General features: G+C 48.4%; 1 protein-coding gene across 1 annotated transcript; it reads left to right on the top strand.

Moving 5' to 3' along the window:
• Positions 1–55,621: 55,621 nt before the first annotated feature.
• LOC144101481 (anaphase-promoting complex subunit 10-like) lies at positions 55,622–68,224 on the top strand. Its single transcript, XM_077634664.1, has 4 exons — positions 55,622–56,023; positions 58,103–58,209; positions 58,297–58,459; positions 67,866–68,224. The coding sequence occupies exons 2-4, from the start codon at positions 58,107–58,109 to the stop codon at positions 68,149–68,151; spliced, it is 552 nt and encodes a 183-aa protein (XP_077490790.1). The 5' UTR covers positions 55,622–56,023; positions 58,103–58,106; the 3' UTR covers positions 68,152–68,224.
• Positions 68,225–72,089: the final 3,865 nt, after the last annotated feature.

Here is a 72,089-nt window from a genome sequence, read left to right as displayed (position 1 = left end):
TTTTTTAATTATTTGAAAACAACACCAATACCTTTATTGTACACAAAAAGCCAAACAAAGCGGTATAACAGAAAAAATGCCCATCAAAATTTTCTTGAAGCGTCTCACCTAAAACGCAGAACACACACTCATACGCCAGAAGAAATCACGGCGAATGGTTCATTCCACAGATTTCAATCAATCATGGAGGTTAAATTCTCAGTCATTACTTGCCATCATTACTGAATTCCTTGAGTTAGTGTCGTGAAATTCTTATTTCCGTATTTTAATGATTTCATGCCTTTTTTCTCCTCTACAGTGTCTAGCTTTCTTTTCTCGAATAAAATTAATTTACGAATTAGCCAATGCATGATATATAAAACATTTGTTATCTTGTACAAGGGCGCAGGCGCGCAATCTAACTTCAGAGTGAGCTTTTTGTCTGCGCCTCTAGCTTCTGGATGATGTAAATAAAGACTTGATTGATTGATTTTATGATCTGCGAGTGACTCATTATGCGTCTGAGGCTAGCTGAAGTGATAAATAATTTCCCACAACTAAATTAGCACCGTTCCGTGTATTTAAGGCAGAGAAAACACCCTGGATCATGGAATCATGATGATTACAAAGCTTCAAGTGCGAACATTTGGTACACAAATCATAAAGATGGCCATAACAAGAGCGAGTTTTTGTAATGTTACACACATTTATGCACGAGAAATAAGAACTAAAGACATAATTAACTGTGTAAAATTGTAGACATGGGAAGAACAAGCACAATTAAAGAACCCCAAAAAAATTGTGCGGAACTGCATCGCGCACTTGGATGACATCGCGAGGATTTTTCCAAGTGCTCGTACGCGCACCCAGGATAAGGGCGTGCTCTCGACGAACTCCTGGCGAAGCATCCCTGTCTGCACTCTCAGCGGCCGTCTGAACACAGCGCCGACTACGGCGTGTGCTGCCATCTGTTGAGACAGCGCGTGATCCAGTTGCTGCTATCTTTTGCGGCAATCAGTGCCCCTGGTGGAGTGTGGTGCGCAGTTGGTCATGCGGGAGATTACTGCACGTGCCGCGCAGCCAACGTCGCCGGTTCCCCCAGGCAGAGCTCGCGCGCCATCGGCATGGCCGTGGAGGGCGCAGTGTCCAGGACACGCCCTGCGAGAGTGTTCCGTAGCCAGTGTTAAAGCGATACTCCGTCGTCACTTATTCTCATGTGCAGCGAAATACATATGAGCATGCGGTGAAAAAAAATGCCAGCTTTCCGTCATGACGGCAACTTACGTAAAAAGACCTTCAGTATTGAAGTATATATACCCTGAGATATTTATTTTTGTGATCTTCAAGAAAGACGCTCCTTTTGAAGACAGCCTATTCAGGCCGTTTTAACCGAAGAAAGGCAGATTTGAAGCGTATACATGTTTAATATCCGCAGGGAGGTCGGGAAGGAGGAGAAAGAGCAAAAACTACGCATTGTAATGCTGCATGTGAGGCGCAGAGATAAGGAAGGTACTAAAGTAAGAGGTTAACAACAACAAAAGCAACAAAAACGCAGGAGCCACCGATCTCGTAAAGAAGTTCTAGGTGGCGCGCCGTCTGATATATGGCTTGCATCTAAGCTGACGTTACGAGCATGAAAATGCACATGACCATTGGGCAGCTATGTGCACTTAACACGCCTGTTGTCCTACAAGACTGCAGTCACTAACTTCAGCTCCTTCGCTACGGGCCTATCCCTCGCTGGCGGCGCATCCTTTGCACTGGTCTTTTCCAGGGAAACGGGAGGAAACAGAGATGAGAGAACAGGACAGGGATACAACAGACTCTTAAAAAGACTGCACTAACAAGTCCCGTTTGGATTTTTGCTGCTATACACACTAACACCCGTGCATCATCAGAGACATAAAATTAACTTCATGACTATTTCCGAAGGTGCAACAAGGCTTCACCCTAGACCACATACAATATAGTTATTAGGAAAATATATGTCGCTCAGGAGACACCTATTACGAGCATTTTTGTCCGTTTTTTCTTTTTTTTGGTGCCGATGTAGACATGAAAGCGGTAAAACGCGGATCCCGGCGGTGATTCCATAGCAAGTACACATTTTTTTGGCTTTTACTCATGACTAGTCACAACATCGCCACTACACGGCTTCAATGCATGGCAGGAATGTCTTGCGGCGAACGTGCACGCCAGACCGAAAGTGACTTGATTATGGTCGCCCTTTGACAACACGCAACGTCGCGCGCTTTCGTTTACCGCCGCTCTCGCTGATCTTGGCCTTGCGAAACCAGGGGGACGTCGATACTGCCAAGCTCAATAAACCCACTGCTAACAAATCACATCACGGGCCCAAGCGACAGTGCAGACCGCACTGGCAGCCGGCAGTACACACCGCGCTGCATCACGTCGCTCGGCAGGCGTCCTGCTTGTTTCCAACGATGATGGGTGCACCACCGTCAATATTTTGTCGCGCCAAATCAGTGCCGGCGAATCGTCCACGCGAGCCCCACTTCCCACGCTTGAAAAGCTGTGCGCATGTTTCATGCTTTTTATGGACAAGGCGGGTTATGCGCGATAATTTCAACTCGCCTCTGCCCATGGCCACATAGAGTTGTTTCGCAACATTACCAATTTCTATATTCAGCGCCAAATGGCCCGTGACATTCGTTTGGGGATCATTATGCCCCTTCTCGGGAAGATTTGACTTCCTAAAAACGAGATAATAAATGCATGGTCTTCTAAGAGAGCTCACAGAGGGAATCACTGTTCATTTGTTGTGCACATTATTTCGTTATAAACCGTTTGGCTATAGCGAGGTTTGACTGTACATGCAGTTTGTGCTTACTGTACATGCAGGCCAGGATTGAAAGATGCCAACCAACTTCTAAGAAACTCTTATTCTAGCTGTCATTATGGCAAAAAGCACTGCTGTAGAGATCGAAATTATTTTAAACAAATGCGGGCGTTAGGGGACAGTTTGGGAACTAAGAAAAAGTGTTTTTTTTTCCGAGGAAAGAAATAGTGTCGCAAGTGTGAGCCTTAGAGCGCATCAGGGGTTTGCAAACTGTTACTAAGAAAATTGCTGAGCAGTTCTGCAAGCTTCCTCCAAGCGTGTTGAAATCTGTGGAGCTAAGGTGGCGTAGCATGAGCGCATGAAGTTCTCCCTCGTAGCAACAGTAAAGTGTTTCCGGACTTGGGATACCAACAGCTCATGAATACTCCGGGGTGATGAAGAGCAGTTTATCAATATTCTTAAAAATATCGGGAGTTTATAATTATTCGGTACACGTATGTATTTCAGATGCAGTGAAATATATGTTGGTGCGGTCTCTCCGGGTCACGCTGCAGGTGGATAGTATGGCAATGCGGTCATTCTTTATGTGAAAGAGTGTAATTAAAATTTTATTAACTATAACAATTAACCAACCTTTTAATATTTAAGTTTGGGTCAAAAGATAGTATTTGAGCAAGTGAAAACCGCCAATATTGAAAGTACAAGTAATAGAATATCCAAATCGACAACCTTCTTCGAGATATAGAGCATGAAAAATATGAATTCGAACACTGAATTGGCTTTCCCTAGTTTTGCATTCATTAAATGAAGTCGCTGCATGTGGTGACGGCATGGAAGTTATGTTAACATCTGCTCTGTCACAAAATACATGAAGTGAATCAGCATCTCCTGCATTAAACAGTTAGCAGCGCCATACGAACAATTTGTAATGTTGGAAAGTCCACAGACGTTTCTCAAAACCACGTTTTTCATGTTCGAAAAGTCGAACCATAATCGCAATTCTGATATTTTAAAACCTAACTCGCCTTCGATGTCAGCGGTGTTAAATTTCACAACATTGTAACGTTAAGGTAAAAATTAGAAAGTTGATTATTAGTTTTACTTGTTTATAATGTTAAGAACTGCGCTCAGTCACACAAATAATGGCCGCCTTGTCATATAATTTATTGGCAGAGATCACACCAAAGCAAATTTCAAGACTTTTATAGGTAAACATCGCTAGCGGGTAATTTGAAACAACCCAATATGTAATTGTACTCTGTCAGTGCTCATAAAGTGATGGTAGCGGCTTGATAGAAGAGGCTCGATATTAAATGAAGGACAACGGAGCAAGTTATGTAAAGAGAAGTGATAAGGGTAAGAAGACACACGAAGAGGGGCGAATGGGTTGTGGAGGAAGGATGAGTTGTCGCTTGTACAGCGCTGAAAAATGCATTTATCGAAAGAGATTTGGATTCAACGTCGAAAAATTTTTTTTCACCGTGCTGACTCAAACTCGGGACACTCTGATGAAGAAATAGCCGAACGTGGCTTATAACTACAGCCGGTTCGACGTTGAAGGCCTCGATCAGCCGTTCCTAAGTCGCTTCGTTAAGGCTTGCACCAGCGTTACGATGGATCCCGTTTCCAATCCCGACCACTAAGTTCTCGCAAAGACCTCCGCCCAGAACATCAGCGACCTCAATTCCACGCAGAGGGCGATGCTTTTGAGGACTGAGACGGCGGGTCTTTCAGGATAGTCCTAGTGCAGAGGAGTCGACAGCGTCAGCAGCTGTCACCGCCGAGCCACCGTCATGACTGATGACTAGAGAAGGGACGTATTTAAATTCTGTAATAGTACTCGTAACGCTGGTTAAGCACCTGAGCGCTTTAGTATTTTGACTAAGTGAACACGCTGAGAGGCGCGCTTGTTAGCCTGGATGCTGGTGCAATATTAGCTATAGCCACAGGTGTTTTCCTCGTCGCTAGGGCGTGCCGCAGCATAAACTTCTTCCGAGGAGCCCTTAGAGGTGCACTTGGAGGTCCTCGGCCGCACGGCACTTGTAAATCGAGGCGCGTCAAAAACGAAACCACGCGGGCAAGCAAAGCGCATAGTCACGAAGCACCAAAATACACAGAAACTCAGCTGGCCGCCAGCTGCGCCGCCAAGTATAGGTTTCATTTGGCGTCCAACATTCAGGATGTCTTTTTTCATTCTTCCTCATGTAATAAATGTACCTAGTGGTTTAGAAACAACACTTATACACTTCAATATCCAAACGTGTAACCTTGATGCACATTTGCCAGCTTCATAGATCCATGGTTTCGGCTGTTTTGGTCATCGCACATTTACTTGCGAGATTTCCATGTGGCGGCCATGCCTGTATTTTAATTCTTGCTTTTTTCTACCTTGCAAAATATTTGTTTTCAAAAAAGGGGCCCTTTTGTGGTTAGAAGCTAATATTATGTCGATATAAGTCAACGCCAATTTTTACTCAGTGCCCTTTTAAAAAATCATGGCGCAAATGAAAAGTAATGGAAAAGTGACAGGAGGTGCGCTGTGCTGTAGAACAAACCGATGGTTATATAGGGTAAGGAAGGGGGTTCTAATGGAAGGCAAAATACAGCGGGGGAAGGCACAGTGTCGGGTGAGCTATCTATATTAGGAAATTCATGAGGATTTGGTGGACTGAGCTGCGTAGGACTGCGCTAATCGAAGGTAAATTGAAGATGACTTTGTCCTGCAGTCAACGTCGATGGGCTGAGAATGATAACAGCTGTGTCATATGTCCCTACTCTGTAAGAGGGCTCAGTGTAGGCCCAGCTCATCGCACGACCTCTACAGGAACATTCTTGAGAGCCGCTGCAAGAGGCCGACCTAGACAGCGTCAAAAGCGACCGGTTGATCTGAGCAGTGGTGTTCCATGCCAAAACCCGAATGTCCTCTCAGTTAGGTCAAAGAATGCCTATTTTACGCCCCCTCTTTCCTGCAGAATCATGAAAACTCCGCTGATTTAAAAAAAAACGTCAAAAAGCAGTGGTGAAAATTCTCTGAGAACAAAGAAAGGACATTTCTACGGATGGAACATCACTGGGTCTGCGCACAGTATTCGGTTACGACGTATGGTGGAAAAAAAGATGCCGTTAGCGTGGAACAAATCTCCTGTTCAGCTATCGTGACATAATCGTTAACTCGAAGTCGCCTCGAACGGCGACTGATTTTGATTTGTGGAGCGTAGATGGCCCGTTTTCTCTCCATGAATGAAAGGTATCGCATGCAAACCTTTCGGAGTGTTCTAAGGATGCGACCGTGGGGAAGAGCCTTCCTTGCTTACATTCTGCGAGGTCAAAAAGTGCTAAGGGTTAAGTGCCTTCCGTCACATGTTCTGTCAGGTGACCTTCCTTTCTTCACTGCCTTTCTTCCTCGCCAAGCCAAACTACATCAGTCACCTGCCTCTTTTATCCGCCGTGAGCTATGCACAGTCCTCTGCCTGGCAGGTCTTGTGCACCTGTAGGCGCCGATGTACTGGCCGCGAATTCTTCGTGGCCGTTATTCACCACCAGGGTCTTGGCACTCCGAGTGCTTGTTCATGGAGTCCAGGATTCACGGCTGCGTAGTTGTTTCAAATGTCACTCACCTGAAGTAACTGCCTACCATGCATTTAAACGCTGAGTCAGTAGGAAGACATATTCCGAGGAAGTTATATATGTTCTTTTTGGTACAGGGATAGCCCCGTTCCCCCATGGGCAGTAAGCCAAACTTACAGACATGCAGGAATTCATTAAAGAACATTTTTTTACTGTCATACAGTGAAACAAAAAGGGTCGCGAAAGCACTTTTGCAGGAACAATAAGGACGCAGAAAGCTGTCTCCCTAGCCACAAACAGGTGGCAAAATACTCGCAGTCGCACTGCATAGATGCTGAGTTTTCGATCCGTCGGAGGGGACTGAGGTGCAATTAGCTCCCTCTCTCTTTTTTATTCGTTCCTCTCTCCCCCTCCCCCACCTCGCATGCTCATTGACCAGAGAAATACACAGTCGGGGAGGAAATATACGTAGACATAACTTTTTTTATTTTAGTCGAGCGAATATACTAAATAGATTGACAGTCATGGTTCTTGCCATACTAAAAAAATAAATGAACAAAAGAAACAAAAAATACGTTAATTCTTGTTAGACATTCATACCGTTCTTCGTCGAAGTGAGAGAAAACACCAGGCCACACTAACATTTGTACAAGCTAACAATACAGGTATTACTAGCTCTACGTTTGTAAAAAACCACTGGCCAGTACTAGTATATCCGCAATAAGCTCTCAATTCATGAATTAAACTTTTGGTGTCTAAGAAACACTGAGCAGTGGAAACATTTCCACAACAAGCTAATTATTAAAAATTTAAGGCCAAAGTTTCTTGGTCTTTTAAAAATGCAACGAACTATCAAACTCGATAGAAAACAAAAAGACAGAAACAAGAGTCAAAGAACAAAGGTTTTAACGAGGAAGGGGCCACACTGGGAACTGTATGCCTAATTGAGGGGAAAGTTTAAGCTCAGGGGTTGTGACAGCTTGAAGAAAGCTGGCGTATCTTACTCTGATGAAGTTCACTGTGCTTCATTTTATGCAAAGGCTACTGCACAATCAAAAATGTGTTTCTTCGCACAAGTTTATCTCCGAATAAAATCGTACGCGATGTCAGACTTATTTTGCGGGCGTCGTGCCCATGGAGAACTGCTTTAACCGCACTTGTCACATTCTTGACCTCAGGTACGCTTTCACGAGACGGAGGCATGAAAACGATTTCTCCGGTGCGCACAAATGACGTGACTACCCGACAAGCGTGGCCACCTCTGGAAAAAGATCGCGCAGCTGCTCACCGTTATCAGTCGGATCCCTTGAACCGGATCTTAAACTCTTAGCGTTGTCATGCTTCACCTTTGCTGGTGGGAGACCAATAATTTGGTTTGGTTTAGGGGGTTTAACGTCCCAAAGCGCCTCAGGCTGTGAGGGATGCCGTAGTGAAGGGCTCCAGAAATTTCAACCGCCTGGGGTTCTTTAACCTGCACTGACATCGCACAGTACACGGGCCTGGAGAATTTCGCCTCCATCATAATTCCACCACCGCAGCCGGGATCGAACCCTTGTCTGTGTCATAACCATTGAGCCGAGTGTGATAACCACTGATCCACTGAGGCGGCAAGGAAGAATAATAACCGCAGGTCTGACTTGTTTCGCAGGCCTCCTAAAAGCCCAGCAGTTAAGCCGAGTTGAGCGAATATCAACACACACTGTTAGGCCTGACCAGTGACGTTTGCACATACTACCTGATGCTGCGAGGAGGTACGGCACGGCGGTAGCGATGACCAATGCGGCAAAGTCGATGGCGCAGGTAACACGGTCCGGAATGTTCCAGCGTAGCAAGTGGTCGCTAGCGCGCCAGACGTGCCTCGGAGCTCCTCGAAAAGCGTGGATCGGAAATGGACCAGCGCTTTGTGGGCGCCGTGCCTTGTGGAGTACGCGCAGCTGCACAAGCCCCCGGAGACATATTACGCAAAGGGCGCAAATAACAAGTGCAGTTTCACTCTGTGTTTCGAGTACTGTGTGTTGGCCCCAATGTGGGCTATCTCATGAGAATTTAGCCCTGGTAGCTGGGCCCCTCTTGTAAGAGCCAAGGAGAAACCGTCATTGACTCCAGGTGCGTACAAGCACATTGACAGTTTCCAAATTATTGTTACGATGACATAAAATCCGACAATGTAGAGATGAAATGACACTGATACCCTATTCCGATTACGAACGAGTGAAGAGAAACTGCGGTGCCCTAAACTAACGCGGCGCACTAGAAAAAGGGTGTTCGGATCCAACCAGGCACTTTGCATTTCTGCGGATGCTAGCTGCTGCTAGAGTAATACGAACCTTGCGTTTCTTTATAAAATATGGCATGCAAAGGGATTGCCTTGAGAATGTAGGACTATTTCTGTTCTCGCCTAAAGGAAATATTTGAGTACATCCAACTTAAAGGCTGGAGATAACCGCAAGTCTTCAATTATAAACCTGTGTAGAGCGAAGAGCGAAAACAATTAGGGTGGTCGTTGAAATAGTAAGTTATTTTTTTTAAGTGCTTTTTGTGCACTATATAACGAAGGCGAAATTCAAAAACGGCGTGGAACGAACCCACCCTGGACCCTCTACCGACTGCCAACCTTACTGTTACAGCTTCAGTGTTCCAGCTTGGTCGTGCATTGTGTAATCTCAGCCCCCGCTACGTGACACGCGTTCAGTGGTTGTAACCGCGCCAAAATTGTTAGCAGATGGAAGGATAATCGAGTATGGTAAGACGGTTTGGAACTCAGCTGATTTTTTTGTGTTGTCAGGCATCTGCTTGAAAGTAACGCAAAAGAAAGTGGAGAAATAAGCAAGACAAACACGACTGATCAAAGCTTTTATGACGTGATCAACAACGTACAATAGAAGCAACAGAAAAAGACAAACACCCCTGCTAATGCTGCATCTAGAAGCCTGTAGCAACATTTAACATCGGTTAGCGATGGTTGTACGCCGATGTGATCACAAGCTATTTCTTTAATCGTCAGCTAGGTTCCAGCCACTGGGGAAAATGATGTTAAGTGGGAAATGCCAAAGGGCGCCCACTCACTTTCAATGACTAAAGGTAGGTAACAGCGCTAAGATGGGACAAAATATAACAAGAAGCAAGTGTGCGTCTCGTTTCCATTGTCCCCTCTTAGCGCTGTTACATACTTTCCTTCAAACCGCAGCGCTGGCGAAGTTGTTGAGCATCCGCCTCGCATGTGGGAGGTGCGGGGTTCGATCCCCAGTGCCGCCGGTTACACACGGGTGATACAATGGGTACAAGCTTTCCCTCGGACTGGTGCTCGGCTTATTTAGGGTGAAATGCTTGGGAAATGGGTCATTGAAAAAACCTAGAGAAAAAGAAATTACCTTGTGTCATGGCGCTTTTTGGCCATAGTTGCCCTTGCGCCATAAAAATCCATCATCATCATCATACTTTCCTTCAACGTGTACCAAGTCCGTATCAGCACTCTTCTTCCTTCTATTGTGGGCATTTACAAATGAACGTTATGAAAACAAGGTATTCATTCTTGGCATCGACTATTTGGCGCTACCTCTTTAATGAATCAGTGCATTTTACACGCTTCGGTTATTTGGTGTACTGCAGCGGAGGATATGGAATCAATTTCGGTAAACCGGGGTCTTACATACGCTCTTTTCGCGTCTGTCAAATTGGGCCGCAGCGGCCGGGAATTGAAACCGAGAGTTTACGCAGGAAAACCACAAGCGTCTCTTCAATTAGCACTTGATGATGGTTTGGTTTATGGGAGCTTAAATTCCCTAAGCGATTCAGGCCCTGAGGGACGCCGTAGGGAAGGGGTCCAGAAATTTCGACGAACTGGGGCTCTTTAACGTGCACTGACGCAGCACATAACACGGGCCTCGGGCATTTCGCCTCCATTGAAATGCGACCGCCGTGGCCGGAGCATTAGATTAGTATTTTGGTCAGAATATAAGCTCCCCATTTAACGCAATATCTAGTCCCGGAAAAGTACTGCGGTTACGGACTGTATGCAGTAAATTCAAAACGGGGCTCCTTCTGCCATCGTTCACGGCAGGAGCTAGTTTAGTGCGCTTTGTGGCAGGGCTGGCTGTGGAAGTAGATGTAAAAGTCATCGAGTAAGTGTGCCCTGTTTACCTTTCGGACATGTTTACTGCACGCATCAAGAGGCAAGAATGTGAACCAGCACAGTTTCGTACCTGTTATTTTGAATCGAATCAAACGACACAGCTCCTCATATCTGTAACTCCCCGAAGGAAAGCAAGCGCTGAAGAAGGCCTCATATCTAAACACGCACTTTATTAAGGGCCGAAGGGAATACAAACCTGATAATGATAGAAGAAAAAACGTGCTGTCCCAGTACATAAAGAAGTTATATCTCAACACATTCGCGTCACCAATTTATGCTTTGCATTTTTTGCTTCTGTACGACTTCTAGCTCTTCGGTTTTGTTGCTTTCGGCCCTTTGTATATTCTCTTTTAAAAGCCACTTGAATTTATTGTTTCACTTGTGGAAAGAACATGGTAAGGTGGGAGTGAATAGAAAATAGAAAAAATGGCGCGCCTTTAAAGGGGGCGGGGTGATTATGGAAATGGTGCTTTAATTTGACAGCTGAATGGAGTGGCAATGCCTATTTTGTAAAAATCATTTCTTGATGCGAACACCACCACGCACCATCATTGTCATCCAGAGGCCACATTTTGTGACGATTTGTTTTGCCTTCATTTCGTTTGTTACTCTGCGATTGGGTTGTTCTAAAGATCACGTAGAAATTGTCGGCTTACGCCAGGCTGGATGTAGCAGACACATGCCCATGAGGCCACTTACTGAAACGCTCTCCACGCCCGTATCAGCGGTGATGAATGACGGAGGAAGAATTTGGGTTTGACATCACAGACGTGCCTTCTCTGCTGTGACAACCTCACAGAAAGAAAAATGAGTGCTGGTTTTCCGATGCATGGACGAATGAAGGTGCCTCTTACTGTGTCAGACTTAATGCTGCGGAATTATGGCGCCTGGCGACGGCTCAGTGACCAAGGGCGGTAAATTTTAAGGATCCACTTCATTTTCCACCTCATTTGGCGTGATGCCAGCCGTGAAGATACAACAGAGTTCACGGGGGAGGAAAATGGCCAAACAGGGTGACGGCTGGTCTGGTCACGGCTCCGGCGCTTGTCGTTCTCCTACCCGCCGTATCCGGTACGGCTGAGCCATACGGACCACGCTGTGTCACTTAATCGCATAACTGACACGATGCCGATTCTTTGGCGAGGCTGGATTAGCGCCGATAAACCTCACCTGACGCCAAAAACGCGTCGCCGTGCTCCGTGATTAGTCGGTATTGGTGTCGATCTACCAGTGCGACATGGGCGCGGCACGCGTTTGCGCAAGCAGGTGCCATCATGGGCTTGTTTCTGTTACAACCAGTGTAACACCTTCTCCCAGGGTCTACGTCACTGGGAGCAGCGACTAATGGAAGAGGACGAAATAAATGGAAAATGAAATGGACCACTATAATATATGGCCCCAAAGCGGCCGTGCTCATGATTGACTTTTGCTCCCCACATCCACGGTTGCTTTCTTCACGATACATGTCATGACAAAAACTAAATAATGCGGCCCATGTTCACGTCTGATGCATTCCGCTTCCGATTCATTTCGCCGATGTATTCGGGGCCTCCTAATCCAGAGAGCACAAGGCACAAACTGCGTGTCTCGTACCTGCTTCGCGCTGTCGGCGGTGCTGGGCCTTGGACGGGGACACCAGAATGCGACGTGCGGGGTGCGTCCTCGCGTGGCCAGCAGCTGCAGGAAGCCACGCGTGCGACCGACGTGGGCGCTGCGAACCTGGACACACCCAGCATACCAGAGAAGCTTGTCCGCTCCGCCTAGTGGCAGTGGTTGGCGCATGGTGGGGCCAAGAGGTGCTGCCCCCTCTCGGTTACGGGCATCCAGTGTGCGGCGTCCCCGAGGCGCATCACGATGCAGGCATCCCTGACATCTTGTCCGGCGCCCTCTCGTTGACTGGCTTCGATGACCCTGATGAATGGGGTATTCGGCGTTAGCGGGAGGCCTCGAACCGAATATTCTTTCGCTTCCTTCTTTATGGGGAGAACGTATGCGTGAGGCCGACGTCAATTGTGCAGTGCATCATAGTGTTCTGAAGGTCCCGTTCAGGAGCCTGTGGTGAATGTAGACCACAGGCACCTAAACGGCGCCCCCATAAGGTCTCTACAAAACCGTTGTTCACTCATTCCTACATCGTTCTCCGTTAATGACTATTCTTCGTCATATCAAGACGGCCAAATGGTACATGATCATCAGTACAGCACGTCACATTTGTTCAAAATTCCTCTTACTCCCCAGCCGTCTCACATTCGTGCCCACTTTTCGCCCTAAAGCAAAAATACGCGAGAAGTATGGCTATTTGGGCCACTTTTCGCAAATTATATCCCCGCCTCGGGTGTCTAGTCTGGAACTCGCAAGATACTGAGGCTGAAATGTACCACTTCAGGATTTGCTCGGCGATGAAGCCAACCAGAATACGCCACCAGGCAGCAGCGGGTCTCCAGCCAGATAAACCGTCCTCATATATTGCTTGGACGCAGGGACCACATCAACGCTCCCTCCTCGCCGTCATTAGATTGGCCCACATTTGCTCCTTCATTTAAGAGCCAACCACTATTTTCTTTTCTTTCTGTCTTCTTTCCAGCTCCCCGTATGTCCAGAGGCAATAAATAACACTATAAAAAAATACAACCGTAAAAGGGAGATTAAACTATCCCGCGGTCTTGTGAAAGGGAGACAAAAGACCCCGCGCGTGTTTAATCGCTCTTTCATTGTTCTGTTCTTTCGCGCCATTTCTTATTAGCGAAAATACATGACCGGAGCACCGTGCTCTTGCCGAAAGAAAACGGCGCTAACCGCCTTACCAAACAGGGTGAACCTCTGGACACGGATAAATAGTGCACAGATGCTTGCTATCATAGTGATCCGTACCGCAAGGCAAGGATGTCACTATAGGCCCACACTTCTCATTCCACTCGGCACGAAGCAGCGCCCGCGTCCACGGCAGCCGAAACTTGGAACTGCTGAGATCATCACCTGTCCCCCAATCGACAGCAATCAAACTTTAATTCGCACGCTCTCTCTCATGCTGTTGAGAATATCTGGCGGCTTTCAATTTATGGTCTTTGAACGGGTGCGTACTTCCGCGAAGAAGACGGGTCACAACAGTGGAACGCAGGCGACGTGCACAGAGCGCAACTTCTAACCAGTTTATTTTTCTAGAAGGCAGATACAGACTTAACCGCGCTGGGCAATCACAAGATTAACAGACAAATACACGCACTGTTCATATCAGCATGCTTCCGCCGAGTGTGCCGCCAGAGAGCAATACATGTAAAATATATACAAAACCGTTCAATACCATAATCAAAAAGAAGAAAAGAAAAAGACAGAAGGAATTAAGAAACATAAGGTGAACGATGAACGCAGCTTTAAAACAGGTTACTCCTACGATGTCATCAGAAGTGTCACAGTGAGACTTCTACACAAGATAAAAGAAGAAATCCTGAAGCCTTCGAGCCTCACAGTCTCCAGACAACGCATGAAGGTTATTCCGCATATCCACAAAATTTCCCACAACTTGAAGAAGGTAGGCCAGAGACATGGCGTGAAGGTTCTTTTCTCCGCTCCCAGTCGGCCGTCGAGTATTTGCACTATCCTCTCCTGGAAGCGGGAGTAATGTGAAAAGAAGCACAAAAAAAGGTATGTCGGTTGGGCCACCAACGCTGCGTAAAGAATTCCTTTAACTTGTGGTCGTGTACAAAATAGATAAACGTGGAAGTGCGTCAACGACAGACTGCGCGAGCATAAGAGGACAGTCGAAAACAATGAAATACGCCGCCTGCCAGAGCATGTTGCGACTCACAAATGCAAGCCTTTGTTCAGAAGTGCCTTCCTCCTGGCACATGCTAAAACTAAACGCCGGAGAGAAATAATTGAAGCCTTTCATAATACTAACACTGGTGACAAATGCATTAGCACTGCTTCTGTTGTACTACTGGACAAAGAGATATCATTCTAAGATGTACAAGTGTGATTTGCTGTATCTCTTGTTTGCCTTGCCTCGGTTTCGTGGCAGTTTCTGTTGGTCTAGCCTTCGATTCGTGCTTCTTTAAATAAGCCTTTCTCGACCATTTTACCTTGCTACTGGCCTTTTGGTTTTATTTATGTTTTTTTTTGCTTTTTGACCCTGCATTTGCTACAATGAATAAATTTTACGCATTGACCTATCCATATTTTGTGTTTTTATTTACTTTGACACTGCTTTTGGTAAGAGATGTTTTAAAGCTACGTTAATCGTTCCCCTGATGCTTCATCATTCCTTTGTCTTTTTCTTTTCTTCTTTTTTGCTTATGCTTTCAACGGTTTTTGTATAAATTTTACACGTATTGCCATCCGGTGACACTTGGTGGCGGTATGCTGACATCAACAGTGCGAGTCTGTTATTGTTGTGGTTGCCCAGCGCGAAAATAAATGTATCTGCCTTCTACGAAAATAAACTAGTTCGAAGTTGCGCTCTTTACACGTCACGTGTGTTCCTATGTTGTGTCCCGTCTTCTTCGGCCAAGTACGTACCTGTTCAAAGATGAACAAACTCGGCCTAACAAGAGTATTACTTGAATTTATGGCCTGAATCCTATCACACACGCGGACATCGCAAGCAAATGCGAGAAAAGACAGCTATCCTTCAAGAGCTCTGAAATCACGCCAGTGCTTTCAGATCTGTTCTTGCAATAATCGCACGTAGACAGGCTGCTATTTTGAGCCCGGCTCCAAGTGAAAAGCTGATGGTGCCCCAGTATAAAAACAATGTAAAGGGGCTGCTCGGACAGCCTTCATCATCAGCTCTGGATGCTACCGGTTTAATACAGGCAAAATACGGTGTCTAACCCGAACAAGATAACCAATAACAAACACCAAACGCGACCTTCCCCAATACTTGCAGCTTAGCTTTCGGGGTAGCTGGCGCGGATAACCAACAAAGCAACGCTTACACACAATGCTGCCGCTTCTAAACGAACAATTTAATAACGTCCACCCTAGTAGTGTTTTTTCCACTTTAACCGGTACAGTTTCCACAACTTTGTATAGAAACAATGCTAGTGCACTAGAATGAGCGTTAAAAGTAAGTTCATTTCGAGCACTCTCTCGTCCTGTATACTGCGACTCGTAGGATCAACTGCCCCAACGAAAGTTCGACCGATTGTTACTTTTCGTGCACAGAATACAGATGAAAGCTCTTATCGCATGGATCACAGAGACGGAGGCTGAAACCGCTCCATGATTGTCCTCGATCGCGCGAGATGCAGGCGCTGCGCGCGGCGTGACCCTGCACCATTCGACCTTCTGTAAATACAGCAAGAAACCCTGAGCCAAATATAGGGAAAGGTTCTCAATAGTGTTTAAAGTCTCTTTGTGTTCACACGCACAAAAAAGTGAGCGTCAAGCTACATTGAAATATTACGTTGAAGCATGTAACTGTCCTGATGTCGTTGTTTACCATCACCGGAGCGTACACAAATAAAGAGGATACAAATATCGTTGCATCGTGAGAACGTGCGTTCATTCACATAGGAGACGGCCATCAGGGTGGTCATAATAGCGGACCAGCAACGTCTGGATTCCCCATCTCACCTGTGTCGGCGGTGCGGGCTCAGAGCGCTTGGTCAAGCTTGCGGGAAAACGCAAACCTCGTTCATAGTCCCGGCGTGAGAGCCCGACCCATTGAGGAATAATGACCCGCTGCGTACTCGCCTTCACCCTAATGTGCCTCGGAACGCGGCGCATTAGCATGAAGGGCATGCCAGGACATTGTCATTCGACATCGCTCGGAGCGTATGACAATGAAGACTCCCAAATTTTGATGATCATGATGAATTTTTATGGCGCAAGAGCAGCTTTCGTCAAAGAGTGCGGTAGCGCGATGTAGTTTTGTATCACAACGTGGGGTCAAAGATCCGTTTCCCAAGCATTTCACCCTAAAGTAGCCGAGCCCAAGGCAGCGGAAATCTCGTAGCTATTGTATTACCGGTGGGTAGCCGGCGGCACTGGGGTCCAACCCCGAACCTCCCGCATGAGAGGCGGACGCTCAAACCAGTAGGCCCCCGCTGAGGTCTCTCTAAATTTTAGTGGTGCAGAGTATGTTCGATGGCTACGAACCCATCAGTGGTTCACGTGGCGTAAGCAGAGCAGCGCCTGAACGCTACAACGCTCAAACGTAAATGCTTATTGCGCCTTCTCCGAGCACTGCAAGCGGGTCGGCGGTAGCCATTTCCAGAGGCCGAGCTCACTGAATGCGACAACGTCATGAAGTAAGCCCGAATCGCGGCGCTGCATTTTTATGAAGGCGAAAGAGGCACTCCTGAGTGAGCCAAGATATTTAAAATGAGCTCGAAGGCTATACCTACTGCGCTGCTCGGACCATAGGCTTAGCTGTGGAGCGGAGAACACCTAACTTGCGTAAATGTGACGCCAGATAACTGAGATCAGCCTGTGCAGAAGCTGCCAGTCAGCACTTTTTCTATCAATTAAAGATTCTGAATGCCCTGGAACGCCACATGTAAAGCGTTTGCTCTTATCTTAAGTCGGTCGCGACGCAGCCAACGCAGGGCACGTAAGAACAGCTGCGCCGAGCACGCGTAGAAGGCGCGAGGTCACCCGCTCTCGGTGACGCGATGCGCAAGATTTCCAGAGCATAAAAATAGTAAGTAGGGCATACGGGCGGAAATAAAAAGCAAGAGGTGCAAATTCTGCGAGTCATGAATATAATAATTGAAATCACTAGCCCAGGAGAAGCACCGCAAACATGCCAGATTTGGTAATGTGGTAAGCACTTCTGTGTGCTGGCCTAGTGCACCCGTGAAAAAGGTGGGACATCAGCGGGAGGACCACCGAGCTTTTACACTTTATAGATTAAATCAAGTGCGCCAGTCAAAAACCGACAGCTGTGGAAAAGGACAAGTCATTCTTGCTTCCAATCGCGCAGTTTAAGAGATTCTGTTCAAGCGCTGCTAAAACAGCCGTCATCATTGGCACTCTTTCTTAGAACGAACAGCCTGCCAAATGCTGACTGGGCTCACAAGATGAAATGTATTCGCTGTAAATTTCCGCAACTCCAATACGCGCCCATTGCTCGAGGAAACAATTCCTCCGCATCTGTGACTCAATTTATCCATGATAACCTCAGGTTGCTGCCTAGTTTCTACTCTCATGTTTATTTTCATGGTCTCTGCCACTACGTTACTCTTGAAGGAATATAGCACACATTATTGCTCATTAAAAACGGGTGATCAAGGACCATTACTTTCAAGCCAATAAGAAAGCACTACGTGCTTTGCGTGAACATATCCTCTTCCCGCGGTGCGGTAGACTAACGTGACACGCACTGGGGTAAAGATAGGGAGGCTAATAGGTTTAACAGCAACCTGTTGTAGTATCCATTGTCCCTGTTTTGTGCTAGAAAGACGCGCCATATGGCGGTCACGATGTTGTTGTATGAGGTCTCCCAGGGGTCTGGCGCTCAGTCGACCTATGTACCGGAAAGTTAAGGGTGGTGTAGGGGTCGATGAGTTAGCTTAAAATTCGTGGGACAGTGGGAAAAAGGACGGCATTCCTTGGACATATCTGCCTATGTAGGAAGCGTGGCCAATGACAAGCATCATTGTGTGGCCGGTTGTCAACGGTTCGTCAAAGGCCAGGGCCATTGCCTTTGTGCCTGTAAAAGGAAGAGCCTCCCTCGGCCGGCCACGTTCCCTTCAATGAAACCGCTGGCAGCAGCGCGGCGCAACAGTAAACCCCCTCCCCTCCCTTCCAAGGGAGACTGCATGACGGTGCCTGTGAGACTCTTTGGACTGTCTCATGCATGGGAACCGCATGCGGGGTCATAGCTGGTTGTTCTAGGGAGGCACCGTATTGACAACTGTGGAAAGAGACTCCGCTTCCGTCTAGTTTTTTTATGTCGTTTGCTTTTCTTTTACCTTGAGAGAGGGTGTGGCATGCAATATCAAGGTTGCAGGGCGGGACGCGCTTTGGAGAGCCAATCGCCTTTGCGGAGATTGCTCTGTGCATCGAATTTTGAAAATCATTTTATTACTTTTCTTTGGATATTGTGTTTTGAGAACGAGTGTTAACATGGTCAAAGTTGAAGGGGCAGCAAGCCACCAATCGTGTTTTCCTTGCTGCTGTTGGACGCTCCTTAAGTGCGAGAGGGACTGCCGAGGGCTTAAAACCGTGCCTGGGAGCCTAATTCGTCGTTCTGGGCTAGGTTCAGATGCTCTGCATCTTCGGCTAAAGCGAGGAGGGAAGATTTCACTGTTAGCCAGTTCTACCTTGTTTGCCCCTCTGTTTAAATAGGCTGGTTTTTGTAAATATGCTGTTTTTGTAAATATCATGTATTAAACTTGAGTTTATTTTTCTCGGTAATTCCCACCGTCCCAAGTCGTCGTTTCCCCGTCACTGACGGAGCTAGTCAGGTGCGACTACCCTTCTCCTCCCGAAGCCGTCTCTGGCAGCGCACCCATGGTGCAAGGAAACAGATCAAGCGAAGAAAGTTTACTGGCGCAGTGGGCAAAGATTCCGGTGCTGTCGGATGACAGAACCGGAAGAAAAGAAGGGAAGAAAGAGGCGACTTTCGCGCAGCAAGCCAAACATTGGCGGCCTGTGAATACCAGGTGCAGCCGGCGAGGAGTGGCAGCTGATGGGAGCCCAAAGCAGATGAGACGGCGGCACAGTCCACGGCAGTGGACTCGCGACGCGAGGGCCCGTCAGGAAAAGCGGCGACAGTCGATGACGCCGGACGGCACGCGACAGCTGATCGCAAGCTGCCATACAGGAGGGACCAGCAGCGCCCAGCGAGGGACTGAAGTGTTGGGCAGAGTTTCTTCGTTCTCATCTTTTGCCCATTCCATGTGTTTCAGAACATAGCGCAGGAATTCAGAACCCAGTTTACAGTTCAATTCATTCAGCTAAGAGTGGCAGAGGCAGTGGAAAAGACCACGAGGAGACAGTGGCGAAAATGGGGTCAATTTTGGAACCAAACCGGGCGCGATTGAGGGATCTGGAGGCTGTACTGCAAAGGCTAAATGGCGGAAAGGCTCCAGGCTTCAGAATGGCCTCGCTAGAATTTGACCGCCAATTAGAAAAGGTAGACCGGAAGCTAGATGAGGCAAAGCGGTAGTGTAGGCCATGGGGTGCAGAAACACCCTACATAAAGGCAGCGGTTACGCTGCCTGAGCCAGAAGTAGATGCGGTGTGTGAATCACGCGCAATGAGAACCCTTTTAATATGAGTAGTTAAAATTGTATCCCCAGGGAAGGCGAGTACTCAGACGACGCAGCGATTGCGTGCGCCAAGTTGACGACTGCTTCGTTGGTGGTCACCGAAGAGCACGACGATCTCGAGGGCGTAGAGGCGGTGAGCGACCTATCGAACGAGGCATCTCAGTTTCAGAAGGTGGCCGCAGGTGAAACGTTGCAGAGGGCAAGAAGGAAAAATTTGTCTGGCGAGGCGCAACAAGCGGCGGACGCTGATCTCGAGGACAGTACGAGCAAGGAACTGCCAGTACGAAAGCAAACCTTCGAACGCAAAGCGTACGAAGCTCCCAATAAGGCACACAGTGGTCACTCTTTATCAGGACCAGAAACCGAGAGTGTACCCTGTGGGGTGGCCTTGGAAAGTGACGAGGCAGAGTCATTGGAGATACCTTCAAAGGGTCTGGTCAGGTCATTAAGGAGCCACAGAGCAGGGATCGAGCACCAAACGGCAGTCAGTCAGGTTACCGAAAGCCCGTTGATTCACTGTCTCTGTAAGGTGGCATTGAGAGGCGAGCGAGTGCTAGCCACGCTAGGCGCGTTGTTTCATTATTCGCAGACTCAGACTGTGAAGGCGCCTTTGAGCGAATCGAGCCAGCAGCATGCTCGAGACTGAACCAAGGGCACGTAACAGCGGGGCTCCTTTCGCTCTGTCTAACCTTGACAGGTAGATCCCGCCCGACTGGTAGGGGAGAATCGGATACGGTCCTGCGCTTCAGAAAAGGCTCATTAAGAGCATTGGAAATTGGGAGCCCATCTAAGGAATATTCTTTCAAAGGGTATTGTTTACGATTTCGGTCAGGGTCGTGTATGACCCCGGAGGGCGCTAATGGCGTGAAATTTGCCACTGCCACCTGACCGAAGGCGCCTTCGAAGGGCATCTTGACAGTTACGCTCCTTAGAGTGTGTAGTGCGCCAGGTTGCTGCGCAAATTCAGACACGCCCATGGACAGAGGGCCGGACTGGGGGACAAGTTTTTGTGGCAGTGCGCGAAGTGTGCGACACGAGTCAACGCTGTGTGCGCAAGCGGACGGCAGCGGATCCGTAGACTGACCGTGAGTTTTCGGAACTGCCCATTTTCAGGTTGAGTTGTGTTGTGCATGGCCTGTGCGGTCGTGAGATGGAATGCGTATGCATTCGTATTGTTTAGTCCCCCCTCCCAGCTATCAGTCATTGTGTTCGGATTCCCGCCTAAGTTTGTCCTCTAGGTGGCGTTAGGTTGATGATCGACCCATGAAGGGAAGTCTTTCTCCAAGGTGCCATTGGGGTAGATGAATCAGCATCAAGTGGCGTGAGACAGTGGGAAGAAGTAGGGCTTACCCTGGACATATCTGAATACGCAGGAAGGGTTGGCCGTGACAGCGTGGCCGGTTGTCAACACTTCGACAAAGGCCAAGTCCATTGCCTGTGTGCCTGTAAACCAGACAGAATTCCTTAGCCGGCCACGTTTCCTTCAATGAAACCGCTGGCAGAAGCACGGCGCAACAAAGAACCCCTCCCTTCCCTTCCAAGGGGAGACTTCATGAAGGTGCCTTTGGGACCCTTTGTAATGTCTTGTAAGCTTTCTGGCGACCGCCGGTCTGATTCAGCTGCGTTTCGGCACGGAGCACCTGCAACCGGGGTCACTGCACAGCGATAGGCATCTTGGTTCCCACGGCCGGTCCTCGCCTGGTTTATTGGATTCGAGACGGAGAATTCTGCTGCCGTTTGTAAACAACATTGTTCCCGGAAGATCGACCGTGCGGCACGGAGGCAGTTAGCGACCGCCAGAACCGAGCAGGGGTGGCTCACCCCTTCAACTGTGCCTGCTCGCCGGCGCCTCGCCCATTCGGACTTCCCGGAAGACGTGTTCGGTTTGACAGCGTGAGAACTGTCGTTCGGACGCGAAGAGAACGCTCTCTCTGGTGCTGGAGATGGTCCAGCGGCACCCTCTCTCTCCGGCGAGGTTTGTGACAGGGGCGTGTCCCTATGTGAAGTGGTGTGTGTGTGTGTGCGTGTGTGTGTGTGTGTGTGTGTGCGTGCGTGCGTGTGTGTGTGTGTGTTTGTGTGCGCGCGCGCGCGCGTGTGTGTGTGTGTGCGTGCGCGTGTTTGTGTGTGTGTGTGTGTGTGCGCGTGTGCGTGCGCGTGTGCGCGCGCGCGCGTGTGTGTGTGTGTGTGTGTGTGTGTGTACGACAACGCAAGTTAGGCCACGCCCAACCTGGCGAAGACCTCCTCGAACCTGGGGAATCCTTGGGACCGGACCCTTTTTAAACCGGACGACGAGTGCCGTGAGGAAGGAATCCTCGATCATCCTCAGATCTTCTCAGATCCTCCGACATTCCCCCATCACGCTCCAATGGGTTCCTAAATCTTATAAATAATGTAAAATAAACCCCCTGTACAGTTTCCTTCATAACCAAGTCCGACAACGTCATTCGGAGAAGGGACCTGCGGCGCTGAAAGAGTAAGCTCACTCAAGGACCCCTCATCTCCAACAACTGGTTGGCAGCGGCTGGGATGAACCGTGTGACATCGTGCTTTCTCAACCGGTAAGCGTTTCGGCAGTTTGCTATGAGATTCGCCAGGCTTCAGATTTTGAGAGAAAAATCTAGAATCACTGGGAAGTGTATGTCAATTGAGAAAGAGTAATCTCACGACATTTTGCAGATAGCATTGCCAAAGCGGAGAAAGCGTTGTCATGGACCTTATGAAATTGTCAAAGTCGGACTTGCTGTTATGCGAGGAACTGTCAATAGAAGTACAGGGCAAAATTACAAAACTTGGAATATGCAAGACAATTAAAAAAAACGTAGATGACGATCAGCTGGTAGATACGTGGAATTTGGTACAGCAGGAAAAAAGGAAAAGGGAAGCGGAATGGGAAAAAGAGAAAGAACGGCAAAAGTGGGAAGCTGAAAAAGAAGAAAGAAATCTAAAGCGATTGAAGCTTGAAATCGAAAATCGAAAAAAAAGGCGACAGTACGAGAGCCCGGTCTCCTGAAAGAGCAAGCGATGTACAATCATATAGAATGAACAGATTCATGCAGCCCTATGAAAGTGGAAGGGACATAAGATTGTACCTGGGAAACTTTGAGAGAGCTTGTGAAAGGGAGAACTTTGCTCGCAGTACATGGCCGCAACGGCTTCTGACACTCTTGCCATGTGAAGTAGCTGAAGTCATAGCGAGACTTAGCACACAAGACGCAGCTGACTACGAAAAAGTCAAAGCCAGCCTGCTAAAAAGGTACCGGCTGTCAGCCGAAGCTTTCCGACAGTGCTTCAGGAACACAATGAAAAACGATAGCGAGGGCTATCCGGATTTCGCGTATGGCCTAAAGACGAATCTGCTTGAGTGGCTAAAAGGAGCCGAGGTTTATGAAATCCGAGACAAAATCATCGAGTGTTTTTGCCTTGAGCAATTTTACCGAAGTATTCCCCAAGTGGTGAAACTGTGGATTCAAGACAGGGAAAAAGTCGACACAGTTGAAAGGGCCGCTTAGCTAGCAAAGGAGTACGTTTCGCGCAGAAGGTTGAGCACTGAAGAGGGTGCGTCACACGCTCGAAAGGAGAGGCGAGATAAAGAACCTAGCAGAATGACGCGAAGTGCTAGAAGTTCGGAGCAATCGGAGGCAACGAAGGTAGCGCCAGAAAAGCATGAAGAACAGGCGAAGAGACAGGGAGCAGACAAAGCCGCGAAAAAAGAGTTTGAGACTAGTAGGCCATTTTGTTGCTACAACTGCAATGGTGTCGGGCACATTGCAGCCAAGTGTACAAAGCAACGTTTGGTGTTCTCTTGCGTCGAGGATAACGCCGAGAATCTAGAGCTCCTTAAGCCATTCCTGTACGAGCTGCACGTTAACGGGAAACCGTGCAGGGTGCTTCGTGATAGCGCCGCGACGATTGACATTGTCCACCCGTCTTACGTTTCAGTGGACGATTTTACGGGAGAAGTCTCGTGGATAAAACAGGCAGTAGAAGAACACAGTGTATGCCCTCCTATAGCTAGAGTGAGAATTTGTGGACCGTTTGGAGAGCTAATCACTGAGGCCGCAGTTTCGAAGGCCGTGCCACTTCAATATCCTTACCTCTTCTCGAATCGATCAGACCAATTGCTACGCGAGAGAGGCCAAAAGCTCGGAATCGGGGTGATACAAGCTTTGACAAGGTCGAAACCTCGTCAGCTCGCATCTCAACTAAGTCAGGTTCCCGAACCTCAGACAGCCAGAGACGCACCAGCCAGCATATCGTTGCAAACAAATGAGGAGGGAAGGGAACCAACGAGGAATGAAAGCCAGACAGCTGACCGAGCAAATGAGCGACGAGGGACTTCAACCACTAAGTCGGTAGAGGAGTCAGAAAACGCGGAAAGATCCGTTTTATCTCTAACATCGCGTAGTTTTAATCACCTTCTGCAGGTGAACAGGGAGTCCCTAATAAAAGAACAGAAGCAGGATCCCACTTTGGAAAGACTGCACCTTACAGCTAAAGAGGGCATCGCGAGACGCAACATAACGATGCATGAGAAGGGAGGCTTACTATAGCGACACTACCAGGACAGAAAAGGCAAAACATTTGATCAGCTGGTCGTGCCCGAAAAATACAGAGCGGACATTCTGAGTCTCTGCCACGAAAATGGCTGGGCAGGACATCTCGGAATCAATATAACAAAGGAGCGGCTATTAATGGAATATTATTGGCCGGGTTGTTTTAAAGATGCAGAACGCTATGTAAAATCATGCGATGCGTGCCAGCGCGTGGGCAAGCCGGGAGAGACATGGAAGGCTCAAATGAAAATTGTTCCATTGATCTCGGAACCCTTCCGCCGGCTTGTAACAGACGCAGTAAGCCCTTTGCCTAAAACGAAATCAGGCTATAAGTACTTGCTTACTATGTTATGTCCGGCCACAAAATTTCCCGAAGCAATTCCGTTGAAGGACTTGAGCTCCACAGAAATAGTTGACGCCCTTTTGTCAGTGTTCGCGAGAATAGGATTTCCGGCCGCAATTGAAGCCGATCAGGCGACGGTCTTTACAAGCACCTTGACGACCCCATTCCTAGAAAGATGCGGAATAAAACTGTTACACAGCTCGGTGTATCATCCGCAGTCCAACAGTGTAGAGAAATGACATTCGGTGCTGAAGCGGGTGCTGCGCGCTCTTTGTTATGAGCATAAAGCAGACTGGGAGGATTGTCTGCCGGCCACACTTTTCGCTTTACGAACAGTCCACCACGAAGCCACGGGGTTTACGCCACCAGAACTCGTGTACGGAAGAGCCCTCCGCTCTCTTCTCCGAATGCTGAGAGAAATGTGGGAAGGAACAGGAGAGAACCAGACAGTGGTTGAGTACGTGCTTCAGCTACTGGACCGAATTAACAACAGGAGGGAATTAGTAAACCGAAATATGAAAGCTGCCCAGGAGGCCGCCAAGGTCTATTATGACAAAAAAGCGCGCCTTCGAGGCTTCACCGCGGGCGATCGCATGATGGTCCTCCGGCCATCGAGAAAAAACAAGCTAGAAGTTCACTGGGATGGTCCAGTAAAAGTGTTTCAAAAACTTTCGGAGACGAATTACGCGCTAAGGGTTCCAGGCAGGGGAAAGCAGGTGAGAATCTATCACTGCAATCTGATGAAGCCGTTCGTGGAACGCAGCGGGATCGTCAATCTGACTCTAAATGAACCAGATGAGCTGGACAGTGAGAGTCAGGGTTGGAAGGGAGGTGCGGACGCTAGTGACAACGTGGAGAACATTCTGGCTCACTCCGTGAATGCAGATTTCCTAAGCGGGATCCAGATCGACATGCTAAAGCAGTTGTTGAGCGAATTCGCTGACCTATTTAGCAGTCGCCCGTGAAAGACACACCTCCTGACACACGAAATCGAGCTCACCTCTGATGAGCCGGTACGATCGAAACCCTACAGGGTATCACCGCGGCAAAAAGAAATAATGGACGCGGAAATACAGCGCATGTTGGAGTTAGGGGTTGTAGAGCCAGCGGAAAGTGACTATACCTCTCCGCTAATTCTTGTTGAGGCCCCAGGGAAAGATCCTCGTCCCTGCGTGGACTATAGAAAGCTGAATGCAATTACCAGGGATCAGCTATACCCGATTCCCAACATAGAGGAAAGAATAGGAAGGGTGAGCGGCGCGAAATTCATTTCCACCGTCGATCTCGTACGGGGATATTGGCAAGTTCCCCTCTCAGAAAGCGCGAGCAGGTATGCCGCTTTCATCTCCCCAGCGGGCACCTTTCGACCCTTAATGCTTAGTTTGCGGTTGAAGAATGCCCCCTATAGCGCCTCGAAACCCATGGACATCGTACTGAAGGACATACAGTGCTTTGTACTCCCTTATTTAGACGATGTGGAAATTTTTTCGTAAACGTGACAAGAGCATCTAGAACACCTAAGGACCGTGTTTTCCAGTTTACGACAGGCTGGACTGATACTGAAGGCAGGAAAGTGTAGATTTCGTTGCGCACAGGTGAAGTACTTGGGCCACGTTGTAGGCCACGGAACTAGGAGCCCATCCTCGTTAAATATTGCCCCGATCGCAGCATTTCCGCAACCACGGACGAAAACGGACACTCGCTCATTTTTGGGATTAGTCGGGTACTACCAGCGATATATTCCTAACAACTCACAGCGGGCTAGTCCCTTAACTGACGCCTTGCGAAAGGGAGCACTTACTAACATAAGTTGGGATAACCAAAAAGAAAACGCCTTCAAAAGCCTGAAGGAAGCACTCGTGTCCCGACCCTTGCTCAGGACCCCTGACTATGGAAAAGAGTTCATAGTCCAGTGTGATGCCAGTGATAGAGGGCTGGGTGCTGTCTCAAGTCAAGTTGGCTACGACCATGAAGAACAGCCAGTACTGTACATCAGCCGCAAACTGACCAGTAGAGAGGAAGCGTAGAGCGCTTCCGAAAAAGAGTGCGCGTGTTTAGTTTGGGCAGTGCAGAAGTTGCCGTGTTACCTGTACGGAGCAAAGTTTGTATTTGAGGCTGACCATTGTCCTTTAACGTGGCTGTGACAGATGTCCCCCAAAAATGGTCGCTTGCTCAGATGGAGTCTGGCTCTCCAACAGTACAATTTCTCGGTGCGTTATAAGAAGGGGAAACTGCACGGAAATGCTGATGGCTTGAGCAGACTGATGTAAGCGGGAGAACTAAGAGGAATCTCCTCCTGTGTGAGTGTTTTTTTTTTACTTTGTTCCGAGTAATCCGGCTGTGGCAGTTTCAAAAGGGCATGTTTCGCGCTCAGTCGGCACAAAATTAACCCAAATTTAAACACAATTTTTTAAAAGTGTATTGTTGTCAATGGATGAAGCCTGGTGATTATTTGGCGAATTCCGAGCGCTTGCGGGTGGGGCAGTGCTTTGCTGTTTGGAACGTCCCACCTGCGCTTTCCTTTGTTGGTGGTGCGCTGGGTTCTCCCTTGGGGGCGATGATATTGCAATCCAGGGGACCAACACGGACGCCATCTCATCTCTTCCTGCCCAGCGGTCGCCAACGCTAGACATTCGAAATTTTTCGGGCCGCGGAGGAGCAGTAAGGTTTCTGGCGACAGCCGGTCTTATTCAGCTGCGTATTAGGCCCGGGACACCTGCAACCGGGGTCACTGCACAGCGATAGGCATCTTGGTTCCCACGGCCGGTCCTCGCCTGGTTTATTGGATTCGAGACGGAGAATTCTGCTGCCGTTTGTAAACAACATTGTTCCCGGAAGATCGACCGTGCGGCACGGAGGCAGTTAGCGACCGCCAGAACCGAGCAGGGGTGGCTCACCCCTTCAACTGTGCCTGCTCGCCGGCGCCTCGCCCATTCGGACTTCCCGGAAGACGTGTTCGGCTTGACAGCGTGAGAACTGTCGTTCGGACGCGAAGACAACGCTATCTCTGGTGGGGGAGATGGTCCAGCGCCACCCTCTCTCTCCGGCGAGGTTTGTGACGGGGGCGTGTCCCTATGTGAAGTGGTGTGTGTGTGTGTGTGCGTGCGCGCGCGTGTGTGTGTGTGTGTGTGTGTGTGTGTGTGTGTGTGTACGACAACGCAAGTTAGGCCACGCCCAACCTGGCGAAGACCTCCTCGAACCTGGGGAATCCAAGGGACCGGACCCTTTTTAAACCGGACGACGAGTGCCGTGAGGAAGGAATCCTCGATCATCCTCAGATCTTCTCAGATCCTCAGACATTGCCCCATCACCCTCCAATGGGTTCCTAAATCTTGTAAATAATGTAAAATAAACCCCCTGTACAGTTTCCCTCATAACCAAGTCCGACAACGTCATTCGGAGAAGGGACCTGCGGCGCTGAAAGAGTCAGCTCACTCAAGGACCCCTCATCTCCAACAGTCTCAAGCTTGGGAACCCCACAAGGGGCAATATCTGGTACTTCTAGGGAAGCACCGGTTGACACCTGCGGGAAGGGACTCCGCTTCCGTCTAGTTTTTTTGAGTTGTTCGTGTTTGTTTTACCTTGAGAGAGGGTGTGGCATGCGCTATCAAGATTGCAGGTCCAGACGCGCAATTCGGAGAGTCAATCGCTTTTGCGGAGATTTCTCTGGGAACCGCAGTTTGTCGGTAATTTGATTACTTTTTGGAGTTTGTGTTTTTGGGAAGCAGTGTTAAGGTGGTCAAAGTTGAAGGAAGCAGCAAACAGCAAGCCAGCTGTCGTGTTGATGCTTGCTGCTATTGAACGCGTCTTATGTGGGAAAGGAACCCCCGAAGGCTCAAATCGAGCTCGGGTGCCTAATTCGTCTTTCTGGGCTAGGTTTATATGCTCTGCATCTTCGGCTATGCGAAGGAGGGAAGATTTCCCTGTTAGCCAGTTCCATCTTGCTTGCCACTCTGTTTAAATAAGCTGGTTTTAGTAAATATGCTGTTTTCGTGAATCTCATGTATCTAACATAAGACCATTTTCTCGTTAACTCCCGTCGTCACAAATCATTTCTCCGTCGCCGACGGAGCACCTCAGGTGTGACTAGCCGTCGCTTCACAAAACCGTCTCGAACGGCGCACCCCTGGTGCAAGGAAAAGGACGAAGAAACTTCACTGGCGGTCTTATAAAATTTTTATATGTGAAGCGCAACCACAATCTGATATTTCTGATGGCAGGTTAGAGTGATACATGACACTCTATATAGAATTTTGCTTTGGGCTAAGGCGCGGACTAACTGCTTGTCTTGACCTTCGCGTAGGCGGCGTGCTTATTGACAATGCGGTGGACTAGATGCGTAAGCTGATGGCAAACTTTAACGGTTGTAGTAACATTGGCTTCATTAGATTGCTCACGGATATGAAGTTCAAGAATCCGGCAGGAGGATACGCGAGGGATGCGGTGACCCGCCATTGTGAGAGGGATGAGATGGTTGTGTTGGCGCTCACGCCGGGTTTTAAGCAATGAGTAGCAGTTGGGATTTGTCAGATGCTGAGCCGAGGCCTACTGTGTCGAGATAACTAGTGACTGCATCGATACCTTGCTGGCAGGTGTCCTCTACTATGCAAGGAGACCCAGAAGTGCACCAAAGAGTAAGGTTGTCTGCACAGAATGTGTGTTTGATGTTTGGTGTATATATGTCAAAATGCGAGATAGTGGAGCCATTCTGATCTTAAAAACAGTGGGTGATAGATATGTGTCTTGTGTAGTACCACGCGTGAGGCAAAAAGAATCGGAGACAGAGTCGGGGTAGATGGAACCTGGCCGCGCAGTCGCTAAAAATGCAGTGAGGTAGCTATACATCTTTAGTCCGCAGCCGGCAATGTCAAGGATGGTTAGGAGCGGATCGTGATCAAGGTTGTCAAACGCCATAGGTCCATCAAGGGCAAATAGGGCTTGGATCTGGGAAGATGATTGAGGGCATGCATATTCATATGTGAGGAGGAAGGAAAATTCCTGAGTGGACACACCCTTTCGGAAGCCAATTTTTTTAGAAGGAAAGAAGTGCGTGAATTCAAGATGGACCTCTAGCCGATTTAGAGCCATCCATTCCATGGTCTTCCCCTGGCATGAGGTTAAAGAGATAGGACAAGAGATTTTGAAGGGCGGCCTTTTTGCCTGGCTTTGGTAATAGGGACATAAGGGACTGTTTCCAAGATTCCGTTAGGGTGCTCTCTTCCCAGTGGAAGTTTTAATTTTCAGAAATTGATCTTCGTCCTCGTCATTTAGGTTTCGAATGAGTCAGTAGGTAATCTGGTCCTCACCTGGGGCCCACTTCCCCTTTAGTTGTTCTAGCGTCCACTCGAGGTACCAAAGGGTAAACGGTTCATCGAGTTCCGCATTGCAAGAGCCCGGGTGGTGTCGCACGCACGTGTGTGTGGGCGTCCCAAACAACCAAACCTTGTCTTGTGCCCAGGACATGCAAACTCGGCCAATCCCAGAGGATCCGGATGTATGCGGCCTGGCGCTGAACCAATACGCACACACAATAACTCGTAGAAAAGAAATTTAATGCATGTAAAAACATTACGCGTAAACAATGAACCCATGGACAGTAATGCTTTCGCAGTCTCACACGTAAGCGGTGTTAAGTGTGTCTGCCGATTTTGTATTAAAGCGGTGAAATTGTGGCTGAGATTCTTTGATGTACAGAAAACGTACTGGGGCCGCATTCTATAAGCTGTCCATTTTCCCTTGCCCATTTTGCGTCCATTCGGTCCTCGGTGAGCGGTCACTCAGATACAAGAGCGATTTTTAAGCGTCTGTGGGGAGCGAGCCGGCTATTGGGTGGTTGCCGACCAGATCTCACCATTGGCTGCATATCGCAGCCATTGGCAGCCAGTGGTCAGGTCCGGTCACCTGCTTTTGACAGAGCGCTGCAATGGACCTCACCATTGGCTGCATATTGCGTCCAATTTCAGCCATTGGTAAGGTCCGGTACCTTGCCCCTAACGCATTAAATTCGTGTTTATGTCGGAGTGACCACTTATAGAAGACCAAATGGACTTCGAAAATTGGACAGCTAATAGAATACGGCCGCTGGTGCGCATTTGCTGAAATCTTGCAGCTTAAATCCGAAATGTAGAAGTTTAAAATATCACAGGAGGGTTACGAGTTTGTAACGCGAATAAATCTTCATTTATCTGGATCGTGTTGGTCGACTGGTGGAGTCAGTGTGTACAGTTGCCTTAGGGCCAGCACTTTTTTGTTTTTTGTTTTCGTTAATGTGGGCACTTCGGTCCCCGGGCAAAAGTGTCTGTAAAGCGAGTCGCATCCGTAATAACGAATCATGGATAAAAACGAAAACAAATAATTTGAAAACGCGTTTTATGATTACAGACTCCTTCTCAGCGCAGTGGCGGGCGGTGAAGTGGAAATTGGGCAATCATAGCAGCTGAGGTGTATTTTTCTGGTCGCCATTATTTTGAAAATCAAACGATTTAGGTTGAAGCAGGTTTGAAGCGCCTTGTGGTCCATGAGACGGATGAGAGTGTCTGTTGATGTACTCACTCGGCTGGCAACTGCTGAATGTGGTCTTCAACGGAGCATGCAGAGAATTCTCTTTTGCAAAGTGTCATCCAATGTTGCAAACGTAATGAGCGTCGACCTGGCACTTTTCCACTGTAAAGCATGAAACCATTCACACACAGAAACACAACGTTTGCACACTCACCTGCCTTGCGCTGGTGTTCTGCGCTCAGATTAAAAGGGGCGGAACATCTGGCAGAAACAGTCGTTATTTTGTTTCCATCGCTGTCCATATTAACGGAACAAAAATACACGGGTGCCAATGGACTCAGTGCTTTTTCACTCTGTCCATTGTGCGGACAACGAGTTTCCATAATAACGAGAGATAAATACACTGAAAAAGCTTGGTCCCCAGAAAAACTGTCTATAATTCGAGTCGTCCATATTTATGGGGGTCCTATTAGCGGGGCACGAATGTATTTAGAAAAGGTGAGAAACCAGGCACTACTCAATAATTAATAAAGAAGTCAAATTTTTCGCAAACACTTCACGATTTTGAAGCGAAAAGCTTCAGTACGCTAGGTAAAGCAGTCGTCGCGTAGGCCAGAGAATGACCTTGAACGACCTTCAGCTCCACCCCGTTAGCTGTGTATGACCATATGTGGTGCATTTATGGGGTCGAATCTTTGACGCCTGACATTTACCTATGACCTTCAGTTGACTCTTGACCTCTGACCTTGAGTTGACCTCTTACATTTGGTGACCTTTGGCTTGACCTTTGACGTTACGAACATCCGATTCGGTGATGTGAAGCCACGTGATGACATGCGAGGGGGCCTGTTGTAAGACCACGTGATACCACGTAATAGCCATGTAGTCGTGCTGGTTGTCGCCAGCGTGTAAGGGAGCTGCCATGGACGAGCCTCAGGCGCTTAGAAAACGTGCTTGCTTTTCTCTGAATTCCGGAGTTGGCCATGTTCAGCTACTTACAATTTCTTTTATTGATATTTGCACAGAGTCTGGCGTTCGATGTAATTCGGAGTATGCAGGTTTATACAGCATAAATAGTTTAAAAAATCGAATGAAAACATGAAAATGTATTATTTCTTCTCATTTTTTTAGAATATTAACTAGCCCACGGAAATTCGATGACAGCTGTTTCGCTGCGCTAGATGTATAGGGCCTATAACCATTGTTACACGTGATATATCTGCGTACATCGAAGTAAAAAGATGCTAAATTTGCAAACAAAAGTGCGTTTTCAGCCAGAAACACTGGTTAACTTCACCTGAGGTATTTTAAGTAAATAAACAAACACTAGCGGGCAACGTAGAATAGTTTATTGTCTTTCATGTGTGGAAATTTTCTCGAAGTAATTTTTGTTTGCAGCGGCTGAATAGTTTTTGAAGTTGAGCTCTAGCGCCGCCAGAATTAAATGCCGCCACTGACAGATTTTCATCAAAGAAAGGAGAGTACGTTCACTCGTGATCTGTCAGAAAGGAAGCCTTATGAGAAACGGCGCAGTGCCGGATGCCTCGCCGACGATCGTCAGGCCTGCAGTTGCTGGGCTTGCCGTGCGCTTGAAGCATTCAGCAGGATACAACGCTCTGAATGCAGCAAGCGGGCAGTGGGCAAGGAACCGGAAACGCCGACCGGAAGCTACTGAAGGCAAGGACACGTATGCGTTTCATGTTGATGATTTCACCACTTGATAATTTCCATGTAAATTTAGGCGATTATGTGCGCATGTGCAAAGCGCGGTTCCTACGTCAAAATATTAGATGTCGTGATGGCATTGCAGCTTAAACGGACCGTAAATAAATAAACGGAACAAACACCGGTGCGCCGACGCATCCCGCGCTCGTTCCGCATTCAAGTCGGAGGAGATCTTGACACCGACTTTCACGAGAGGGGCACAAGAACGATGGGCTTAACGGAAGGTGCACGCCTGCCGGCGAATGCGGGCTCGCCGCGCTGGGTAAAGCCCAGTGTTAACGCCAGCTTCCTCCACGCACAAGGTACCGGAGTGATAAATTGGAAAGGCAGTGACGCACGCCTGGCGAAAAACTGCTGAACATTAAGATGACAGCAGTGCGATCCAATCACCACTGACAGGGTAAGCGCGTAGATTTCAAGCGCTAAAAAGTACTAGTCGCAATAATTCCTTTCAGGGCATCGAGATAGGCGCGTACTAAACCTGCCACGAATGTCCCTGCGATAGTGTTCCTTTATATGCTCCCACAGGGAACAGAGTTTCGCGAGGATCCGCCATCATGTTCCAAGCTGTGCGGGAAAGCAACTGCTCGTGCGTACAGGGGCTGCGTTCATGAGCTCGCTTTGTAGAGCGCTTGGGCTTGTTTTTTCGCGTACAAATTGCACTCTATTACAAGTATTTAAACATAACGCCGTAAACTAATCTGTGTTTTTCCGAGGCTGTGCATACAGCATGAAAAAAAAGCGCCAAAGGTTCGCAGCAAATCATAGTCACGACAAAATGGCGGAAAAACAGTAGTGACGGCCTGCGCGTTTTTTTTTCTTTCTGTAACAAATAATTTCAGATGAACAAGCAGCCCCGTTCCGGACGGGACAGCATCTGTCCCGTCCGGTCTTCTTGCGTGCTCGTCTTGAGAGAAAAAAAAAGAGTATAGCGATAAATTACTCTTTCCACAACTAGCACCGCAGTGCGTTCTGTGCAAATTATGGGCTAAAAATACGAATACGCATCTCCTTAGAACCACATTAAAATGATTCTGCAGCTTGTTGCAGGCAATTGGACTAAAGCAACACCAATGTATTTAACAAGCGAGTGTGACGTGTGTGACCCACATTTCACCTCTATTGCATGAAACATTCACAAAATGCAGCCCGTTGCTAAATGCAGTGAAATGAAGAATATTTAAAAGACCTTGAAACTTGAAATTACTATTTCTCGTTGACATAATAAGCGTTAATAATTTTTATTAAAAGCATTGTCTTTTCATCTGAGTTATTAAATTATTCTTGGGCGCGCTTATCGCGGTCAATTCTCAAAAGCCACTTCAGTCGCCGGCGCACTTCAGCCGCGACCTTCCAAATGGCGCTTCGTAAATTCTTTGCCGTTCCCATTGTGGTTGCTGCATTTTGGCGCACTGCACCCAGTCATTGCTGACGACTGCGTCCCTCAGTACCACAGCAGAACACCAAACCTGACGCCACAGGTGTGCACGGAGAATGTGTGAAATGTAGCCGACAGCGTGGGCTCACATGGGGCGTCGAGCTGAAGAGGGGTCGCTCGGCACTGCGCCGGTGGTCAGCTTCCCCGTGGAAGGTTGAACACTCGACGTCACGAAAATCATGCGATCGGCTCTCGGAGAATAGCGTTCGGAGCGGCGAGGGAAAACAGACGTGCAACTCTGCCCCCTGGGGGAGCATATACAAGAACACTACCCTGCGCTATCAAAGAATGCCACCTGGCGAGTAGGAACCCAAGAAACGAGACGTTTCGTTTTATCTTATGGCGGATACCAGGCAGCTACCAAATGACACGCGAGGCTGCACGGGTCGTAAGAAGAGGGATCAGATGGTTAGTTATCTAGAGCAAAGTTGATTGCACATCCTGCAACATCATAACACTTGTTCAGTTGGCTGTAGAGCTGGGCGAGTCGGTACATGATTGTAGAAAGAAAACCAGCGCTAAGGACGGTACCCGCCGCGGTGGCTCAGTGGTTAGGGCGCTCGACTACTGATCTGGAGTTCCCGGGTTCGAACCCGACCGCGGCGGCTGCGTCTTTATGGAGGAAAAATGCTAAGGCGCCCGTGTGCTGTGCGATGTCAGTGCACGTTAAAGATCCCCAGGTGTTCGAAATTATTCCGGAGCCCTCCACTACGGGAACCTCTTCCTTCCTTGCTTTCTTTCTTCTTTCACTCCCTGCTTTATCCCTTCCCATACGGCGCGGTTCAGGTGTCCAACGATATATGAGACAGATACTGCGCCATTTCCTTTCCCCAAAAAACCAATTATTATTATTATTATTATTATTATTATTATTATTATTAAGGACGGAGACACGGAACAGGAACACAGGACGACGCTGGACTATCGACGGCTTTTATTTCAGTAACGGTCACATTTATACCCTTCAGTATGAAACCACGCTTGCGCACACAAGACAAATTTACAAGAAAGTGTAGATTGCAGCATCACAGACAACCATCAGGACCTCAATCATTGTGCGACGCGTTTACGTTAAGGAGTTCAAAAATCTAATTTCTTTATCGAATAGGCTCACCGTGGAGTCACACAACGATCTGCTTGTTTAACGATTTGGTATTCCTCTGAGATTTCGCGTTGGCTATGAGTTTTAATGCGTCCAAAAATTGTAGTCTTTTTGAAGAGCGGAGTGCACTTGTGCTTCCTGCGATGTTTATGTAAATTTCCCCCTCATCTGTGCAAAGCGACCTTTCACGTTCTCTGAGCCGGGTGTAAAGACAGCGGCCAGTCTGCCCGACGTACACTTTCCCGCCGGATAAAGGTATTCATTTTAAACCAGCCAGAAGACGCGACACAAAGGAAGAAGCAAACAAGACGAGGCTGGACTAACAACTGAAGTTTTATTGAAAGGAAGAAAACAACGAAGACTCGCACTGAGATGCGCGCGCACATAAGCCGTATCAGTGAAAGGGCACACAAAAAATTTTTTTTTCAATGTCAGGGTCTTACTAACAAGTTATCTGAAAAGGCAAATTCCTTAGCGTGAAGGTTTACCGACGGCTTAGCCACACACGTGTCCTTAGCCTTAGCAATGTAGAAGGCTTCAACTATCTCGCGACAGATTTGTTTTTCATTTCTATAAACTACAGTAGTGTCGCTGAAGTCAGGCGTGCAAAGAGACAGATCATCGTCCGATTTGCATTCTCGAGATTGCACGTGCAACGCCAGATTAGAGTTCACCTTCCCACCCAGAGAGTTAGAATGCTCCGTCAGGCGCACATTTAGACATCTGCCCGTCTGCCCGTAGTAGCATCGTCCACAAGGCAGCGGAACGCGATACACCACATTCTTTCTGCAAGGGGTGAGCCGTGTCTTATGTGACACTGTGCATCGGGAACGATCACTTGATGTTTTATCAAGCCTCCTTTTTACGCTGGCGCACAAGCCTCCTATCTTGTTTTTAGCTGTGAAGACAACGCCAACGTCATACTTCGCCGCAAGTTTCTTGAGTCGGTGTGAAACACCATGGAGGTAGGGAAAGGCGGCCACCTTTTTTCGCCGCACCTCCACGTCAGCATCTTCCGGCCCCGTGTTGCTCTTTCTCAAGCGAGTCAAAACACGTTCAGACAAGCGGGCAAGGTGGGCAGTTGGAAACCCAGCTGCCATTAACTTTGAAACCTGCTGCGAGAAGGAGTCCTCAACGCGGTGATAGCAAGACTTACGTAAAGCGGACTTGATGCATGCGACTGCCAAGCCATCCTTTACCAACCTCGAGTGGTCAGACTGATAGCTAAGCAGAGGCTTCCCTGACCTGGGGCTGTAGCCCCAACATACGTGATCGTCCCCAAAGCACAGGTCTAAATCAAGAAACTGCAAATGGTTATCTTTAGGAAATTCAGACGTAAAAGACAGGCCCTGACCGCCCTCCTTGAACATTCCTAGAACATCTTGTGCCAACCTATCAGAGTCATCCTTGCCTAAGAAAATCAAGTAGTCATCAACGTAGCGAAACGCTACTACGCCGATGGCTTTCAAACCAGGCTGTAAAGCAGTGTCAACTTTGGAAAGAAAAATGTCGCTGAGCAAAGGTGCGACCTGTGACCGTATGCAAACGCCTGACCTCTGGACGTACATGCTGTCTTGCCAACAGACAAACGTGGAGTTGAGGTAAAAAGACAACAGCTCCATGAAGCTAGCCACCGATACTCCGCACGCATCAATGAAATCCTGTTCATCATTATCCACCGTGATGCAATCTTGCACATACCTTAGAAGTCTGTCCTGTGGCAATGAATAGTAAAGGTCCTCCACATCGATGCTCATTGCTGAGCACGTGCCCGGGTTCTTGTCCATAAGAAACTGGATAACAGTAGAAGAACTTGGAATCAAAAACGGATCCTGAAACTTCAGCGTCTTCAGGTGCCTCTGCAGGAACCCGGAAATCTCGTACTGCCAGGTGCGACGTTCTGAAACAATAGTCCTGAACGGAATGTCCACCTTGTGCGTCTTCGCCGTGAAGAAAACGTCCAAATGGGCTTCTGAGGCCGCCTTCACCCTTGAACTCAATGACCTCAGATTGTGATCATCAAGCCATGCAATAGCCTTCTTCCTGTAAGATGATGGCTTTTCTTTAACCTTCTTAAAACTCTTGGCAATCGCAGCCGAGGCCTTTTCAGAAAAGATGCCGTTGGGCACAACGACAAAGAAGCCTTCCTTGTCAGACACCAGCAGACGCAATTGGTTGTCAACCAGGTAGTCACACACGGGTTTCAGTCTATACTGTGGCCTCTGCTCACGTTTCCGTGCCGCTATTACGTCCGTGGCTTCAGTCAAAAACCGACTCTTCTCATCTTCCGGAACGTGACGAGCAATGTTTCGAGACATCGCCAGAAGATCAACTGGACTTACGTCAGGTTGCAGACAGAACTTCGGCCCACGCTCCAAGATGCGCTTGTGCCGTGCATCTATTTCCTCGTCTCCCAGGATTAGCAGTTTGCCCTGAGCAACTGTGCGCCTCTTCTGAGCAGGCAGCGTGAGGCGTACAGTCTTCCACATGAACTCCGTTATTCCGTCGGCCGTCTTGCTCCAGTCTGCCAGTTGTCCTCTCCGTCGAGTACCACCGTTGCTAACACAGTGCGCGCGTAACAATTCCCTGTAAAGACGGGCTTGCCTCCACCACTCCGAAGCCAAGATGCGGCTTATTCTACTCGAATGGCCCGGGGAAGGCTGCAACCAACCACACAGGGACTGGACATCAGGAGGGCAAATTTGGTGCTTGGCATACCATGACGCCGTCCGGGCTCTACAGATGCAGAGCGCTATCATAGCCACCAACACTGACGGGTTATGTACGTTGAAAGTGACACATGGAAAAGAGCCCAAAGAACTAGAAATGAAATTCAACAAGGTTGAGGACTGGGCGAGTTGGTAAGTATTCATTTTAAACCAGCCAGAAGACGCGACACAAAGGAAGAAGCAAACAAGACGAGGCTGGACTAACAACTGAAGTTTTATTGAAAGGAAGAAAACAACGAAGACTCGCACTGAGATGCGCGCGCACATAAGCCGTATCAGTGAAAGGGCACACAAAAAAATTTTTTTCAATGTCAGGGTCTTACTAACAAGTTATCTAAAAAGGCAAATTCCTTAGCGTGAAGGTTTACCGACGGCTTAGCCACACACGTGTCCTTAGCCTTAGCAATGTAGAAGGCTTCAACTATCTCGCGACAGATTTGTTTTTCATTTCTATAAACTACAGTAGTGTCGCTGAAGTCAGGCGTGCAAAGAGACAGATCATCGTCCGATTTGCATTCTCGAGATTGCACGTGCAACGCCAGATTAGAGTTCACCTTCCCACCCAGAGAGTTAGAATGCTCCGTCAGGCGCACATTTAGACATCTGCCCGTCTGCCCGTAGTAGCATCGACCACAAGGCAGCGGAACGCGATACACCACATTCTTTCTGCAAGGGGTGAGCCGTGTCTTATGTGACACTGTGCATCGGGAACGATCACTTGATTTGAACGATCACGTGTTTTGACTCGCTTGAGAAAGAGCAACACGGGGCCGGAAGATGCTGACGTGGAGGTGCGGCGAAAAAAGGTGGCCGCCTTTCCCTACCTCCATGGTGTTTCACACCGACTCAAGAAACTTGCGGCGAAGTATGACGTTGGCGTTGTCTTCACAGCTAAAAACAAGATAGGAGGCTTGTGCGCCAGTGTAAAAAGGAGGCTTGATAAAACATCAAGTGATCGTTCCCGATGCACAGTGTCACATAAGACACGGCTCACCCCTTGCAGAAAGAATGTGGTGTATCGCGTTCCGCTGCCTTGTGGTCGATGCTACTACGGGCAGACGGGCAGATGTCTAAATGTGCGCCTGACGGAGCATTCTAACTCTCTGGGTGGGAAGGTGAACTCTAATCTGGCGTTGCACGTGCAATCTCGAGAATGCAAATCGGACGATGATCTGTCTCTTTGCACGCCTGACTTCAGCGACACTACTGTAGTTTATAGAAATGAAAAACAAATCTGTCGCGAGATAGTTGAAGCCTTCTACATTGCTAAGGCTAAGGACACGTGTGTGGCTAAGCCGTCGGTAAACCTTCACGCTAAGGAATTTGCCTTTTTAGATAACTTGTTAGTAAGACCCTGACATTGAAAAAAAAATTTTTTGTGTGCCCTTTCACTGATACGGCTTATGTGCGCGCGCATCTCAGTGCGAGTCTTCGTTGTTTTCTTCCTTTCAATAAAACTTCAGTTGTTAGTCCAGCCTCGTCTTGTTTGCTTCTTCCTTTGTGTCGCGTCTTCTGGCTGGTTTAAAATGAATACTTACCAACTCGCCCAGTCCTCAACCTTGTTGAATTTCATTTCTAGTTCTTTGGGCTCTTTTCCATGTGTCACTTTCAACGTACATAACCCGTCAGTGTTGGTGGCTATGATAGCGCTCTGCATCTGTAGAGCCCGGACGGCGTCACGGTATGCCAAGCACCAAATTTGCCCTCCTGATGTCCAGTCCCTGTGTGGTTGGTTGCAGCCTTCCCTGGGCCATTCGAGTAGAATAAGCCGCATCTTGGCTTCGGAGTGGTGGAGGCAAGCCCGTCTTTACAGGGAATTGTTACGCGCGCACTGTGTTAGCAACGGTGGTACTCGACGGAGAGGACAACTGGCAGACTGGAGCAAGACGGCCGACGGAATAACGGAGTTCATGTGGAAGACTGTACGCCTCACGCTGCCTGCTCAGAAGAGGCGCACAGTTTCTCAGGGCAAACTGCTAATCCTGGGAGACGAGGAAATAGATGCACGGCACAAGCGCATCTTGGAGCGTGGGCCGAAGTTCTGTCTGCAACCTGACGTAAGTCCAGTTGATCTTCTGGCGATGTCTCGAAACATTGCTCGTCACGTTCCGGAAGATGAGAAGAGTCGGTTTTTGACTGAAGCCACGGACGTAATAGCGGCACGGAAACGTGAGCAGAGGCCACAGTATAGACTGAAACCCGTGTGTGACTACCTGGTTGACAACCAATTGCGTCTGCTGGTGTCTGACAAGGAAGGCTTCTTTGTCGTTGTGCCCAACGGCATCTTTTCTGAAAAGGCCTCGGCTGCGATTGCCAAGAGTTTTAAGAAGGTTAAAGAAAAGCCATCATCTTACTGGAAGAAGGCCATTGCATGGCTTGATGATCACAATCTGAGGTCATTGAGTTCAAGGGTAAAGGCGGCCTCAGAAGCCCATTTGGACGTTTTCTTCACGGCGAAGACGCACAAGGTGGACATTCCGTTCAGGACTATTGTTTCAGAACGTCGCACCTGGCAGTACGAGATTTCCGGGTTCCTGCAGAGGCACCTGAAGACGCTGAAGTTTCAGGATCCGTTTTTGATTCCAAGTTTTTCTACTGTTATCCAGTTTCTTATGGACAAGAACCCGGGCACGTGCTCAGCAATGAGCATCGATGTGGAGGACCTTTACTATTCATTGCCACAGGACAGACTTCTAAGGTATGTGCAAGATTGCATCACGGTGGATAATGATGAACAGGATTTCATTGATGCGTGCGGAGTATCGGTGGCTAGCTTCATGGAGCTGTTGTCTTTTTACCTCAACTCCACGTTTGTCTGTTGGCAAGACAGCATGTACGTCCAGAGGTCAGGCGTTTGCATAGGGTCACAGGTCGCACCTTTGCTCAGCGACATTTTTCTTTCCAAAGTTGACACTGCTTTACAGCCTGGTTTGAAAGCCATCGGCGTAGTAGCGTTTCGCTACGTTGATGACTACTTGATTTTCTTAGGCAAGGATGACTCTGATAGGTTGGCACAAGATGTTCTAGGAATGTTCAAGGAGGGCGGTCAGGGCCTGTCTTTTACGTCTGAATTTCCTAAAGATAACCATTTGCAGTTTCTTGATTTAGACCTGTGCTTTGGGGACGATCACGTATGTTGGGGCTACAGCCCCAGGTCAGGGAAGCCTCTGCTTAGCTATCAGTCTGACCACTCGAGGTTGGTAAAGGATGGCTTGGCAGTCGCATGCATCAAGTCCGCTTTACGTAAGTCTTGCTATCACCGCGTTGAGGACTCCTTCTCGCAGCAGGTTTCAAAGTTAATGGCAGCTGGGTTTCCAACTGCCCACCTTGCCCGCTTGTCTGAACGTGTTTTGACTCGCTTGAGAAAGAGCAACACGGGGCCGGAAGATGCTGACGTGGAGGTGCGGCGAAAAAAGGTGGCCGCCTTTCCCTACCTCCATGGTGTTTCACACCGACTCAAGAAACTTGCGGCGAAGTATGACGTTGGCGTTGTCTTCACAGCTAAAAACAAGATAGGAGGCTTGTGCGCCAGCGTAAAAAGGAGGCTTGATAAAACATCAAGTGATCGTTCCCGATGCACAGTGTCACATAAGACACGGCTCACCCCTTGCAGAAAGAATGTGGTGTATCGCGTTCCGCTGCCTTGTGGTCGATGCTACTACGGGCAGACGGGCAGATGTCTAAATGTGCGCCTGACGGAGCATTCTAACTCTCTGGGTGGGAAGGTGAACTCTAATCTGGCGTTGCACGTGCAATCTCGAGAATGCAAATCGGACGATGATCTGTCTCTTTGCACGCCTGACTTCAGCGACACTACTGTAGTTTATAGAAATGAAAAACAAATCTGTCGCGAGATAGTTGAAGCCTTCTACATTGCTAAGGCTAAGGACACGTGTGTGGCTAAGCCGTCGGTAAACCTTCACGCTAAGGAATTTGCCTTTTTAGATAACTTGTTAGTAAGACCCTGACATTGAAAAAAAAATTTTTTGTGTGCCCTTTCACTGATACGGCTTATGTGCGCGCGCATCTCAGTGCGAGTCTTCGTTGTTTTCTTCCTTTCAATAAAACTTCAGTTGTTAGTCCAGCCTCGTCTTGTTTGCTTCTTCCTTTGTGTCGCGTCTTCTGGCTGGTTTAAAATGAATACTTACCAACTCGCCCAGTCCTCAACCTTGTTGGATAAAGGTATGCAGTCACTGTCTGGGTGACACAGGTGACGTATTTCAACTCATGATTGATCGTGCACCGTGAAATTTTACTCTTCCTATCGTCAATTCTTCTGCACAAACTGGGCAGTTTTCGCGAGGCTGAGAACACTACATCGACACCGTGCCTACTGGCGACCTTCTTTATGCTGTGTGAAACTGCGTGCAAGTAAGGCATAACTTCACACTTTCTCTTGTCCTTCCTTTCTTCCGTCACCTTACGGTTGGTTTTTATTTTTTTGAGAAGCTTTTCAGAAACGCCTTTGATAGCGCGCGTAGGAAAGCCTGCCTCTATTTGTCTTTGCCCTTGCTGCAGAAAGCTTTCTTGCACAGTATGGAAGCAGCATTTCTCTAGCGTGTTACTGAGGCATAAGGTCGCAATTACGTTTTTCGGTAAGTTTGGAGCGGCAGAAGCTGTAAGGAAGTAAGACTTTCTTGGTTCGTGGGGCGTATGTCCTGCAAAGGTGTCTACTGCAATTAAAATTAAAACAAGGTCTAAAATCTAATACGGATGTCGTCCGGTCATTCATGGGTAAAAGTCAATGAGCTAGAGCGCGAAAAGTAATACAATCTAAAACACTAGCCGCCGCATCCTGCAGATTGTCATTGGGTAAAACTTTAAAAAGCACTAGAACATCATTAACATATACACCGGAACAAGTTTACCACATGGTTGATGTCATATTTTTCGTTCAGTAAGGTATCAAACCTAGAAACGTTGTTGTGGGTTAAGATTGGTGCCACACAACACCCAATACAAATTCCCTTTCTCTGGACGTGCACTCCACCATTAAAGTCAATCATTGTAGACAAATAGGCCGTAAGAAGTTCTGAAAAACCTTCAGCTGAGCAACCACAGGGGTTATGGAACTGAACCGTGCCGGATACTTTTATTAAGTCGCGCGCTACCTGCAGCATCTGGTCATGGGGCACTTAGTAGTACAGCTCCTGGATGTCTATGGACACACCGGTATTGACTCCGGGACCTCCTCGCTTGAGCGCGGCTGTCAAATCCTAGGAACTTCCATCAGAGAATGAGTCAAGGGGCTCCAGAGTAGAAAGCTTGGATTTTAGGAACTGTCTGATCACATTTTTCCACGATCCCCATTCAGTGATTACAGTCCTCAGCGGGCAATCATTTTTGTCCTTTTTAGCAGTGGAAAAGATTTGAAGTCTTTCACCTTTGCACGAATTGACGGCTTTTTCAAGCCTCGCAAAGTTGAGCTCGTGGAGAAGCTTCAGGACATCATTTTTGGCTCTTGTCGGTCTTTTCTTCGACTCGTGAAATTCTTGTTGATAGCATCCAATGCTTTGTCATTGACGGCTTCTTTTGACAATACAACAAAGCTTCTTTCCTTATCGCGCTGAAGTAAAGTCAACCCTTCAGCCCGAAAGTGGTCCTCAATATCCCGCAAAACATTTCTTTTATCTCCTTCTTTCTTGTTATTGGGCGTGACCCGCAGAAGGCAATCAAATCCTTAAGAGATGCATCTTGACCTCTTCTGAGAAGGTGGTTTGTCAGCGATGTGGCGTACGGTGCCTAACAGCTCATGGCCAGCACCGCGTGGTTCTAGGCAGCACTTCGCTCCTTTCCTTCCTGAGAATTTTATCATAAGCACGTGGAATCGTCTTCCCTTCTCGGTAGATGCGGCCGTTTGGAATCAAGTACGGCCGCATCTACCGTGAAGGAACAGGCCTCCAAAGCCTAACAGGACGGTCACATACTTGCAAGGGAAGACCACTGAGCAGAGTTTCTTGGCGTCAGTCGAGCCGCAGAGAAATCACCAACTTCAACAGTAAAGCACGCAGTGGGGACACAAAAATGCCACATGCGAGACGCCAGACGCGTGTCGCCGGGACGACTAGGTACGCGGCTTAACGCGATCGCTGTTTTCCGCACTGAGCTCGACCAGGTCACAGATGTCACTTTCGGTCTTGCCACCCCCGACCATTTCATTGCTTTTGCCCCAGTCACATCCACGGCAGCATCGTGCGCAGCTACACTCACGAGTTACACGTTTGAGAGTACGGTTGTCGCGCGGTGCGCGAGCGCATGGTCACTGGGTATGTTTTTATATTTTACGTTCTTTCTTACTGACTCGGCAAAACTAATTTAAAGTGCACTGAAAACCCGCCGCGTTAGCTCAGTGGTTAGAGCGCTCGGTTATTGATCCGGAGTTCCTGGATTCGAACGCGACCGCGGCTGCTGCGTTTTTATAGAGGCGAAATGCATTGGCGCCCGTGTGCTGTGAGATGTTAGTGCACGTTAAAGATCCCCAGGTGGCCCTCCACTACGGCACCTCTTTCTTCCTTTCTTTTTTCACTCCCTCCTTTATCCCTTCGCTCACGGCACGGTTCAGGTGTCCGCCGGTATGTGAGACAGATACTGTTCCATTTCCTTCCACAAATATTAGTCTTGTAGTGCACTGAAAAACAAATGAACTTATGCATTAGAGGTTTTTAGGGAAGCTCTACAATTTACCACTGGAATTTTCGCCCGAAACGCAATATCCGAAGCGCTATTTATTTCAATGCATTTAATTACTGAATTCAAGTTCAAGTTCAAGTTTATTGTTATTGCATGTACAAGAAACGGGCTTACATATTATATGCAGCATCAGGAGGTCCCAGAGTGAGAAACTGCCAGGGGGACCTCCTATCATTAATGGGTGCATAAGAGTATTAGAGCAGCAAGTAGAGGGCGAACAAACAAACAAAACAAAAGAAAAAGAAAAAGAGAAAGAAAACGTGTCAAGAAATACAATTCATAGGGAACAAGTGCAAATAAATAGAAGACAATTAGATATATACTAAAAACAGCGTTATACAGTAATATCACAATAAATAATCATAAGCAGGAATATCAAGTAATCTGTAATAAAAATTCGGCTCTTCTGCATATTACGAACAAAGAAAAATACAGTGTTTTACAGAAACATGAAGTCTAACGATACAATAACAGAAATAATGTAAAGAAAATTTGATAAATGTATTTATGACAAATGAAAAGATGGTTCTCCTAACAGTATTCTTTTCGTATTGTGTTTAAAAAACTGCAATGAAAGAGATGACTTAATATTAACAGGGATGCGATTCCAAAGTGGAATACCATAGAAACGAAGTGTAAATTTACCATAGTTAGATCTGATTTTAGGTAATAGAAGGTTATAGCGTTCTGAAAACCTAGTATTATTTTTGTTCATGAGGTTATCAAAAGGAAGACTGTCTAAGGTTATTTCACGATGAAAGAGACGAAATGTTATGAGTGATAACTTATGATAGAACAGCTGTTGAATGGGTAAAACGTTAAGACGTTGATAGATAGGTAAAGAATGGCAGCGGAATGAGCTAAAGGTCATTAATTTTATTGCCTGATTTTGAAGACGTTGAAGTTGTTTGAGATGAATGGCATATGTATTACCCAATTGAGCAGAATATATAAATACTCTGACTTGGTATCCACAGTGTTCACAAACATGGTTCAAGTTGTATTCCTCTATTGTGCCACGATATATTACGAAACGTTGGCTAGATATAGCTGGGACGTCTGGTATAGAAATGTAAATGAATGCAGTAAACCACCCCTGGCATCATGTTTGAAAACTAAAGACATTGTCTAATTCGTAAACTTTACGAAATTATCTTTGCAGATTAGGAATATTTTCAGAAAAGTATGCTTAGTGTAGGTTCTGATGCGCACCTGAGCGAATAAATCTTCCCGAAAACGGAATATCAGTGTCCACTCTTCAATGAGGACACAAGCTTGAGCTTGAAGAGAATACAAAAAAAATGAACACTGAAGTGGCAAATTTGTCTGGCATATTTAGATGGCGTCGTTGTCTTCGCCTCGAACTTTGAAGAGCTCCTCAATAGACTTCGAACAGTACTAGACGCCATGAAGTCGTCTGGCCTCACCTTGAAAGCAGTGAAGTGCCGCTTTGCCAATAAAGAGCTGGTGTTTCTAGGCCACATTGTTAGCAAGGAGGGAGAACGCGCAGACCCGCAGAAAACAGCTGCTATTGAACAGTTTCCACCACCGGCCGATAAGAAAGCAGTGCGCACATTCCTCTGACTGTGCGCATATTACCGACGATTAGTGAAAAACTTTTCGCGCATCGCCGAGCCCCTGACCCAACTGACCAAGACAGATGTGCCATATAAATGGGAAGCGCTGCAAGCAGAAGCCTTGAAAGAACTTCAGCACCGTTTACAGTCCCCACCGATCCTCACGCATTTTGATGAAAACGCCGATACTGAAGTTCATACCGACGCAAGCAGCGTGGGCCTAGGCGTCGTCCTGGTTCAAAAAAGCGACGGCTGGAGAAAGTCGTCGCCTACGCTAGCCGCTCCCCGTCCAAGGCCGAGACTAACTATTCGACTACTGAGAAGGAGTGTCTTGCCAGAATATGGGCTACGCCGAAGTTCTGTCCCTACCTGTAAATACGAGCGTTCAAGGTGGTCAGCGATCACCACGCGCTTTGCTGGCTTGCCAATTTGAAGGACCCCTCTGGCCGCCTCGCTCGATAGAGTTTGCGCCTCCAGGAGTTTGACTCACCGCGTTTACAAGTCCGTACCCAAGCACTCTAACGCCGTCTGCCTCTCACGAGCCCTTGTAGATGCGCCGCCGCCGGACGACGATGTGGACGCCTTCCTGTGTCCTATCAGCCCCAGCTCTTTTGCACAGCAGCAGCGCTCGGACCCCGACCTAAAACGTCTCGTCTAGTACTTGGAAGGCGCGGTTTTCCCGCCCCCCTAACCTCTCTCAAGCGAGGACTGTCTTCCTTCTGTGTACAGAATGATATACCCGTGACGAAAAAACTTCGCTGCGACCAAGAAATGGCAGTGGCTTAGCTCAGCTATGCCAGGATATACGTAGAATTAGGTACGGTATTCTTTGGTTTGCTTATCGTCATGGCTACGTGTTAGACATTAGACGAGACTTGTGGTGAAGGCGGTACGTTTTATTCAACTTTATTGACTGTTAGCTAGACAGCCCGGTAGTCCGTAAATGACCACGTCGCTGTCTCAATGGTTACGACACACTACTGTGACTTGTCGGTTAGTCTTTTGTATGCCAAACCGATGTTTGAGCCCCATTGCGTGGTCTGCGTTCTGGGATCACTGACCAAGTCCAGATCGAACGTATCTTTCATGTGATTGCTAAGGGAGTCTTGGTGCTTGTTAAAGTCCCCCAGCGTCACACACAGTTCGTCCATAGCTCCACGGGTGGGTATACACGCGGCTATTACATCGGTGGTTTCCTTGATTGAGGTGTTTGATGTCACGTAGGATCCCTGGACGACTATACCACTTTCTAAGATCTAGACGACACAAGTTTTACCCCTGGGGACTGCGATGCAGGGCAGATACCTGGTGGCTGGGATGCCTTCCTTGATGTACACGGAGACACCTGCGTTCTTTTTAGAGTCAAGACGACTGGCGTCAGCAGCCAGGCTAAAGCCGGGAATTCGGAGAGCTTCCCATCCCGGTGCAAGACCAGTCTCTGCATCACGAGCACGTCAACTTTGGTTACAAAATGTCAGAACACACATCCGCCACATGGCACTTCAGCAACCTAATGTCTAGGAGGGCGATGGAGTAAGCTGTGGAGCAGCGCTTCACAGCGTACGTGTGCCGTATCCAGGCCGGGCCAGTCGAGGCGCTCAAACTCTGTCGTCAGGGCTCTGTCTGCGTTGTTGAGATGGTCTTAGAAGCGGTGGTGTTGCTCCTTGTCGGTGACGTATAGCCCCTGGATGCTAGTCAAGTGGCTAAGCGTAACGTAGACCAACGTTTGCGGGTGCGTCTTGGCGTAATCGTAGATAAAGAAGTACTTGCAACTGGGCTTATTGGTGCGTATTCGTGAAAGACATGAGAGCGCTAAAATGGCAACACGGACGAGTAAGGGAAGAGGACGAGCGCTGCACTTTCATGAGGATTTTTTCTAGGAAGAGTGTTTATATAGCACCTGCCCTTATCCATGCTGTTAATCGCAGTTGACAATCACCTCTCACAGATGTGCAAAGCCGAGATAAGACAAGCCAAGATAATACAAGCCAAGATAAGACAGGAAGTGAGCTCGTGGAAGCCTTCTATATCAAGAAGCGAGGTGATTATTGCATCAGTGACGCGTCAGTTGTTATTCGCCATAGTGACATGCTGTTTCTTGATGTACATCTGCGAGGGGTGATTGTCAACTGCGATTAAGAGCATGGATAAGGGCAGGGGCTATATAAACGCGCTTCCTTGAATAAATCCTGTTGAAAGTGCAGCGCTCGTCCTGTTCCCTTACTCGTCCGTGTTGCCATTTTTGTAATCGTAGACAACCATGTCAGATGTTCCACCTAGACAACTGTGTCAAAGGTTCCACCTTGCGATTTGTGGATCGTCAGGGCGCTGGCTGGAACGAGGGGAAACTGAGTCCGCTTAACCGACACGTGTCTCAGCACCTTGCCCTTCATTGCAAACGACATGGCTACGGCTTCGATGGGGACCCACGAGCCATACCGCCTCACACTGACTCGGCAGCTAACCTTGGCCTTGGTCAGGGTTCCTACCCAGTGTGGTTATTTCAGTGAAACCCTTTTAGGCGAATCGTCCACGTGAAGTTCGACTTCCTTTAGCGTGCCGACCATGCCGTTGACTAGGCCGTCGGTGACGTCAGTGTTTCTGACCAGCATGTAGGAGCGGTTGACGCAGAACGTCACGACCAATGGCAGGTTCCCGCTTTCGGTGCGACTTAACTCCTCTATCCGTCTTAGCGCCTCGCGCTCTTCTTACCTGCTACGATGTCCGGTCAACACGTGTCTGGATGCACTGAAAAACTCTAGTCCGCACGCCTCGGCTACCAACCTATTGTGTTCGTCCACGTCTTTGTTACTGAAAAAGAGGCAGACTGCCGTGGGACACTTTATAGCAGCAACTTCTCGCGTGACGACGCGCTCGGTGAGCATGAGAATGTCGTCCCCGTTCAACTCCTTTCCGTTGCCAATCTTTGAGTAGGGAGGAGAAGACGGCGTCGCTCTGCCTTACACCTCGGTTAGGGGGAAGTAGGACAGGTGGTGCCACGAGAGCACGCACATGTTGTATACACTACCGCCGCTTCGCGGCCTCTTGTATAACTCCCTGGCACGCACCGGTCACAGCTACTTTAGGTCCCAGTAGAATGTTACGTAAATCCCTCCGAACGGCTCGGTCATGTTCGACGGCCGGATTTCACTCAGCCTGACGTCGACTTGTTTGAGAAGGTCACACGACAGCATGCTCGCCTCGCGGATGATAATGCACCTCACGTCTCGAAACAGCATTCTCGACTACTGATCCGCAGTTCCCGGTTTCGAACCCGACCGCGGTGGCTGCGTTTTTATGGAGGAAAAACGTTAAGGCGCCCGTGTGCTGTGCGATGTCAGTGCACGTTAAAGATCCCCAGGAGGTCGAACTTATTCCGGAGCCCTCCATTACGGCACCTCTTCGTCCTTTCTTCTTTCACTCCCTCCTTTATCCCTTCCCTTACGGCGCGGTTCAGGTGTCCAACGATATACGAGACAGATACTGCGCCATTTCCTTTCCCCAAAAACCAATTATTATTATTATTATTATTCAATGCCACGGCCGCCTTGCCGGTTGTCGCACGGGCCACATGCGCATGCACTGCGCTGCTTTCCTCACCGTCTCCGTGCCAGATGGTTAGTTTGCGGCAGTATCTGTTATGAACGTCCATGATGAGGCGTAGTGTAAACGCCTTGCCCCAGCCAGCGGGACAAGTAACGATTTTCAACGGTTTCGACGACTTGTACGTCACGCGCTGTATGACTTCTCGTATCAACACTACCTGCCTCTCGTTAACCATCCTCAATTTATCGTAGAAGCCCTCCAGGGGAATTACGTCATTTCTGCGCCTGTCGCCCGGGCAAGTGCTGGAAACGACTTTGCTACTCTTGGCATTGTCCACGGGAATAAGGTCAGAGTTATCGTTTGTATCCACGAGGCTTGACACAATATCAGGGCCTGGTTCCCGCCGTTTTTGTTTGGGTGACGCTTCTTCATCTTCCTGACGGTTAAAAGACTCACAGGCGGCAATCTTCTCGGCAACGGTGATGCCAGCTGAATGCCGCTGCTTCACTTCCATGATGGATTGCCTATTATCGTCGAACATTGTTTCGAAGGCGTTACCGTCCAGAATGTCAAGCTTTTTGCGAAATGGCAAGTAGAGTATCACGTGTACTCACTTATAGTTTAAACATCGTTTACGCTGTAGCTTCGGGATCTGAGAATCGCGGCTTTCTGACGCTTCTTCAGTCTGATCGGATTGTATTCGACAATGAATTCAGCGTAAGTGAGCGCCTCTATTTCAGCCGGCCGTTCCTCGTAGCGCTCAAGTGGGATCTGGTGCCGAATGTCCGAGCTCGTCTGCGAGAGCGCCTCTATCTCCATCTCAGCCTCGGACTTTCGGCTCCGGTGCCCCTCCTCGGGCCAGTGCGTCTTCACGTAAATGACCTCCCGACTCGTGGTACACACGTCAAACCGAAGGAGAAACCAGGCCGCTTCCTTCAGCATCTTAACTTCCAGTTGTCGCATGGCGTCTTGGAAAGACAGTTGAGCCTCCGCATTCTCAACGATTAAAGCCTTGTTGGCTCCTCCCAAGTTTGACACGCCTCCGTTAGCCTTGTTCACGTACACCACAACGTACGAGGCACGTGCATACACGTCGAGTATGATCTGCAGGTCCATATTGGAGTTGAGGACAGAGGCTATCCATGGATTGAACGGATTCAGCCTGGTCTGGTCCAACGCCCGCTTAAGCAGCAGCGTTGGCCTGGCGAGGTCGACCCGGATCACATCCTCGCACTCAACGTAGTTGTGAATGCCGTGGTGTTCTCACATCGTCTTAAACGACGTGTATTCAATCGTGTCGAGCGCTTCGTGCAAGGCCTCGTGCTTCTTCTTTAAGAAGCGGTGGCACTTCACTTCGTCCTCTTCTATCGGCGGCGGTAGCGGCGTGAGAACCTTCGTCTTCGGCATCAGCCAAAACGGGGCGTGAAACCTGCCTTAACGCGGCCACCTTAGTAGCGCGTGTGCGTGTGCTGATGCTCCTGGCACCTCGGGTGTTCCAGGGCATCATGGTTGACAGACAGATGGTGTTCGGCCATGGCCACGGTGTTCGGCATGGCGTCGTTCTCCACTTCCTCGTCGGGAGCCTGGTTCAGCTATAGAATCAAAATGCGCGTGAGGACTGCCTGTATGCTTAAACTCTAGCCTCTTGAAAGTCTCGACCACGTGGTAAGGCTTGAACGGGCTGATTCGAGTGTTGCGCAGCACCTTTATTATCACCCTACCATGTGTTCAAAGTATATGGCGCACGTGGCTGGGTCGTTGTTGACGAGAGTCGCGGCGAAGCGCTGGCTCATCTCCTCCTCATCGACTCCCAGCTCTTGCGGCCGCACCTGCAGCTTCCCGAGCAGTTCCATCAGAGTGGGCCAGTGAACCTCGAAAGACGAACGCGTTAGGAACACCGACGGCTTGCCCACCTGCCTGATCATGGCGAACGGCTCGCTCTTTCACTTGTACAAGTACTGCATGATATTCGTCACGCCCTCCATGAAACCCATGTCCTGTTCAATCGTCTGCATGACTTTGGCAGGGTCCTCCACGCCTTGTCTGGTCAATTTCTGCGTATTCTCTTTGTTGCGATACATCATTGTCATATTGGTAGAGACCCGGTTACGCCGTACCTTCATTGCCATGTAGAGCACGTGCAGCGGGAGCGCACCGCGCCGGTCTTTGCGGCGAATCTCACTCAAAGCCATGGTGAAGGGGTACAGTCTGGCTTGGGGGGCGATACACCGGGCGTGTCCCAAGTAGATGCGCGGAAACGGCAACTCTTCGATGTGGCTGTCGTACAAGATACTCACCGGTCTCCTACCCTCACCGGGTGCCATCGTCAGACGGCTTCCTCATCGTAGACGAGCGTGTGTTGGTCTAAAGTCAGGGCGGTCGCCACGGTCATCGCATCGTTTAGGTCCTACAGGTCTGGACAAGCCTCTACATTGGTCTCTTCATCGAGGGAAATGGCCTCTTGGTACACCCTCTGCAGCCTCGCCTCATCAATGTTGATGCCGTAGTGCCGGTACAACGGCGAGTCCCGGAGCACCTCAACCCACGGACCGAGCACCTCCCGCAACAACACGCTAGACAAGTAAATCGTTTTACGTTAGACAAGTAAATCGTTTTCGCAAACATGCGTCTCTTTATGTTTACCACCATCGCCTTGTCCTGCTGAAACTGTGCGGCAGCTGCTTCAGCATCTCTACCGTGTCGACCGGCACGTTAGCCACAGGACCCTTGATGCCGAACCACCCGTTTCTCCGGTTCAATAGTCGGCGGATCTGCACGAACGGAATGCGCGGCGAAATCAGACGTTCGACAACATTGTTCAACACCGGGAGCCCCGGCGGTAGCGGCGGGTAACGATACCCGTTGCTAACGCTGTACAGAGGAATTTTATGCCTCGCCGAAAAGTTCTTGCACGTCGCACAAACACTCGGCACAGCTACGTCCTCACTCCACTCGGATAGGGCCAAACCAAGCGTTTTATGCATGCCACTATTCACCGGCAGAATTATAGAGGCCCGTGTACTGTACGATATGAGTAAACGTTAAAGGTCCCCAGGTGGTCGAATTTTCCGGAGACCTTCACTACGTCGTCCCTCATAGCCTGAGCAGCTTTTGTACGTTAAAGCCCCATAAACCAAATCATCCACTTCCATTGGGATGGGTGTTGAGCCACAAGGAGGATTGAAACTTTCTGGCAGAGGTGGTAGCGGATCAGATGTCACTGCAGCTGGGTGTGCTCTATAAACTTTATGCGCATTAGCCTCTTGGTTGGCTTGTGTTCCGGCTTCTTTCGTGGTAGCCTTCTCTGTCTGCACCTTTGCAGAAACCAGAGATTTCACCCCAAGGCTCACCTGTGTAGCTGACAAATTCACTTATCGCTGTAAGCAGTTTCTAACCTTCCTTTAACTGTAAGTTGTATTTTAAACGCAAAATACATTTTTGCAACACTTTAGCTTTCTCACTAACCACTTGACAACTGACTGGTGTTCTCATGTTGTTTGTGTTGCCACACTATGCCTGCCAGCAGCTGCGAGGCATGCTTGTGCTGCTTCCTAGATAAGGATGATCATGAAAATATGGAATGCTATATATTTATTTATCATGCTCTGGTGTCAAGTGCTGTAGAGAGAGAACTGAAAAGTCTGAGCATTTAATATGACTAAAACATTTGCACACACAAAACTGTTGTCAATTTCTTTCCCGTGCAATACAGTTAAATCGGAATTCAAAAGCATATTAGCAGAACAAATAATAGACATCAACAATGAGGGACAACAGGCTACTCTGTTCCTTTTGCCAATCAAGCAACATACATTGAACTTTATGTCTGCGGGTTAATGCAGCTACTACTTTTGGCATATTTTCTGAAATTTTCTTTTCCTGATGTGGCAGTGCACACTATATACCTTGCATTCGCAGGCCAAAACAAACTGCTTTAAAGAACTGTTGTTTTAACTTCGAAAATATACTCGCCTTCCTAGGAAGAGCTACGGCACCCAGTCCACTTCGTGCACATCCCAGTGATGTCTCCGCACACAGCTGCATGAAAGCACAACATGAAGACAAATAGTTGTTTTACTAAGTCCCATATCTTACGCTCCAGCAATCCAGTCATCTTATGCAGCATATAGTGCAGTGCTGTTTAGTACAGCTTACTCTTGAGGATGTATATAAGCTATGAATGCGTGCAAACTGCTCACACTGCTAACCTGTCCAGTGAGTACTTGTGTAGTGCTGCTGTCTTTCAGGCCTCCTGTTGAAGATGACTCACCCTGGCAGGAAAGAAAATTTTTGTGCAATCAACACACACACACACACACACACACACACACACACACACACACACACACACACACACACACACACACACACACACACACACACACACACACACACACACACACACACACACACACACACACACACACACACACACACACACACACACACACACACACACACACACACACACACACACACACACACACACACACACACACACACACACACACACACACACACACACACACACACACACACACACACACACACACACACACACACACACACACACACACACACACACACACACACACACACACACACACACACACACACACACACACACACACACACACACACACACACACACACACACACACACACACATGCAATTTTCATTTTCTGCATTTTCGCGATCTAAAAGTGCATAGTGAACACAGAAACAAAAATAGCGCCATCGCAACGATCACAGCAAGGCTTGATGACACACCGGACTTGATAAATGACATGTATATAGATGTTAAAAAATGGCAAAGAACTAAGCATGTTGTAGTGGCTAAACTTCAAAAGTAGACTGTACTGAACGCGCGCAGTATAGATTTAGAAGCGACATTTTTTTCCGAGGTATGTATTATAAGAGCACTGTGTCACCAAGCTGCCCAATTACTGCAGTTCGTTGCGATCGCGTTATGCGCGCCATTGTATGTTCGTGCTTGCATGTGCAGCTTGCGTCATACTGTTCTTTTTTTCTGTTCTGGACCATGCAATTTCAGATCGCGCCAGCGATCGAGCGACATCGGAGCGAAGCAGAAAATCCGCGTTCTGAGTTCTCTTATGAGACCGTACGCAGGACGCGTGCTATAGCTTTATATATTTGCAGCTAATTTATGGTTGTGCTCGAGTGGTATGAGCCGCGAAACTCATTCTGGCTCAGTCACTGCTGTCAATACATCCTAAAAGGAGTTCCACGTACAAAATGTGCGCGAGGTATGCGGTCGCAAAATATGCGTACGGCTCATTCACCCTTGAGTGCATGCAAAATTCCTAGACTTGAAAGAACTCGCTTAGGTAGTACTGTTATATTCATGCTGGGTAATTCCTGTTTCGTTTGCAGTCAGAGTCATGCATGGAGCTACCTGGGCAAACCAAATACCAGGACAGGAGTGACGGCAAGTCCAGAACGACAGTTCAAAGAAAGCCCATATTTGAATATCGCGCTTCCACGACGACTGCACTTGGCCTCGCGAAAGAAATGACATGCAAGGGAATCATGACGCATCATTCTTTTTTTGTTAGCGCTACGCGCAGCAAACGAAGGCGAATCGGTTGTGAAGCAGACGCCTCCGCTTCGCCGAGCGCCGACATTTTCCACGCCGCGAGAGGGACCGATGCCCCCTAGATAGAGAAATCTAGGGAGCATTGGAGGGGCATGTTGGGAACCGCTAGGAAGCAAGAGAGAAGCTACACTAAACTAGCGAAGATTCTGCCACTCTTTCGTCATTTTATTCTAAGAGTGAATCAACCCACGTTGAGGAGAAAGATTTGTCGGCCCCATCGACAGCGCAAGACTTTTCGTTTACTCGAAAACGCGTCGTCGGCCTCAACGGCTTGGCAGCGACCAGCGCCGATCGCACGTGCGCTAAACAGGCGAACTAGTCGGGGCGGCGACAACCGGCACTCAGCCAACCGGGAGAGACGACGAGACTACTTGCAGGCTGGAAGGCGGCGAACCCTCGTGCCTGTGCGGAGTGCTGTCGCTGCCTGTGCCGAAAGCCGCGCGCTGCGACGTTCGCCTTTCGTTCCGGCTCGGCGGTGCACCACGCTTTGCAACTGAGTGGAGAGGTGAGCAGAAAATTTTGCATGCTTAGACGAGCCCATGTAAACTTCGTAGTTCTTTCGGAGTATGCGCGTTGAAGAGGTTAGAATCTTGTATCAACATCTGGCTTTTAGACAACTGTGTATAGTGCCAGCTTTGTATAACAAATTGTGCAGTAGTTATACCTGCTGTGAGTATGGGACACAAACTTGGAGGGTAATGAAAAGACGAAATTGAGTTGAAGGCAGCGCAGCAAACTATGAAAGGAAAAATGATAGGTGTAACGTTAGACAGGAAAAGAGCACAGTGGGTCAGGGAACAAATGGGAGTAGTGATATCCTAGTCGAAATCAAAAAGAAGAAATTGGCATGGGCAGGTCATGTATTGCGAGGGAAATGTGAACGATGTCCCTTCGGGTGACGGAGTGGAATCCAAGAGATGGCAAGCGTGGCAAGGGGCTGCGATGTGTGAGGGGGGAGGGATGAGCTTAGGAAGTCTGCGGGGCACGGTGACCGCAGCTGGCACAGGAGGTGGTTAATGGAAGGCTATAAGAGAAACCCTGTAGTGGACGTAGGACGTAGTTAAGCTAGTTATAATGATGATGGTGACAGGAATTTGAAAGTTTCAATTTTTAACGCTAAATGTTTTTGCCTTCGAGTTTATCGCGATACTTAATATCTTCTCGAACGAGCTCAATCCTATAGCAGTACAAACGTATCAATTCGCGCTTGGAACAAGAATATTTAACGAGTCTTTTATAAAAACATTCTTATTCTAGAAGCATTTTTACTATAGCTTTCAAACCTTATTGGTCACTCCTGAGAAAGCTTCTTACCTGTTTTGTTTTTGACAATTATGGCAATATGATTAAAATGTGTTTTCGAAAGTTCACTGTTTGCTGCGGTAGTCAGTGCTGCCTGGCTGAAAGGCTTGCAACCAAGAAAGAAAACAAAAATGCCTTGGGGGCGTGACGCGATTGGGGTCCTTTGCGCACGCGTGCCGTATAGGGTCTGGTGAACTGCCGAATGCGGGGAGGAAACAAACTGAATGTTTTCTTTTTTGACTCATTGGCATATATGTGCCGAATTTTCATGGCTACCCGATTATGAGTCATCACCCCTCAGAGGGAGAAGGTATATTAATGTAAGTCTGTTTGTTGTGCATTTAGTCTCTTGGCTGAAATGTCAGAATCCAATTTTTCGACGTGAGTAGATGTTCTCACGATTTGGCTACAGTCGGATACAAATTAAGTCTGCACTGACCGCCGCACAGAATTTCTCCGTGACAAAACGTAGTTCGCTGTTAAAGCCTTTCTTTTCTTATTAACTAAACAGAAGGCTAAACATAAGACGAAATTATAAGCTCAAGAATTTTGATGTCTGTGGTTTGCTTGGTAGAGTAAAGCATTAAACTGTTTTCCTCTACTGTTGTCAGCGGAGTGATGCAGGACGCCGTGGACCGTGGCCCAATATTGCCAAGTGCTGTTTTTTAAACTTGTATCCTGCTCTAGAAGGGATACCTCTTGTGACGGTGCGCAAAGAGGCGATCGACTGCTTTCAGTAAAATTTGGTTTGATTCGCAGAAGTAATTCACGGCGTTTCTAAGTTCCGAGTAAATTGTGTGGTTCTAGTACTATTTGTGGTAACGGTAGAAAAAAAAATCGGTAGCGCGGAAGGGTATGTGTTCCGAATGGATTTTTTTAAGAACTGCTGCTCCAGAATAAATTGTCCTGTGCCCGGAAGAGCCACCGAAGCCAACACGAGTGACCCAGAATCATCTTGTTATGTAATCCCTTACCAGGCTGAATACTGCCTGCCTGCGGACAGGCCACTTTGCCGCTTTGCGCGCTGTCGTTGTGCTGTGGTTTGAGTTGTCTGTCATGACTTTTCCCACTGCGGCCGCGAGCAACCCATTTGTTCACGATTAGTTCACGCTAACGGTAGCAGCGCTGTGAGCAAGGCCTTCCGGTTTGCACGTCAAATAAATGTGCTCATCCGGGTTATCCTGACTCTAGTGCCGGCGTTTAAGGTGGGCGCTAGGGAGAGTACGAACTTTCTCCTGACTAACCTTCCCTCTTTCTTTCCTCCCCTCTCTCGTCTGATTAGGACCATGAACGCTTGCTCTGCTCAAGACCCCTCTATTTTGGAGAGGCAGGGCGATATCCGCGAGGTGGGAGCCGCGGCTGTGTGGTCGCTGTCTTCCTGCATGCCCGGTAAGCTATGAGGCACCTCCCAACCGCCACGGACGGCGAATCCTGGCTGGGCGTTCTGAGGTATCTTGTCAACGCACATTTTTGCAGGATTTGGTGTCGATCAGTTGCGAGACAACTGCCTGGATACGTACTGGCAATCGGATGGGGATCAACCGCACGAAGTCAATATTCAGTTTCACCGCAAAACGGCAATACAGGGGGTCTATATCTACGTCGACTACGAACGCGACGAGACCTACACACCTAAAAGGTACTTGATTTTTGTTACTCTCATCGACGTTTCATGCATTTGCACGGAGCACAGAAAAGGCCGTCGCGGTGGCTCGGTGGATGTATGGCACATGGCTGCTTACCCGAAAGACCCGGGTTCGATCACACCAGCGGCGGTCGCATTTGTATGGAGACAAATTGCTAAAGGCCCGTGTACTGTGCAATGTTAGTGCGCGTTAAAGAAGCCCAGGTGGTCGAAATTTCCAAAGCCGTTCACTACAGAGTCCCTCATAGTCTGTGTCGCTTTGGGAGGTTAAACCCCATAAACCAGAAATTTTTCGTGCCACGTGAGGGTCGAGATGGGCCACGTGGCTGCCGGTTCGCGCCGAGCACACGCCGCCGGCGCCATGCCGCCGCCGTCCGTGATCTCCTGTTCGCGCCGAGCACACACGCCGCCGGCGCCATGCCGCCGCCGTCCGTGATCTCCTGTTCGCGCCGAGCACACACGCCGCCGGCGCCATGCCGCCGCCGTCCGTGATCTCCTGTTCGCGCCGAGCACACACGCCACCCGCGCCATGCCGCCGACCTCCGTGATCTCCTGTTCGCGCCGAGCACACACGCCGCCGGCGCCATGCCGCCGCCGTCCGTGATCTCCTGTTCGCGCCGAGCGCGCACAAACCGTGACTCAGCGACTCAGCCGACGCCTCTACGGCATGGCTGGGCGAACTATGACCTTGGTGGAACGACGTAGTTTTCCGGCGCCTCGCAGCCATCGTAGAGTCAGCCGTACCCCTCTCCCCCCTTACCTCCCTTTCTCCCCTCTCCTGGTCCCCAAGAGTGATGCCCAAAGGGACAGCATACGTCGGGACCACTATCCCCCTCCCCCCCCCCCCCCCTTCATAGCAACAACCACCACTCAGTCGTTCGCTGTGCTCCGCTTGCTGCGGAGCGCTGTGGAAGTTGATGCTCAATACAGTTCTTTTTGTAGACTTTGCGTGTACTACATGTGTTTCCTTGTGTTTACGTAATTACTTCACATGAACACAAAGCCCCCTGCGTCTACAGTGCTGTGGGAAAAGAAAAAAATGTTTACTGCTGTGGGTGGTGTAAGGTTTAAACCTGTAATGTACCCTAATGTCTGCTGCCCTCCCCCTCCTCTTTTTTGCCCACTGCGGCGGCGGCTCAGTCACTTTGACTTTGGGAGGCTTATATCGTGGTCGCGCTATGGAATTCCGCTGCTGCATTGCGCTCGAGTCGGAATGGAAATGGGCCGTATGCTGTTCATGTCACTCCATGTTGAAGAAGCCAGGGAGTAGGAATTATTCGGGAGCCCTCCACTATGGCGTCTCGCGGTGGCCACGTGCAGCTGCGGGACGTGAGACACCACACATGCCATTGTTGAGGCATTTCAGTCGCGCAGTCGTGCCTTTCTCCTCGTGACCTCATGGCCACGAAGCATGCTCAGCTAGGCTCGAGTTTTTTTCCTTCCCTCACTCGGCCAATCCATCGCATCGTCTGCTTTCCCCGTCTCCCCTTCGCTTCCACTTTTCCCATGATCAATGCCTTTCTCTAATGAATCCCGCCCTCTCAGTGTGAGGCGAATGTGCTGAGGCTTTATCTTCATGATTTCAAGTGGCAAGGAACGCTTAGAGGTAGAGAGATGAATAAGGGACCTATATACTTTGATACACATATGAATTGAACCAGCACTCACTGAAAACAAGGAGATCACCGGGGAATTTTGTTTTTAAAGTGAAAGTTTTACTGGCCTAGTCAAGCCAAGACCATCGGCGCCGTAATTTGGCCTTCAAGTGGAGGACCGGTGGAGGTGTGGCAGCCACGTGACATACGCGACACTAGAGCAATAGACCGCCGGCGTTCATCTGGTTCATCGGCGTTGGCAACGCTGTAGACCATTCATTTTTAGGAAATCAAAGGCGCATAACGGGTTCCCAAGGTCAATGGACACCCCAATCACGGTGGCAGTATCAACCTGCAAAAAACCGTACTCTCGCACATTTTCTGCTTAGAAATGCTAATCCATCAGCCATTTTGCTTTTCAGTTTATGCTACACGAACGCGAACACACTCAGAAACAAGAGGTTGAACAGCTGCCGTCGTAGCACAATTGTTTGTCGGGTAACTTACGAACATGTTTCCTCTTCCTCTAGTTTATCCCCAAATTTCCGTATGTCAACTTCCCCGCTGCAGTAGCAAGGAATTAACTCTTGAGCAGTACACTTTGTTATTCATATTAACCAGTATTATGAGATGCGACGTGCGGAGGTCGTAGGTTCGTATCCCTACGGCAATATAGGCTATTTTCTACTCTGTGCTAAGTTATCATTCATGTAATGATGATTACGTTCAGTTGGTAGAGCGACTGCTCCGCTGAAGCGGTGGTCCCGAGTTTGAACCCCGGACAACGACAAATTTTTCTTTAACTACGAAGTTTCCGAGAAAGCTGTATAGCTTTACTTTGTAGCCGTACGGCTGCGCTTGAGTGGATGGCAATGAGTAATTGCGCCCTTATTAGAGGGTCGATGGGGACAGAGCACTTAGAAACGAAAATTGGGGGCGGGGGGGTTATGAGGGACGCAGTAGTGGAAGGCTCTAGGTTAGTTCAGACCACTTGTTCTTTAAAGGGCGCCGACATCGCACAGCACATGGGCATTTTTGCATTTCACCTGCAGCGAAATGCGGCCGTCGCGGCCAAGAATTCAGCCTGTGATCTTTGGATCAGTAGCCGAGCGTCAAAGCCGCTGGTCCATTGTGGTGCATTCAACGTAATTAACGAAGAAGGGAGTAGCAGGAAGGATGGAACGAAGCCAAAGTGTATTATGACACTTTTACGGCGACAGCCATGTTACAGAGCCCTCCCAGAGCCGAGCTTCAGTGTAACCCGCACGGCTGGCGCGACGCCCAAGCTATAACGCGAGATAGACTCGAACTGCGGAGCAGATGGCTGAGATGAGACAGAACTCAGAAGAACGCGATAGGTGGGGGCCAGACTTCGTGCGACGCAAAAGAATTTCGCCCGGCCTGGCGCCTGAGCCCACGCGCAGCTTAAGATAAGAAAAAGGAGATAGCGGGAGCCAGAGCTAGCCACCCCCGAGGCACCACACGGACGATGTTAGAGGTACGGTATGGTGCCATGATGAGTCTGCGATGTCTCAGATAAGAAGAGCAAGTGGTTTAGTATTTTTGCTTTACCATGGCCGTCGAAGACGCTTCGACCGCCGCCACGCACAGCAGCGTGGAATTCGTCGCCGCCGCGGCTGTCGTGCGCGCTGCAGAGCGGGAAGCCGATCGGCACCGGAAGCAGACTGAGCGTCGGTGTCATGCGACCGTGAAACATTGGAGAAATGTGTGCTGTGCGCTCGCCTGAGTGCGCAACGTCGCTGACCTGTCAGCGCTTCATTTGTGTCTATCTGCAGCCGTGCGGGAACGACCCGCTGGTGCTTGTGGGCGGCTTGAACACAGAAGCGACGCATGAACACTTGGTTGAATATATGCCGAACTTCGGCCTGCAACTCGCTTAGGACGCAGAAGAGCGAACGACAAAGACGTAATTAACTTGAGCGCTAAGCGTACATGGAGCTTATTAGCATGCATTTTAGCTACCACAAGGCCCTACTTATGCGCTGTGAAAAGCAGCCAATAAAAGATAGGCGTTACAGAATACCGCCCGTCTTTTCCATACGTCGACAACATGAGAGGCGGCTCAATCACGCTGGACGCAAGTGGCGACTATGAATGCTTTTCGTGGCTTGGGAAATCCAGAGTGGTTTTGAAAAGCCCGAGCGAGATCCTCACGAAAATGGAAATGGCTGGAATGGGCCCCAAATACACATTTACCCAGCGGAAAAAGGATCCAAAGGATACAACAGCTTCTTTGGCTTACTTTTGGGCATAGTTAAGAGCAGGGCTTGCTTCGTCTTGCCGGAGCAGGTATGCGTGACCGATCTGTGGACACGCCTGCCGTGCAGTACGTTGCCTGCGCCGCGCATAATCCCTGTTTGAAGGAGGGTTGAGAAACCAGCGCGGTGGTTCTCGCTTGAGGCCGATGCGTGCGGAGACCACGAACGCATCTGCGCAGGCATAGGAAGCGCTATGGAAAAAAAGTGATAAGTATCACGTTAAGAGACTGGACGCAGAGTGGGTCAGGGGTCAAACACTGGTTAATTGTCGACATCCTAGTCGAAAGGAAGAGGAAGAAAGCTTCCAAGAGAAGGGAAGCGTAGCAGGGGGCGCAGAAAGTTAGATGGGCAGATGAGATTAAGAAGTTTGCGGGGATAGGATGGCCGCAGCTGGCACAAAACAGGGTTAAAGGGAACGTTACAGGAGAAGCCTTTGCTCGGCAGTGGGCGTATTCAGGCTGATGATGTTGAGTTCGCTGCGTTGTTGGTCGAGGAACATCGTTCGTGGAAGAGTGCGTATGCAATTTAATTGTGAGCCATTCCGCCGTGCATGCCCTTCTGAAACGGTAGGATGTTTCTGGGAAAAAAACCTATATCCAGAAGTTCTTAGAGGACATTGTAACATCCGGTTCAAAAGATTCCTCATGCTGTCCAGATATCAATGGAGGTAGAATTGCTGAAATCGGAGCGCGCAAACAGAAGTTAGTTTACTTACGATATTGAAAGCACCAAGATAAAACAATCGAATTTCACACGCCCATATCTCTCGCCCAGTGCCAAATATTGGGCGCCACAAATCAGACACATGCCTTGCACACATGCAGCGAAAGCCGGCATGCAGTTCTTGACATTGCAGGGCGGCCTGCGCTCCGCGCACTTTATGCATACGTATGCTTTGCATGACCCTAAAAAACACGGTCTTTTTATCTCCGGGGGAGAGGGTGGAGGAGCTTAATCCTCAACTCGTTCCTGTTCTAAGAGCAGTCCAGTGTGCAACATGCTGGCACCCTTCGACCTATATATAAAAAGCTCCCCCCTCCCGCCGCCACCCTCCTGTTTCCTTTTCGTCACATTTTTCGTCGGATGGTTTTTCTTCGCTCCCTTCTATGTGTTGGCAGTTTTAACAGCAGCACCCACATGCAGGATAATCTTAGGCGAAACGAAAACTGCCGCTCAAGCTTGATTCTTGTTAGCTCTCATTCACTTGTACTCTTTTCCTTTTGTAGTCTTTTCTCGATCGAAATTGTGGGAAATACTGAGACATTATATTTTCGATCCTTTTAGCGAGTATAGGAGAATTGAGTTCGAAATGTACGTCCATCTACTCGAAAAGAATGCGGCCAATATGGTTGCCACCTCATAAAACCTCTATCGAAAATCGTCGCAATGTTTTGTCACCATCGGCACAGAAACAAGTATTTATGGAGCAGATTTAAACCTCAAATATTACCACTTCGGCTGTCTCATAGGCGTCAAGGGATCACCATGTCTGATGCTATTCACAGAAAAAATAAACACCACATGCTTGATTTGCGACGCAGGGCTCCTTCAAGTATATGATAGAAACCAGAACCTCTGGCGTTACCTCAAAGCGCACATCGTTTTCGCGTTGTTTCCGGCCTTCAGCCTAGGTTGTGCAGTTCAAGAGCCAGGCCAAGTAGGGCACGTTCTTCGCGTCGGCAATGGAAGATTCTGCCGGTTCCAGGTCCGGTTCAGTAAAGAAGTTACGACCAGTGCAGGGCGGCTCTACAAAGCGCACATCGTGGCAGAGAAAAAAACATACTCGTCCACTGCAGTACTCAAGAGCAGGGCCAAATGGGGCACGTTCTTCGCGTCGGCAATGGAAGGCTCTGCCGGTTCCAGGTCCGGTTCAGTAAAAAAGTTACGACCAGTGCAGGGCTCTACAAAGCACACCTCCGGGCAGAGAAAAAACCTACGCGTCCGCTGCAGTACTCAAGATCCAACCTTACGCTGGTTATTGCTGAGAAGCGGGTAGTCATTGTTTCAGCAGAAAGCATTATACTAAAGAAAACATTAAAACACTCGAAAATATTCAAAGAAAGTCAGTGCGATTTATTTATAATTCATACAGCTGGCAGACGTCCCCTACCATGCTACTTGAGAAAGCAAATTTGGATTCTTTGCAGCTCAGGAGATACCGCGAGAGGCTTAAATACATGTTCATGATTGTTCACAACAAATTAGGAATTAACAGCAGCAAGTACATTGAGCTCGTCCCGGGTCGTTCGACACGATCCTACCATTCTTTAAAAGTGAAGGAATACTCATGCCGCACTGAAACATACAAGAATTCTTTCTTCCCCCGTACTGTGCGGGAATGGAATGTCCTCAAAGCGAATATTGTAGAGGCTTCTACTGTGGAGTCATTTACGGAGTCGCTTAGGAATTCGTAACAATTTTGCAGCATTCAACATTTTCCTTTTTTTTTTCCGCAGTGCTCATTTTGACGCCAGGCGTCGTCTATTATTGTATAATGTTGTTTCTTTTCGTCGTTCATTTTTTTCGGTATTGTGTGCTGAGTTGCGTGTACCTCGGGGAGGTTTTCTTTTTGTCAAAGTGTATTTTACACCCACTCCTGCTTAAGGCTTTGCAATAAAGCCAGCAGTCTTCTGTAAATAAAAATAAAATGAAATTGGAGCTCTGCGTACATCAGCTTCAGCCGCGCAGGAGGCATGACAAGAGACGTCTATGTTTCTAGCAGTGGCACCAAATTCGATCTAAGGATCTGACACAACACGTAGCGGTTCAATGCACTAGTGAAAAGCCTGCGTTCAAGCCAGCGGTGAACTATACTCCATTTCATACATCAGGTGCAACGCTGTAAAAGCTAGCGTTCATGTTTGCGCTGCCTGCATCCGCGACCAAAAAATATTTCGCTTCTTGTTGTGAACGAAGCATAGAAAATGCTTTTCCTGCAGGCTTACTGCACGACACATCTGTCGTGAGCTTGATTAAAATCAGTCTTATTGGTGATGACACGCTGTCGCTTTCTCATGCCTTAGACCACTAGGTCACAGAACAAGCGCGGAGTAACAAGCCTCCCTTTATTTTTCCGTGCGGACTGCTCCGTACCTTTCGCAGCGTTGCACCTGATCTTTAAAACGGAGTTATAATAAGGCAAACAGCAATGGAAGATTGCCGTTCCCGTGCCAGCGGAATCCTCTGCTTCGGGCTTCCAAATACTCCGGTGTCGCGGAACACACATTGGACGCCGTCGTCGCGAAACACAAGTTGCAAACTTGGCTGTCGCGTCCATTCGTCACTCGCATCTACTCGCCACTCACGTTCACTCAGAACCACTCGGAGCCACTCACATCAACTAGCATACACGATTCTCCTCTCACCACTCATCTCCCCTCACACTCACTCAACTCATGGCCACTCACACTAGCAACCACTCACTCGCACTCACTCATCTCCACTGACACTTAGTCACGTCCACTCGCTCGCACTCACACACACGACCATTCACTCACACGCAAAGGCGTTAGTGCGAGTGAGGCGATATGAGAGCACTCATTAGTGAGTGTGCCGACCTAAGCTTACCACAGCAGAGCGCCCCTGTTCTTTACTGTAGCCGAACTGCGGTGTGTAAGCAAAGCACCAAAGCAGCACAGTTAACCGACTTCAGCAGGAAATTTACGCGTTAAGCAACAAATTTTATCAATGTCTCTCTTTTATTAGAAAATGCGACTGCATTACGTGAAAGTGAAAAGCATTGACCGGCATCCGTCTTCAACAGCGTGAAAGAAAGTACCAGAATTATCACCATCTCTCGTGGCGAAGTGACAGCTGTTGTATTCATTGGCATGCACAGGTCTCTCTATAAAGGGGGCGAAGTGTATATGGTAGCGCCTTTTCTTGACTTCTGGGTAGAGGAGAACAACATGGGGCGAAATTGCCGCCCCCATAATAGGACGCTCACTGCCTCTCTTGCTCCGCTCATTCGTGCCCGCCTAGCTACGTTGCGCCTCTCTGCCCCAATTGTGTTCCCACGCGCCTTGATACACGACCCAAACTGTGTGACGAATAACGGCCCTGAATGGCGTGACCAAAACTCCCAAGATTTTTGTCACCGCTCGTTTACAACCTCGTAGCCCAGCTACATTCCACATTGGGCACATGTCAATGACAAGAATAAAAATGCGCTTTCAACGTGTAACTTGGATTTCGCACCAAGCTCTGTCGTGCCTGTGCTTATGTAGGTTTCCTAGTATTTCACGCTGCTCGCATAAGGAACAAATGCGTCGTAAAATATGCCTCACGTCCTCAAAGTAAATTGTCTCTGCAACATGTTGCCTCTGTCGCCGCTTAGCAGATGCGAGCGCCAACAGCGACAGGGGTTGTGCATGCATTTGAGAAAAGCTTAGCAGACGACGTTCGTGCTGGCGTGAGCTCTCGGCGCTCGCGCCTATTGTGGTTGCTTCTGCCGGCCCGTGCCGTGATAAGGCGTTGATATATCGCCCGGTCGACGGTCCTACGGTACTCCAAGAGAAATGGTCGGTTGCACGTGACTGTCACAATGTCAGGCCAGAGGCGTACTGCCTGTCGGACACGTCGCACGCATGATTGAATTCATTGGCTTCAAATAGCCCGCATTTCCCAGCTTTTTGAACCTGCCGCCACCTCGCTATTATATTCATGGCGTCACCTAATGTCGCCGCCGGTTGCGCCTTCGGGAGAGCTTCGGGACGCGGCCTGTGCAGCTTGCCATTCTTGGTGGCGCACTTGTTCGGACTGCGTCACTCGTTGAACACACTGTACGGCTCACAATTGCCCTCGCGTGCTGCAGGGTTATAGTGGTTAGGCGATGGCGTTCAACATGATAATTGCGTGCTGTTTAATCTTGCATTATGTTCCGTTCGAGTAGCTTCACCTCTAGCGCTGAGATTCGCACCTTACCTTGGGTGCACGCAACCCACGGCACACGCTGCGCCCCGGCGCGTTTGTATCTTACAGCCGTTGATGTTCTTCAGACAGGACGTACTCAGGTGTAATTGTTAGTTTTATTTTATTCACACCTCACTACGCACTTCATTCTCGGTTCTCTTACTCGGCAGAACACGCACAAAAACATGAACACAATACATAAAGCAACGCACTGCCCCACGTGGCTGGAATTTTTCTTAAACGCCGCGGATTCTGTTCTGGTCTAGTTACGCCTCCGTTGTCTCCGCTGCTCACGTCACAGGGCCGTCATTGTTCAGTTCGCCCTCTCGCACTCTTGCGTAGGTGTTATGCCCAAGAAGGTGGTCTCTGCGTGATCTCTACACACAGGCCACTGCTTTCCTTCCCCCCGCCCCCCCACCTCACGGCACTCACTGATTGGAAACTGCGCGGAATGCTTCACATTCGAACCATGAACGTATGGCTTAGGCTAAAAAGGCTGCCCTAATCAGCTAACGCCGGTCAAATTCAGTTTGCGTCCCGCATTGCTGATTTGTATAGCCCTATGAACGAAAGTGCCTGCATGGTGTTAACATTTGGTCTGACCTGTGCTTTCAGAATTGCCGTGAAAGTGGGAAGCACTTTCCACGACCTGCGGGTGGTGGATACCGTTGACCTGAATGAACCAACGGGATGGGTGCACATTGCAACGCAAGACTCGGATGGCCGCCCTGTCCGCACCTTCCTTGTGCAGATTGCAGTGTTGGCGAACCACAATTATGGCCAGGACACCCGCCTGCGGCAGATCAAGTTGTACTCTCCTGTTATGCGAGCCACCGTCAGTGTCTTGCCCGGTGTAAACTTCACAAGTGCGGAATGCATTGCCTTCAGCAGCATCCGCTGAAAGATCAGCGTTTAAACATTCTCTTACCCATGCAGGATATGCCTTGGTGACATTTTGTACTCATTTAAGCTATTAAAGCGATTCGTTTCTGCACCTGTTTCGTGTTTTTATACCTTATCTTCAAAATTAGTCTATTCTAATCGCTACTCTTGCTCAGGGTCAAGCATAATTGACTGCATGGAAGAAGGTAAAGCAGCCGTCACGTCGTCCCTAATCGCTTAAAGGAAACAAATAACTCCTAGACGTCCGCATTAGTTGTACACAAAGGGCTACCTAATATCATACGATATGTTGGGTTGGTCCAAGTATTGTTCGTCATGGTATATGGGGAGCGCAAAAACGGCACAAGGGACAAAGAAAGACGGACAACACAGGCCCTTGTGCCGTTTTAGCGCTCCCCATATACCATGGATCATCGTTACCGACTCGCCCAAGTTTCCACCCTTGTGAATTGTTCGTCAACCTGTGTGCGTTCAGATATGCCCGATATGTGAGCGCACCACGCAGTATTAACGAAGATTATAAGGGAAAGTGAGCCGTGATTTTCGTTGTGCTGGAGACAGCGTTATAGTACCGCGTGTGTATGTAGTAGCCAGACCAAACCAGTGAAACAGGATTTCGCAACAGAGCATCATCTTCAATGTTATCTTTTATTGCATATAAGAACCTTAGGGTAAACAGGAGCGCCGGTCGAGTCAGCGCTACTGCTCCGCCTTCATAGTCCAAAGCGTGGCTCGCGAATACGTCAACTGGAGGGCGAGTTGGTCAGACATGGTTCTTGTAACGCAGCGCAACGGCTCGAAGCCTCTTGACTGCCTCTTGAGCCTTTTCAATAGTGTAGTCCGGTGACGCATTGTCTATGGCATTGACTGTGGCTCGGTATTGTACGCGTCAGCATCAAGGTCTGCCCTAAAGATGCTTGACCCACTTTGCCACCTTGGAATCCGTCTCGCCGCCAGTGCTTCTCGAACTAGCCCAGTTGTCAGCCTCTCCGTTTAGGCGGACCGGTGGTCACTGGAACGACGAAGAGAGTGTACGGGTAAAACTTACGCTAGAAGAGTACAATCCCAACTGGAGCACCTACGCCGTCAGCTTCTGCTGGACACAACAAGCCCACAACTGTTTTAAAGAGAGCCATCGATAACAGCACCGTGTCCCACCAGTGTAGCCACGTATACTGAAAACCTGGAACATTCCGGCTTCCAGTCTTCAAACGACCTCCACAAAAAATATAATCGCTCCTTGGGAATTGCAGGCTGTTAATTGTGATTTATCATACCCTATGGTAGGAAAGCACAGACTACGGATGGCTATACAGCAACGCTTCATGTCATACAGGCATAATACAGGTGCAATGAACACTGATGCCTCCAAGACTTCTCTAGTATCATGCGCAGCACATGGACCATAGTTCTCCAAATCCAAAGCGATGAACAAACACACGAACATATTTACTGCCGAATGTTCTGGTATCCTATTGGCCGTAAGGCATATCATAGAAAAGAAAATATGCAGATCCGTCGTTTACACAGACTCCCTAAGTGTGGTAACTGCCTTATCCTCTGGGTAACGGCATATGAGCCCAGCGATGAATTCCGTCTTCAACAACCTCTTGTCTGCTCACAAATAAGAGCTTAAAGTTACAGCATACTGGGTGCCAGGCCACCGTAGCATACCTGGAAATGCGGCAGCTGATCGGCTCGCAGTGTCAGCAGCTCTCCGGAATACAACATACATTGAGAAAATACCATACTAGTACCTCAAACCACACATCAGGGACACGATTCGAGAGCAATGGCAAGATGAATGGAACGCAGCAACGAAAACAAACTACACGCAATAAAGCCGAGGATAGGAAGTTATACTACCGAAAAACAAGACAAATTCAAAAAAGTAACTTTGTGCGGGCTGAGGATAGGCCACACATATGCAACACATTCCTATCGTCTAACGAACGCCCCGATACCGCATTGCCCTAGATGCGGTGACCGGGTTACTGTTATTCATGTTTTAATCATGTATTGGAGGCTAGAACCGGAAAGGAGACGCCACTTTCCAAAGCTGTATGCTTACACATCAAATACACACCCGTCCTTCTTTATCGGTTACCGTCAAATGTTTCCTTTAAAAAGAGTTTTAAGTTTTTGTCCAAAAGTAGATTTGCTACATGAAGTTTCTTACCAATATGTACCATAGCGTCTTCCTCATTTTTGAGAAGATGGGCGTGTTTATTTTTAAATCGGACATGTCAGGAGCCTTGCAGCCCTTGCCAATGTAAGGACTTCCTCTAAGGCATTTTGACCTTGTAAAGCCTATACACGTAGCCTTTTAGTAATTTGTTCCTCATTTCATAATACAGCGCAAATCAATTTTTTAGGCCCTATACAACACCTTTCAAGTTTCAAGTTTATCGAGTATCGCACACAGTAATAGTGACGCTCATTAAAAAACTTCACACCCAGCACATTGCATTAAGTCGACCAATTACCTTGCGTTTGGCGCTCTTTGGCCTCAGATGCCCTTGCGGAATAAAAATCTATCATCATCATGGGGAATGGGTATCCGAGATGGGTAATCAACATTTCTGCGAGAATTCGTAATTTTTGCTTGTATTAAGTAGCCTACATATTTAGCGCTATTCACAAGCACAGCTTCGAAATTAATCTGACAAAGGCAATAAATGAGGTAAGCTACAAAAAGAGCGGCTGGCTCAACGCGAATTGTTTGGTTTTATTAGCCTGACACGACACCCCACTTTAATGTCATCGCTGGGCGTAAAAACACAATGAGCTATTTATTTAACATGTAATAGTGTACCGTAATTCCATGCGGGTTAAACGCGCTCCTATTTCCGGCGGCCTTGACCCCTTTAAGGGTCTCTGTACATAACCCGATGCTTTTTCTGAGAGTGCTGCGCTTGGCTCTGGTTTATTTGTTTCAGGCGAATTTAGTCTTTCGTGTAAAAAAAAAATTAGGGGCCCTCTTAATACACCTTAAGAAGGAATTGCGAAAGCAGTGTGTACCCAATGCGCACGGATAGAAATTTAAGAAGACGACGACATGCTAAGCAAAGTGCGAGAGACTGGCAGAAGTGTAACGGTGTAATGGCGATGGCGTTTAAGTGTTGTGAAGTGGTCAGTGAAGGTGACCTTTTCGCGCCTCCGCGGATTCGAAATCCAGCCGCGGCCATGAAGTTTTCATTTATTAGTGCGAAGCACTCGGATGCTCAACAACCACGACCATGAATTTTGTCGACCAATCCTACGGTTTTGAGCCGTCGCCAGCAACAACGACCCCACTTTCTTGTTTCTTGTGTGTGAAATAGATAAATAATAAATATCGCCGCGATTGGGATTTGAACCCGCGGCGGCGCGAAGACATAAGCTGTGCTAGCCAGTGCACCAAAGCACTATGCTATCGTCGCAGTATTTTTTCTTTATTGCAAGGAAATAGTGCCGAAAAGGAAAATCAGAGTATGATTATGGCACAAAAAGCCAGGCTGTGTAATACGAGCCCACCACACCCTTGCTCATGCCCACCTTCGCAAACATCAAAAGTCTGGGAGGCACACACATACATCTAGATAGCTAAATATGGGAGCTAGGAAAGCGGCTTTTCCAGGGCAGCATTTTCTTCCCGCACCAAACCGCACTGCTCACGAAACGAAGATTTCCACTACAGTGGTGTTTCGGTGCGGCGGTTCATCATACGGCTAATCCAGAGACTAAATATTGCCATCAAAAACAATAGATCACATGGCACAACAGTTTTTTTTTCACGGGCAAAAAATAGATACTGGAGTGTGTGATTTCAATGTCCTTTAGTTTTCGCTGTAATATGTCGGAGAAGCGCATAGCGGCTTCGCATAGAATAACATAATGGTCAATGGTCTCTGGCACATTGCACAGTAATTTCAATGTCCTTTAGTTTTCGCTGTA

The sequence above is a fragment of the Amblyomma americanum genome, chromosome 1 (genome assembly GCF_052857255.1).
Source record: "Amblyomma americanum isolate KBUSLIRL-KWMA chromosome 1, ASM5285725v1, whole genome shotgun sequence".
Classification (NCBI taxonomy): Eukaryota; Metazoa; Arthropoda; class Arachnida; order Ixodida; family Ixodidae; genus Amblyomma; species Amblyomma americanum.
The sequence above is the reverse complement of the archived record's forward strand: the minus strand, read 5'-3'. Positions and strand labels throughout refer to the sequence as shown.

Excerpts from the sequence above, each read along its gene's own strand:
- LOC144101481 (XM_077634664.1), top strand. The coding sequence starts at position 58,107 with ATGAACGCTTGCTCTGCTCAAGACCCCTCTATTTTGGAGAGGCAGGGC. Across the intron at positions 58,210-58,296 it reads GCTGTCTTCCTGCATGCCCG|GATTTGGTGTCGATCAGTTG; the intron begins GTAAGCTATGAG and ends ACATTTTTGCAG. Across the intron at positions 58,460-67,865 it reads GAGACCTACACACCTAAAAG|AATTGCCGTGAAAGTGGGAA; the intron begins GTACTTGATTTT and ends CTGTGCTTTCAG.